The sequence below is a fragment of the Rosa chinensis genome, chromosome 2, assembly GCF_002994745.2.
Source record: "Rosa chinensis cultivar Old Blush chromosome 2, RchiOBHm-V2, whole genome shotgun sequence".
NCBI classification, from domain to species: Eukaryota; Viridiplantae; Streptophyta; class Magnoliopsida; order Rosales; family Rosaceae; genus Rosa; species Rosa chinensis.
The window spans coordinates 56,677,239-56,748,756 of NC_037089.1; the positions used below are offsets into that span (position 1 = coordinate 56,677,239).

Here is a 71,518-nt window from a genome sequence, read left to right on the forward strand (position 1 = left end):
AGCCAACACGATCTTCTTCCTCCAACCCACCACCAAACAAATATCCAGATCTACCAATCTGAAATTGTATTGTTGCTCCCAATCCACCGCCATGCATCCACACTCCGATCCGGCGAAAATCAGCTTCCACTCCGCTTTCTCCCACCAATCCACCGACCCAGCGATTCGATCCCTCTTTTGAGTCTGTCCCGTCCTCCGGCTACCGTAAAACATCACCATTAAATCCTACTCGTCGTCAACGATCAGATCTAAGGCAGAAAGATCCCGATCTCGCCATCCTCCCTCCAGGCCGCATTTGTCTTACCCCAACAAAGCCTGCACTCACTCGGAATAAAGTCAGCGGTGATGGATCTTCAACCCGACCTCTGCAATCCTCCTTCCAACCCCAAAACCTATTAAGAAGGCAAAATAACTAGAGAGACTAAGAAAAACTTAGGAAAACAAAGCTTCCTTCCCAGACCGAGAGGCAGTGGCAGAGTCGCCGGCTACGTCCGGCCGGGAGAGCACGAAGGCTAGTTTTCTTTTTTTCTCTGGCGTGTGAGGCACGTTCTTTTTTCTTAGGGTTTTTTTCTTTTCTTTTATCTTTGTAGTGAACATATTTCATTTATCGGCTTATTACAATGTTGCATATAATGTAATTTTTTTAGTTTCTAAGAATAAGTACGGGCAGATTTGAGGATTTTACGTCTTTGACTTTGTTTCCCATGATTATGTTCATATCATTTAAGCTTCCTTCCTATTAATTTTGAAGTTCATCTCAAATACAGGGAAACGGTTGTGCTGCGGACCAAAAGGTCGTATTTCTCGAAGGCGCAATCTAAAAGATAGGGGAGCGTCCATTGGTCTAGGTATTGACAATGGACTGAGATTTCAATATAGTGTTATGCAATCGCATCGGTTACGAGTTAAGCTTAGCAAATGTATTTTTGGAGTTGCTCATGTTGAATATTTGGGTCATGTGGTGTCAAGCAAGGGAGTGGCAGTGGATCCTATTAAAATTGAAAGCATTTCACAGTGGCAGAAACCAACTACTTTGAAAGGACTACGGGATTTCTTAGGGCTTGCTGGATACTATAGAAAGTTTGTTCGAGACTTTGGGATAATTGCCAAACCCCTCACCAATATGCTCAAAAAAGACAACTTTAAGTGGAGTGAGGAAGCCAACAAGGGATTTGAAGAACTCAAAAGGGTATTGATTAGTACCCCTGTTTGAATCCAAAATGAGCATTTTGGCCTGACAATGCGTGTCTTAGAGAAATTAAGCCAATGTCAGTGGCTCAAGCTACATATTGTCGACAAGTTCGAAATATATTATTTAGAGGCTATGTCCCATATCTATATGTTTTACTTTATCTTTGGCCATTATTGATGGTTCAAAATTTACTTTATCTTGCTTCATTTTTGTCCTTGATCAATGACTTGAGTTAAGAAAGTTTGTTGATCCATTTGGTTATTCAAGTATAATTCTTGATCAAACATTGCTTTTGTAAGTTCCTTACGTACATCTGGACAAACTAAAGCTATCGTTGAGTTCTCTTGTTTTTACAAATTGATTCATAGCTTTGCCATTAATAAGCTCGAGGTAGTACCGTCTCTGTTTGCATTATTTGAATGAGAGAGAACAATTAGTAAAAGGGCCTTTATTTAAATGGGTGAGATGACATACTTGTTAGTGTATGGATCATTAATAACATGTGCTCTCTAGCCGGGGATTATTTCCCAGTATTTCTGTAATTGGCTTATGTTTTATAAATGTATACGAGCAATTGGAAGATGTGTGTGTGAAGGAAGATGTGTTCTTTGATGTCATTTTTATATCCAGCAAAATTAACAATTTATTATCAAATCAAGTTGCTGGTAGGTACTGTTAGCAGCATCATGTAAAAACCATATACATGCTCACAACATATGCACATCAACTCAACAATAATCATAAAATGATCAAGGCTTACCTTCAGCAATCATAGGCATGAATTCCATCTCTGCAGCTGCAAACACGATCACTGAATATGGTCTTCTGTTACTTACCAACTTGCTTCTCAATGGACAGAACTAATGCAATAATCGTGGTAGTAATCAGGGACCAATAATTGATATAGGTGACTTAACCCTCAAGAAGCTTCCCATTAAAGCATTCCTTATCGGATTAGGTTTCCTAGTTAGATTCTTAATGTATCACAATCTTGTAGCCTTTCTTGTAGACTAAGCAATGGATTACTATCCTTAATGAATTGATACACTGCTTCATTAAGTTACTAGTATTGATTCACAGTTTGTGTCCATGTTGAACTAGTTTTGACATTAAGCTAATTATCAATTTACTATATGTTAATGTGTGACAAGTCCATGTTGATTCTAACACATCAGAGTTCTTTCTTTTATTTATTATTTGGTATCTAACAATAAAATCTCAAATTAGCAGGCATCAAGTCCAAATAACCAAAGGCTACTGGAGTATCAGACAAAAACAATAAAAAAGTGGCTGCAGTTGCTTCTGTCGTCACAAAAAGAGGAGGATGTCAGATTTGCGGTCATGATCACCAGCACATGTTTTTTTCTTATTTTTAAAGAGGATCAAAGGGTTTCACTCCTGAAACCATGGTGACTCGAACTCGTACATAGGTAATGGGTGCTCTAACCACTGAGCTAACACCACTTCGTCAAAAATAATTGCCCATACTTGGAGTTGGTTCCACCTGGCGGAACTGTTGGCCCTGACTATCTAGTAGTATTTGGCGAAGGTCAATTCTTAGGTGCGGGTAGCCGCACCACGTGTACAGTGCGGCTGCCCAATCAAATCTCATAAATTTTTGTCTTTGTTTCGAAATTGCCCCTGATTTTTAATGTGAAATACTCAAAATACCCCTTACTTAGACACTGATCGGTCAGCAGCACCACCACACGCAAGAATCACTCATGTGGCGAATGTGGTTATGAGTTAAAGCAGCCTATTCCGGCTTTTTGTTGGTCATGCGGTTATTGGGGAGGACGTGCAGTGGAGGCGTCTACCTTTGATTATAGCTTTCGTTACTACCGAGATAAATTTTATATAGAAGAACCAGTTACGGCAGAGTACATGGATCCAGACAAGTACACACAAGAAAAACCTGTAATGGCACAGTCCTCATTGTAAGTTATTTGTGCAAGTAAATTTGCTTCACTGGTGATTTGACTCATGACAAGTTATTTATGCCGGCATGTAATTAAGTTTCACCAGTGGGAGGATGCCAAGAGAACATGGCCTCTATTTTAGTTGAGCTTTTAACAATGTGTCGGTTGCTCTGGTTAAAGATATTAGCTCCAGAATGGGATTTGGTTGCAGTGACTTGAACACTACTTGATGGAGCCTTCATGTAGTTTTTATTTTTTACTCTTTCTATAATGGTTGCAGGATTTCATTTTTTGCCTATGCAGTTTTTCTGTTTTCGTACACATGTTTTGTCTCGATATATCTTTTATCTTTGGTTTGACTTTGGTCTGAAATTCATTCATTGAACGAAGTTCAAAGGCACAAGTGACTGTGCAATTGAAATATGAAATGAAAAATAGCCAGAGTTGAATTTCCTCCTTTTAGTTTGAAATTCACTCGTTAAGAGAAGTTGAAAGGTAGAAGGCTGTTATACAACTGAATTCTAAAGAGAAATCTGTGAACTAGACTATAGTTAACATAAAGTTAGTTAAGTTGCTACGTCTGAGAGAGAGAAAAAAACACGAAAAAAAAACTTCCATTGTAGGGTAAAAGAAATGTCTTCTACTGTTCAACGTAGATCGCACTTGTAGTAAGGGAGGTTGAAAGTTGCAAATTGCCAAATTGAAAACTGGAGGTTACGGTACAGTTGAGATTTGGAGATTACAGTTCAATAAAAATTATTGTGATTGTTAAAATGATTAACAAATACCACAAAACGCAAGCAAAACACTTCTAATATCTAAAATTCTAATGAATTTAAAAATTGAGGAACACCCACCATCCAAAAAACTTCTTATATCTTTATTGAAAAGAAAAGACTTCTAATATCCAAAATTCTGAGGAACTTAAAAATTGAAGAAACATCTACCATTAAAAAAGAAAAAGAAAACTGAAGAACACTCAAGTTAATTATACTGATCAAACCGCAACCTGCATCGATGGAATGCCAAAAATTGATTATGATCACCATAGAAGAAGAGAAGAATATAGGAGAGAGATTTGAGAAGAGGTAATAGGTGATGAAAATGAATTGCTTGATTGGATAAACATTATAATCCCAAATTTGAATAGAAAATTCGTTTGTTTTCAAAGTTTTGGAGAAAGTTAAGAGACTCTTAAGATTTGTTTGATATAAGTGTGTATACAATTTTCAAAGTGAGGAGAAGAAATGACAGTTCTAGAAGACATGACTTTATTACACTTGAGGAAGTTGAAACACTACGTTTCGTGTAGGTGGCGGCACGATCTCTTCCTTTGGCCCAACCATGTAGGCAACGCCGTAACTCTACTAGAAGGAGGAGCTAGCATTTTGTGCTTTAGAGTGGCTGGGATGAGGATCCAATGACGGTGACATACTCGGTTGGTTGTGGGAGCATGTGATTTGGGGCGGCATTATTCTAGGTTTCCGGATTTGCAGAGGCGATCAAGTGATGTTGTGAGCCCAGGAAAATATTTGAGTGGAAGTGTAATTAGTTGAGATTGAGTTTATGGTCTAGGTAATTATTATAAGGCTTGGGAATAATTTTTGAAATTTTTACAAAGTGGAATCTTCAAGTTAAGAGTCCTTTAATAAAATACGCGCCGCGACTAGTTTGTGAGAATTTTTAGGGAATTTTTCTAACTCCCAAGCTATAAATAGTGACTTTCGGAGGTTTTGAAAATATTTAAAATATTATGGAAAAAGTAAAGAAATTGGACGGTGAGATCTAGGCCGTGTAAAGCTGCACCACTTCATCTAGGCAGTCAAAAATTAATTGGGAAGAGGCAATAAATGGGGCCAGATCGAGATCGACGCCCCAAATCAATCGAGAAATCTCGATGCGGAGACCCGATCGCTAGCCGGAAACGCAGCCACGGGACTCGGCCACACTTTCTGATTCCGGCCACCTCAACTAGGGGGACCACCGGAGTTCGAACCCTCTCCTTGGCGCAGACGTCATCCTGGAAACGGATTATCCAATCGACGACGGACGACGACGATACGAGGTATCGTCAGAGAAGCTTCGACTGCTCCGGCGGATTTTCTGGCAAGACCGGCGACCGATTGAGCTGCATGTGGTATGAAAATCGATCCTCTCGTTATGCTCTACACTATTATGTAATTGGTTTTCAAATTTGGTTAGGTTTTGATGATTTGTGTTTCTGGGTCGGACTCGGGTTCAACGTCATTGTTGCCGCCGGCGACTTTTCTGGCTTCGTCTGGTTCACCTACAGCCTTGCTACCACCTATTGATGCACGTTGACCTCGGCTGGAGTTAGTGTTGAGGCATTAGGGTTTAAGAGATATAGTCGTTAGGACTTAATTCTTGCTAGTTGCTTTATTTACTCTTTCTGTTAATAATGCCATGGATGTTAGGGTAGTCAGTTTGTATTTGAATTGGTCTTAAACCACTTCCCACGTTCTTAGGTGTTGTGAACGTGGTGTTTAATTTGTTTTGTTCTTCTTTGTAAAAGGCTTGTATAAAGCTGCTGTCTTGGTAATTTCAATAATGTGCTTTTAGCCTTCTAAACACTTTGAGTTCTTGTGAGTTTGTTATGAGTTTTAACAGTGGTATCAGAGCCCCATCACAGGGGCCTGATTGAATGTGTGAGAAACTGCAGTTTCTTAAGGAAGAAGCAAGAGCGAGAGATCGTAAAAATGAGAGAAGAGTAGGGAGATCATGACAACAGAGAACAACTTTGTTCAGCCAGCGATTCCACGGTTCGATGGTCATTACGACCATTGGGCCATGCTCATGGAAAACTTCCTCAGATCGAAGGAGTATTGGGGATTAATAGAGAGTGGAATACCTGCAGCAGCAGATGAGAGAGAGCCAACAGATACACAGCGTAAAACCATTGCAGATATGAGATTGAAAGATTTAAAGGTCAAGAACTATCTATTCCAAGCTATAGATAGAACTATTATTGAGACCATTCTCAATAAGGAGACATCAAAGGCGATCTGGGATTCGATGAAATTGAAGTATCAATGCTCTACCAAGGTGAAACGAGCTCGGCTACAGTCTTTGAGAAGAGAGTTGGAGATTCTTGGCATGAAGGAGGGAGAAAAGGTCGATGAATACTTTGCCAGGACATTGACCATTGCTAACAAGATGAAAGAACAAGGAGAAATGATGGAGTAGAATGTGATTATGGAGAAAATCTTGAGATCGATGACTCCTAAATTCAATTATGTAGTATGTTCAATAGAGGAGTCCAACAATCTCTCCACCATGACCATAGATGAGCTTCAAAGCAGTCTACTGGTCCATGAACAGAGGATGCAAGGACAGCAGGAGGAAGAGCACGTATTGAATGCCACCAATTCAGAGAAGTTTGGGGGAAGAGGTGAATACCGAGTTGAGGGGAGAGGAAGAGCTCGTGGAAGCTACAGAGGAAGAGGACGTGGCAGGGGTAGACAACCCTTCAATAAGTCCTTGGTCAAGTGCTACAGATGCCACAAGCTAGGGCATTTTCAATATGAATGCCCTAGCTGGGAGAAGGGTGTGAACTACGCTGAGTTGGATGAGGAGGAAGAAATGTTTCTCATGTCATATGTAGAGATGAAGGACTCAACAAGGGAGAATGTTTGGTTCTTAGACTCCGGATGTAGTAACCACATGTGTGGTAACAAGGATTGGTTCTTTGATTTGGATGAAAAGTTCAGACAATCAGTGAGGCTCGGAGATAACTCTAGGATGATGGTGACGGGACAAGGAAATGTCAAGCTGAACATCAATGGAATAACTCAGGTAATAACAGAGGTTTATTTTATTCCTGAGTTAAGAAATAATCTCTTAAGCATTGGTCAACTTCAAGAGAAGAATCTAGCTATTCTCATTCAGTATGGGATGTGTAAGATCTACCATCCAAGAAGGGGATTAATTATGGAAACACAGATGTCAGCCAACAGGATGTTTGTTATGCTTGCTTCTGTGATTTCTCCGACCTCAACTTGCCTTCAAGAAACACTCGAGGACAACACACAATTGTGGCACTGCCGGTATGGACATCTCAATTTCAAAGGGCTGAGAACTCTTCTTTATAAGAAGATGGTCAGAGGTTTGCCAATGCTCAAGGTTCCATTGAAAGTGTGTCGTGATTGTTTGACTGGGAAGCAACACTGAGAAGCAATACCAAAGAAAAGCTTATGGAGGGCATCTAAGAGACTCCAACTTGTCCATGCAGATATTTGCGGGCCTATCACACCGTAATCGAACAGCGGCAAGAGGTATGTAATCACCTTCATTGATGATTACAGTAGAAAGACTTGGGCATATTTTTTATCTGAAAAGTCGGAAGCTCTAGCTATGTTAAAAAAGTATAAGTTGCTTGTTGGCAAAGAGATTAGTGATGTTATTTGCTGCTTAAGAACCGATAGAGGTGGGGAGTTCACCTCGATCGAGTTTAACAACTTTTGTAGCTAGAATGGAATTAGCAGGCAGCTTACCACAACTTACACCTCGCAACAAAACGGGGTTGCCGAGAGGAAGAACCGTACTATAATGAATATGGTGCGTTGTATGCTATCAGGGAAAGAAGTACCAAAGGTGTTTTGGCCAGAAGCAGTTAACTGGTGTATTTATGTGCTGAATCGGAGCCCTACTCTTGCTGTCAAAGGTGTTACCCCTGAAGAAGCTTGGAGCAGCATAAAGCCATCAGTTGATCATTTTTGTGTATTTGGGTGTGTGGCTCATGTTCACGTGCCTGATAGTCGAAGGAAAAAGCTTGACAATAAGAGTTTTCGGTGTGTCGTTTTGGGTGTAAGTGAGGAGTCAAAAGCCTATAGGCTTTACGACCCAATATCAGGGAAGATAGTGATTAGTAGAGATATAGTGTGTGATGAGGATGAGAAGTGGAACTGGGGTAGAAGTGCAGAGGAGGTGAAATGTGATGTGTTGGAGTGGGGAGATGAGAATGAAGTTGAAATTGGAGATGCTGGAGCTAGTGAGGAAGGAGAAGGTTTAGAGGATGAGCAAGTTGAAGAAACTAATAACTCTTCACCAAATGAGTCTTCTGAACAGACATCATTGAGTCCAGATCAAGGGAGGAATAGGAAACAGCCGGTTTGGATGGAAGATTACGTGACCGGTGAAGACTTGTCTGATGAAGAAGAGGCACACAATCTTGTGATGTTTACTTCTGCTGAAGATCCAGCCACATTTGAGGAAGCATACAAGAGCACGAAATGGAGGGAGGCAATGGATATAGAGATGAGGGCTATTGGAAGGAACGAAACATGGGAATTGACTACCTTGCCGGCTGGAGCTAGAAGAATAGGAGTGAAGTGGGTGTTTAAAACGAAGCTTAACGAGAATGGGGAAGTGGACAAACATAAGGCCTGACTTGTAGCAAAGGGGTACTCTCAAAGGCATGTCATTGATTATAATGAAGTATTTGCACCAGTAGCCAGATGGGATACAATCAGAACAATCCTAGCTCTTGCAGCCCTTAAAGGTTGGTGTGTATTTCAGTTAGATGTAAAAAGCACATTTTTGCATGGAGAATTAAATGAGGTAGTGTTCATTGAACAACCCCAAGGTTACGTGAAGCAAGGAGAAGAGCACAAGGTTTATAGGCTGAGGAAAGTATTGTGGGGCTCAAGCAGGTTCCTCGAGCCTGGTACAGTAGAATTGAGACTTATTTCATTAAAGAAGGGTTTGAAAAATGCCATTGTGAGCACACGTTGTTTGTGAAGACTGAAGATGGAGGTAACATTCTCATTGTAAGTCTCTATGTAGATGATTTGATCTTTACTGGTAACAATGAGGATATGTTTGTGAAGTTTAAGCAATCAATGATGAAAGAGTTTTCCATGACTGATCTCGGCAAAATGAAGTACTTTCTTGGGGTGGAAGTCATACAGAATGAGCAGGGAATCTTTATTAATCAAAAGAAGTATGCAAATGAGGTGTTGGCACGATTTGGAATGATTGATAGTAACTGAGTGAAGAACCCAATCGTTCCAGGGTGTAGGTTGTCAAGGAGTGGGAAAGGAGCTGTTGTAGATGCTACAAAGTTCAAGCAAATAATTGGGAGTTTGCTGTACTTAACAGCTACGAGGCCAGACTTGATTTTCTTAGTTAGTTTGATTAGCATATATATGGAGAGACCTACTGAACTTCACATGCAAGCTGCGAAGAAAATCCTCAGGTATTTGAAGGGTACAGCTGAGTTGGGGATTGCTTATAGAAGAGGTGGAGAAGAGAAGCTGGTAGGGTTTGCGGATAGCGATTATGCGGGGGACATCGATGATAGAAAGAGTACTTCAGGGTATGTCTTTATGCTTGGAACTGGAGCAGTTTCGTGGTCATCAAAGAAGCAGCCAATTGTGACCTTATCAACCACAGAAGTTGAGTTTATTGCAGCTACATATTGTGCGTGTCAAGGGGTATGGCTGAGAAGAATACTAGAGAAGATTGGGCATGCTCGAATTAAGTGTACCACGATTTATTATGATAACAGTTCAGCTATAAAACTTTCGAAAAATCCAGTCATGCATGGTAGGAGTAAGCATATAGATGTGAGGTTTCATTTTTTGCGTGACTTAACAATGGAGGGAATTGTTGAATTGGTGCAGTGCAATACACAAGAACAAGTCTCAGATATCATGACGAAGCCACTCAAATTGGAATCATTCTTGAAGCTACATGATAAGCTGGGCATGTGCTCGAAGCTGGAGTAAACTGAATGCACTTGTGCAGTTTAGTTTAAGGGAGGATGTTGAGGCATTAGGGTTTAAGAGATATAGTTGTTAGGACTTAATTCTTGTTAGTTGCTTTATTTACTCTTTCTGTTAATAATGCCCTGGATGTTAGGGTAGTCAGTTTGTATTTGAATTGGTCTTAAACCACTTCCCACGTTCTTAGGTGTTGTGAACGTGGTGTTTAATTTGTTTTGTTCTTCTTTGTAAAAGGCTTGTATAAAGCTGCTGTCTTGGTAATTTCAATAATGTGCTTTTAGCCTTCTAAACACTTTGAGTTCTTGTGAGTTTGTTCTGAGTTCTAACAGTTAGAATTGGAATTTTTGGGTTGTGGACATCGAGGCTTGGATTACCAGTTCATCGTCGGGTTTTAGAAAGCTGTTGCCGAGTTCGATTGGAGGCTTGGGTTATGATAGGAGCATTTTAATGTGATATTTTAATATTTAATTCCTCACATTTTGCTTAGTTAATTCCTTAACTGAATCGATTTTAATTCAATTTCTATTTTTAGGTACATTGGAGTAAATGAAGGTGAAATGAGCGTTAGGTCCATAATTACCTAGAAATGATGGAGAAGAATGAAAATGCACTAAAAAGTCAACCTTGAATATTTTCTTACTCCGGCTAGGAGAATCAGAGCCAAGCAAGGAAGAAGGAGCGGCCGCCTGACCAAATGAACTTCAAATGAGCCGAAACCTTCCAGATCCATTCTAGACACCCAAAGGATCATTTCTTATGAAGAGTGCCAGAGAAAAATATGAGTGGAAGGCCTTCAAACAATCAGCCCAATTTTCTACAGAAGCAAAACCGGAAAACTGGACCTGTAAGAGGTCCAGCAGCATTTCCGGCCCAACCACATGGATTGAAGCTCTGAAAATTTGTCAGGATGATCTACACTCATAGTGGAACATTTCATATGAAGAAGTCAAAGGCATATAATGAAGTCTTGTTGGAGAAATAATTGAAGGAATAAAGGGGAAGAAACTGACCTGAAAACAGCTCAACACCACATATTCATGTTTCCCACCCACATGAAGAAAGCTAGATGCTTTTCTCTTTTTCCTTGGATATATTTTTTCTACAATCTCTTTAATAGATCATCATCACTTCCATGTTGCTGCACCTTCATGCTTTGCTTTCATTTCATCATTTCTCTTTCTTTTCCATATTTTACAAATCACTTTCATACTCCACTTTCATTATTTTTCTTCCACTCATCATTTCACTCTTCTTTTTCTTCCCTATATAAACACCTTCTCCTCTCATTCTAAAAGACAATTCCTTCATCCATCTCATCTTCTTTGTCTCTCCATTTCCTTTCCATTTTTCTCTCCATTCTCTAGTTTTAAGTTTCTGCATTTTTAAGCAAAGAGAAGAAGAGAAGAAGAAGCCATGAAGCCTCCTAGCCGTCATCATCCACCTTGTGCCGTGATAGTGAAGTCTTGCTTTCAAGATTCAAGATCAACGTCTCAAGCTCTTCATCATCCACTCCCTTCATGGTGTAATTCTATCTTTTTCCTTGTAATGATCTTTTGTTTTCCTTGTTTGAATTCATATGAACTTGAATTTTAGTTAACAAATAATGTTAAGGGCAAAGTTTAAAGCCCGTTTATATGTTTTGAGATAAAGTTGTGATTTCTATATGTTGATTCTTATGTTGCTTATGTGGGTTTGTTTAATTAAATTTGCATGATAGAAAACTTTTGTATTTTAATCTTATGTGGTTGCAAACACTTAGGGTTTTGATATAATTGGTGCTAGGTTTAAGAACATGAAATCGACTTTTCGTTTTGTGTAAACTTGAATCAAAGTAGTAAAGGTTTTGTGCAAAGACCGAATTTAATTAAAGAGGATTGCAATTAGGTGGACTTTTCCATACTAAGTTGTACACTTGAGTTGATAGCCTTTCTCTATGTCTAATGCGTTGAACATGTCATGATTGACTAGCTTTCTAGGGCTTGATTGCATGTTTGATAGGATTAATCTAGGTGCTTTCGCTTAGGTTAATTAGCATTGAAAAGTAAAATATGGGAAATCATTTGCTTTCGAATGTTTCACATGATCAACTCCTCTCTCATGACATTTAAAATCAACTATAGGAATTGTAATTGGATTTCTTGCATATGGATGTGGTTTTGATCTTTGTTCCTTGCGATCCACCCTTGTATATAAGTTTTTACATTTTCTTTATTTTATTTATCTTAATTTTCAATTCTATAATTCTTAAACCCCCCTCCCTTTTTATTTTGTTACTTGTATATATTTCTATTCTTTATTTTATTTTTGTAAATAATACTTTATTATTTTAATTCTTTATTTGTTTATACAATCGTATATATTTATATTCTTCATTTTATTTTTGTAAATAATACTTTTCTTTATTTGTTTCACAATTACAAGTGTACCCTCAATCCCCGGATAGAACGATCCCTATTTGCTTATACTACTAACGATATTTTCAGGGTTAAATTATGCGCTTGCTTTGAGCGCATCAGGTTACACTATTGAAGGTAAATTCGAGATTTGGACAGAATGTTGTTGATTTATTTATGTCTTGGAAACTTGGTTGGTTGAGATTGGAATCTTCTCGTTGTATGTTAAGTGATATCAAATGACGATCGTCGTGATAGCTTGAGATCAATGTTTAAAATTTAAATTAAAAGACGAAAATGGTTTGGAAAGGGTTGCCGTGTTGCATATGCTTACTGCAACTTCGTGTTTTTGAGAATGGTGTATTTGTGTTGAAGACTAGTGTTTGGTATTATAGCTTAAATTGGAATTATGTCGTGGAAATTGGAATTAAGGACACATATGAGTTTTTTTTTTTTGTCTTGAAATGACCATAAAAGACTTCAAAGTGGGTTAGATCGTCAGAATTAATGTCCAATTTGGACGGAATCTGAGAAATTGGACATGACTGATTGAAATTGGAAAGTTTGGGGGATAAAAATTCAAAATTGAGAGTCAAGGAGGTGACATGATAACACCCCCAAATCTCAGGGGGGTAAACTGAAATTAATCCAAAAACTTTTGATTGAATTTTTTTTTTGGGCAATCAAGTCTTTGTCTCAAATGTCGTATGCTTCATACAATGAAACACCATATTGGGTAATTTCATAATATCCGATATATAGATAGCATCTGGGAAGAGATCAATACATATACAATACCTATGTGATGAAGTACCAAAATCATTTCCAAAATTCATATACTTGGGAGCAGTATTGTATGCTACTAAATTGAAGCAGTTCAACTTGCTAGATCGAATCACATCGTAGTAGTTGTTATATTCTTTTTGTTGTACTTGTTCATCTTCATTCATGGGATTTTGGTATTACGTCCCCCTCCTCCCGAGTCTTATCCCGTTGTAAATTTCTAATTGTTGGTGAAAAAGGGGTGATGGCCAATATATAGTACATTCACATTATCAATAAAAAAAAGAAAAGTAAATCACACTCACATTATCAATATATAGTACATTTATAATTACACATAGATAAAAACACTAATTTAGTAACCTACTACAGTACTAGTTAATTACTCGTCGATATTAAACATCATATGTATATTTTTAGAGATGTTACATTGTAAATAAATTTATTATAGATTAGTTTAGTCTATGCAAAAGTTTCGTTCAAAAATATCGTTTTATAAATGCAATTAATGTGATTTATTTATTTGTAACTGAAATAAAAACTTTCTCCGAAATTTCCTTAAATTTGAAGTACCGAAACCGGAACCGAAATTTGAATCCTTGGTTATTCATGAATGTGGTGGTGAATAAAATTGCATCAATTCCATTGAGTCTTCGTCAGACGAAGGATAGGATGGTTTGGCACTTTTGTATTTGATACAAAAGGGGTGTTTAACGTTATGAGTGGGTACCATGTCCATGTTAATTCTTTGAAGATGGAGGAAACAGCCTCAACGTCGTCTTGTATTGCTGAGGGAAGCCTTCGTTCTTATTGGAGTGAACTCTGGAAGTCAACTGTGCTTCTAAGAGTCAAGGTGTTCATTTGGCGTTTACTGCATGGCGCATTACCTACCAGGTCAGCTTTATTTTCACCTAACATTCCCATGCATGATGTTTAGGGATGGCAATGGGGAGGGTAGGGTAAGGGGATTAAATTACCATCCTCATACCCGACTTCATTCTTCATCCTCTTACCCTCCCCAATCCCCGTAATAAGAAACTGGGGATTCCTCGTCCCTGTCTCCATTGAGGATTAGGTCCCCGTACCCGCCCCAATCCCCGTTAACAATATTACTAATTTATTATATAAAATTCATACAAATAATTATTGATTGTAAAGTATGAAGTTAAAATCAAATATCAACATAAAATAAATTCTTTATTTCAATCAAACAAAAACAAATACAAGTCTCGCTTAAAAAAGAACAATAAAAGTCTGCATTCTACAAAAAAATTCCACAATCAACTGCATAGTGTAACCTAACAACTTACTCATTCACTCCAACGAGGTGAATTGAATACGAAAATGTTCACCTGGTCAGTTATTGACCAAGAAAATAATGCTCAACCCCTTGGATGTAAATCCAATGGCAGAGAGAATTATTATTAAGATGAGGTGTTTTGTTTTCCACCCTTGGATGTAAATCTAAGGGTTATTGAGCATAAATTCTTTGGTCAGCAACTGACCAGGTGAGCACTACTAGAATTGAATAATATCAATAAATATATTGACAAAAAGATGAAGTTTACATAGATATTTATTTATAAATAATATAAAATATATTATATATATATATATATATTTTTAGATAATTCTTATTGGGTGAGTATGGGGATGGGGATCAAAATACCATCCCCGCCCCTTACTCGATTTCAGAATTCTAATACTGGGGATCCCCATCCCCATTACCCGATTTCCCCCGAATTTTTCCCCATTAGGGTCGAATACCCGATGAGGATTATTGTCATCCCAACGATGTTAAGTGTAAGTTTTGTTGCAAAGAAGTGGAAACATGGAAACACGTTTGTAAGGATTGTGAAGCCCTCTAGTGCTTTTGGGCTTTTAGTCCTTTAAAACTGAAGACAAGGAATCATGCAGCCAGTGGCTTGAAAGAATGGGTTTTTGATGTACTGGACGTACTAAGTTGTGAACATGTTGATTATTTTTTTATGGCACTTTGGTTGGTATGGTGTGAGAGAAACGACTTGGTGTTTATGGCAGTTTGGTTGGTATGGTGTGAGAGAAACAACTTGGTCTGGAAGGGAGGGCATTTTCAACCTATGCATATGATTGAATGGTACAAACAGAAGTTGGAGGACTTCCAAAAATACCATCCTCAGGCAACTAGAAAGAAGAAGAGGCCCGTGGATAAATGGGAATGTCCTTCGCGTGGTAGACTGAAATTAAATATTGATGGTGCTTTTATACTAGGGATTGAATGGAGAGTAGGGATTAAAAATCCTAAAAGCACCATCAATACTTGCAAAGGAGGTAAGTGGTAGACAATCTAAATCCTAACTTTCATAAATTTGAACATTAGTTTAGTTTAGAGTAATATAGTTTTCATTTGAGCCTCTATTTGTACCCCTTATACTTGAGGGTGACTATTTAACTAAGGCCCCGTTTGGGATTGCTTCGCTTTAAAAAAAAAATCAACTTTTGTTCAAAATTTTAGATTTTATTGTGTTTGGAAAATAAATAAAAAGCAACTTTAATTGAAAGTTATAGGTCACTGGCAGCAGATTTTAGAAGCAAACTAAAACTGATATGGATCAAAACACACTCTGCAGTTATTTTATGTACTGACAGCACTTTTAAAAATATTATTTACTAAACACAAAACTGTTTTAATTCACAGCTGATTATTCTCACAATACAGCAGCATCAATTTTTTTTAAAAGTCACAGCAATCCCAAACTAGCTCTAAATTGATTTTGTACTCAAACCACAAGGTAATAACTAACATTTAACCTTAAAAAAATGCTAGGAGGAACCGAGGAAGAGAAGAGTTTTTGCAACTTGAATTTTTTTTTTTTTTGTGAAATAAAAATGGTAGGTATTTATGGAAACTTTGCAAAAAGTTTTTGAAATTTATTTTGTGCCATTGGGGGTTCAAATCACTGTGAGATCAAAGGCCGAGTAGATTCGACAGAAATCAGCTGACGCCCCCAGGTCTCCTCAAACAGATCGGGCTTCTCATTATCGGTGGAAGCTGGGTTTTTCTCACCGGCGCCTGGGCTAGACAGCCATCAGTGGACTTGCTCTTCTACGTACCCTCTTCTCAAAAGAAAAATCCCTAACAAAGTATTCACCCTCTGGAACTCGATTCATGCACACAAACAGATTTGATGGCAACGGCGGCTACTAATCTGCTCTTCCAAACAAACCCATTGAAGTGGAAGCAATGCTGCCCAAATCGGTTCCGCCTCCTTCGTCCTCTCTCGGCCCAACCAGTCAAGCTCAGTGCAACCTTCAACCAAATTAAGCTTCAATCCTTGGAGAAGAGCCCCTTAATCGCAACCCTAAACCCGAAATCAAAATCAGCGGCCGAATCTCTGCAGTACCGTCCTGCAGAAAACCCTGAAACATGTGTCGTCAATAAACTATGGAAATATGCTCGGAAACCCGTGACCGCGGCTGTGCTTTTGGGTGTGTTGTTGCTCATGTACAGACCCAAACCGGCACTGGCTTCCTCTGTTGGGCGGGTCCGTGCAACCTGCTCGCCCTACGATTCCGAAGCTGATACGGAGTCGCAGGTCCGATACATTGACGCGCGAGAGTATAGTATGTCGCGTACGAGTGTGGATACTATGGGGTGGGTGTTATATCCTTATGCGCTATACTATGGGGCACTTGCTGCGCTATTCTTAATGTGCCGATTGCTAAAATGTCTCGACCCTTCTGTGCTCGAATGGCTTAAGCGCCAAGTCAAATTCTTGTTCTTGATCGTTATTATTCATCGTATGTGGGCAACACGCCATAATCCATCAACTGTTGTCAAGCTTCAGCTCCAGGTATGTGTATGTACTTATATCTGTAATTGAATACTTTTGTTAAAACATATTGCCATACAAAATCCAGAGACACAGATGGAAATTCCTAAGCAATTTTTTCCACACCTTCAAGCTATAAGCTTCATACTAAACACACTAGAGGATAAATCAACAAACCAACTGGGTGTGTGTGTTTGTTGGGGTGGTAAGGCTTTGGTCTCATATATAAGAGGTCAAGAGTTCGAGCCCCATAAAGGGTGGGAATGGGGTGGGGTTTTTTTTAAAAAAAAAAAAAAAAAAAAAAAAAAAAAAAAAAAAAATCAACAAACCAACTGATACTCCTAGGTAGGTTAAACGCTGCAAATATGGTCCCCAATATGCCAATCCTATCAGAAATTCTCTATTTCCCCAAGATGGATTAACCTTTTAATGGAGTCTCACTCTGTGGAGTTTGCTTACATCATACACTCCTCATCCTTGGCTCTCTGCACTAGGTCCTCATCTAGATGGGCATTCCTGCTCATATCCAATGGTACTTTGCTGCACCATTGAACGCCTTACTCCGTCAATCCAGGTCTCACTGAACACATTCACAGTCTCATCTTCTCTCAGAGTGTAGGTTGCCCCATGTTTATCTCCATTCTTGGGCTGAAATCTTGATGGGAACGAAGCGATTCCATACCAGCGCCCCATGTACCTCTGCAAATTTGAGACCTTTCCATTGTTTCTTTTCCATGTTAAAGAGTGGAGTCAACACTGGTAATGTCAGTACAGAAGCAACAACTGTTTGCCCAATAGGAGGAAATTAACTATGAATTATGAAATATATAGATCACCAATTTTCTTCAACTGAAATCGGAAAATTCATGAGAAAATAAGGAGAAATACAAGATATCTTAGAATTGGTGTCTTCTAACTGAACATCGAGCACATAAAGTAACTTTGCTTAATGGTTGTAAACCCAACTTGAATGACTTTTAGTAAGAATGATGCCTTCAATTTGGACCTGAAAAATGGATGGTTCGAATAATTGGATATAAATGTGTCATGTGAAAACTTATATGATAGACGGGCCCTCATTTATTTTTACTTTTATAATTTCTTCTAGTTTATCTGTTTATGTTGGTAATTGGGTGATGATGCATTTAATTTATAGACCGGCTTCATTTTCAGTCAGGTTAATTTTGAATGTACACAATATAAATTGTTTCAATCACCATCAGTTGATTTCATCCCCTTTCATCCGATTTCTTAGGTTCGATTAATGCTGGACGAGCACTCCAAACGGATCTTAATCGGATTGCTGAAACTGCAAATACTTCTACCTATACGGGTGTAAACAGTATTTTGACAGGTAAACTAACCTTAATTCAGTTAATTGTTACCTATTCTCTATGATCTCATTGGTTTCATAGGGGAAAGAGGAGCTAGTATTATTTTGTATAAACACTGTTATTATTAGTTTTGTTTAGGTATTCTGATGGGATTTTTCACTGCATCTTTGGTTGCAGAGACAGCAGGAACTTTTCTCAGGCATCCTGATTGTTTCATCTCAGCCAGTTCATATGTAAGTTCAACATCATTGATCACCTAGATTGGAGTACCTGCTAATTTGAATTATATTGTTCCTTATTACATCAATGCTTGATTGTAGGTGGCTGGGAAATATGGTAGGGATGGTGCACAAAATTACTTGGATCAACTATCTCTTGAAGAGAGGATTAAATTAAGCGAAAAGCCACTTGTCAATGTGAAGAACTTAAAAGCAGAAAGCTCAACAAGCCAAAAATCACCAAATGAAATCCAAGATGAATATATGGAGGTAAATGAGAATCAACTTGATATAAAAGCAGAAAGCTCAACAAGCCAAAAATCAGCAAATGAAATCCAAGATGAATATATGGAGGTAAATGACAACCAACTTGATATAAATGCGGAAAGCTCAACAAGCCAAAAATCAGCAAATGATATCCAAGATGGATGTATGAAGGTAAATGCCAATCAACTCTATATTAGCAAATTGTATATTAGCAACTTGATATCTATGGCCTGTATATAAGCAAATTGTATAATTTTATGATTGAGTTGCTTAGTTATCATGCACAAAGAATTAATCAAGTATTCCGTAGATTTAAATTTTTTACCGTATTTCAATTGTTAGGTTATAATATTGGTGGCTGTTGTCGGGAAGCATGAGTTTCCCACCATCAATTCCTGGGATGACTTGAAGGAAGTTTTGCAAATGCTTACATCCATAGATCCTGATGACGGTATATATGCATATGTAAGACATTCCTACTTTTTTATTTTTCATTTTATTTTTTTAATCTTTTATTACACAACAATTGATCGTTCGGAGTTGATATAAGGATCTTCCACTTATAAAGGAAAGACTTAGCTCACTAGACCAAACGGTCATGGCCAATACGATTCCACTTTCAGTAATACGTAAACTTCTCTTTTGAGATATGAGATATCCATATAGGATACAAATATTAATAATTTTAATTTTTTTTTTTTTGGGTGTGCAGGGAGTAGAAGTGTTGTGGAGTCCTCAATCCTCTTCCTCATGGGGCTGGAGAAGATGGTTCAAATGAGAAAAACATTCTTTAATTTCGCAAAAAAGTAGTTGCTCAGAAAGTTTGTTTACATAACAATATTTTCTAGGAAGTTATTCAGAAATGTCATGTATTAATAGTTTCTCTTAATAGTAAATATTAATTTGAAAGAACTATTTCTCCAAATTTCAAGAGAATTTTGTCTTCTAGTTTGATTTATATTAAAGTGAAACAGAATGGCATACATTATAGTCGCACTCAGCTGATGATTACTCACTCGCCTTGCTTGCATGCTTATTATGGAGATTGTATTTGTCCACTGGCTCGAGAGGAATCATTTCTGCCCCTCCGCCTCGTGCCGATTCCCACTGCTTACTGTGGAGGTGGAAATGGAAGCAGGTGAACCATCAGACCATTCAAGGCCGCCCCCGGCATTGGGATATGCTTATGATGTCTGCCGGTGGTATAATAAATACTGCTTCATGCATTGGTTTGCAGATGATTGAAGCCAAGTTAAAGATGAAAATATCAGATTACCTTGTGTATGTTCTGCCATAAGTGCCCGTGTATTCTTCAAAGTTTTTGTAAATGCCTTTTGAATATAAAACTAGATGCAGACAGAATTAAGCTCGTATATTTTTGCAATTGAAGTTGGATAATCTTTTATTCTTATTTTTGTAATTGCTGCGACCATAGAAATAGTACTTTTTTGTTTAACCTTCATTTGTTAAAGAATGAAAAACAACTAGCCTCGTAATTGTTTCCATTTAGTTAGTTAGCTGAGCAGATTGTAACAGTACCCACTGGCTGGAATGGAGTAGAGCCCTTGGTATGCTTCACAAACCATTGTTCTGTGCGAGGAAGTTAATTACTATTGAGCTTTGCTGCAAAGTCATGCTTTGATGGTTTGGATCAGGGGCATGTCAAACTCCGGATAGCCCAACCCAGATTTCCATAAATAATTTATATAATATCTACTTCTCATAGAAACCATTCTTGGTTCAATTGGCAGTGCTTTGTGTGCAAATTTCACTTCTGACCATGGTTCAAATCTCTGTTCTCCCATGTCCATCCTATTTTTTCATTCTTTTGTTCCTGTTTTCTTTTCCCCTCTTTTCCCCATTTTATCTTTGCGCTTGGGGCAAATGATGCAGTTCATGAGGTTCTTTTCCCCATTTTCTCCTCACTTTTTCTCTTCCTTTTTTTTTTTCTTTTATTACAATATTCTATTGGTACTTTTTAAAAATTTCTTCCTTAAAAGTAAATATTTTATATATTTTTTTTTATCTTTCTTCATTTTCTTCTACCTTTTTTGTCTTTAGTTACAAGATTTTCTATTAATCTATACTATTATTAAGGGAAGATGTTTTGTTATCCAAAATCTAAAATTTTGACATAATTGACCTTAGAAGATTAATAAATTTTAAAAATTAATTAAATCACAAGGATAATTAAGACATTTACAAAATATATTTTTATTAAAAAAAATTCTAAAAAAAGTATCCATAACTCACTTTTCTCTCTCCCATTTTCTTTTCTATGCAATAACCAACTTTTTCCTTTTTTATTTTCTGAAAGAAAAAAAATTAATAACTTGCACATGCAGAGCATATGTGGAGAAATGCTATTATGCTAATACTTCTTATAATTTCTTATAAAACCTAGTCTTAAAATTCTTGAAAGTACTATTGACAACAACAAAAAATTTCTTAAAGCACAGCCCACCCTAAATTTGCATTTTGGATACGCCACTGGTTTGGAGAATGTGAGATTTAATAGTTTGGAAGATAATGTTAGACTAACGCCGTGTGCTATTTGTAGGGAAGCCCTCGATCACTTTGCTGCGAACAAGGGACTGATGGTCAACTGATGATAGGGCAAGCGAGTAGCTTACATCTTTATCATGAAGATTGACAGGACCCGCTCCGGATTTCACTCTGAAACCCGAAAAGACCATGTGGGGCCCACCTTAGAAAAAATTCTATCAAACATTTGGCGGAACTTCCCCTAAAAGTGGACTATCCAAAAATCCGTAGAAAGACATTTATACTTCTAAACAATCATCCTTATTCTCCTGAAGCTACCCTGCTCCCCAAATTCCAACAACTCCACTTTCACATTATACAAGTCTCAACTTAACAATATTAATCTCACAAGTTATCAGAGCAATTCTAAAATAAAAGTAAAGAGAATAAAGGATCGATAGATCCTACAATGCGGAAGCAGTGACAACTATGCTTCAACTCCATGTACGCCAGACCTCAACCATCTCGCTTGCAAACTGGGCATTTTAAACTGAAGGGCCTAGGAGAAAATAATTGAAAAACATGTTAGAGTGAGTGGACAAAAATAAATAATCGAGATAATTTAAATTAAGTAAGCTTTGATACTTTCCCAAAAATTGAAATATTCACAAAAATCTCGATGCATGCAACAATTTATAAAATATATTTCTCGCGACACTAAAACTCGTGAAAACATACCAGCCCCGCTGGATAAAAGAATCAGACTAGCCCAGCTAGTCAGATAATAATTACATATGGGGAAGAAATTATCACCATACATAGAGTAAGTGAGGAGGAAAACTAATAACCTCAACTACCACCCACGTGAGGAGAATAATAAATCACCTTGACTGCCACTCACAAACACCAAGTAAGTGATGAGGAGAGTACACTAATAGAACGACCCCAAGTATGGTGAAGAAAACATTCAAAATCCAGTGAATCCATAAAGCTTCCCCATTAATCTCACAAAAAGGCATGAGTACAATTCTCATCCATACTCAGAAAAAATATATGTGTATTCCAATGACATGTCTCACACGCCAAAATATTCCCGAATCCAAAATAAATAGGCAAGAAATAATAGATAAATATAATTCCCTTGAAAATCTCATTTTCGATAATAATTTAGAAATCTCAAAATCGAAGAATAAAATATATTATTAAATTTCAGAAATCACCTCGGAAAATAATTCGCCGAAATCAATATAAATCATGAAAAATAATAATCATATAGCGGAGATAAACCATCAAAAACTCAATATCAATGAAATAGGAGTGTTTCTATTGAGACCTCCAAATCTGGTCACTTGACCTCATTCATAATCGAATTATTAAATTACATATATAACCTACTATAAAATGACTATTAAGGACAATAATTATATCAAAAAAATATTATTTTTATTTCTCTAGACTTTCCAATTCAATAATAATCAGATTGCATTCTTTATTATTTTCCATATGTATTTTCATTTTCCAATTTCACTACATACTCATTAAAGCATTCATATATATTTAATAAGAACTAAAACTATGATTAAGATCATGTGACATAAAAATATATGATATACATGTTGAACACATATTGTGAGGGAGCAAGATAAATCATATTATAACCTAAATCTAAGTCTATCTATTATATTTGTAAAAAAAAAAGAGCTAGCATTTATAGAAAAACTAAAAAAAAAAATTAAATAATTAATCATGAGGTGCAGAAAATAGAGAAAAAAACACATTAAGAAAAAAATGATTACTTTTTTTTTTTCACATCTAAAAGAAAAAAAAAGTTTTTAAAAAAAATCATACAATAGTTCATGTTATTTTATTTTTGATTTTTTTTATTAGATAAGAGATTTATGTTGTCTTATTCAGGAATAGACATGTAATTAAGATTATAGAGTAATTAATCATTGAAATGACTAAGTTTTATTTTATTTTAAAGATAATAGTTTGTTTGCAAATTATATGAGTGGGGTTATTTAAGGAACTTTAGTGAGGTGTAGTGAGTAAATTTAATATTTGAAAATTTGATCAGAGGTGCAAAAAGCATAGAGGTTAAGTGAGCAAATTTGGAGGTTATAATAGAAAACTCATGAAATAGTATCACAAATCCATTTCCAAATCATAATCGAGAGAAATCATAGTCAATCTCCAAAAATCATTATTGCAAGTAAAATTTGTGAGATAAATCGATATCAAATTCCCGAAAATAAATCATAAGCCAAAACTGTGATAAAATGATAAATAAATAAATAAATCATTAATTCGGGAAAATAATTGCATGCATCATTGCTTAAAAAAAAAGTCCACTCATAGTACTATTTAGGTGACCATGCGTACGGGTTTTTTTGTCGAGCAGTAGCTCACTAGCTCGGTACGTCACCCTGTACACAATTATATTTCGTGAACAACAATTCGACAATTAAATACTATTCCAAAATCAAATCCTCATAAATCCATGTCTCCATTTCTTCTTGGATTCAGCCCAAACTTTACCACTAACACCAATTTTTTAATTTAAAGGTTCTAAGGCAGAACCGAGAGAAATCCGACGGTCGGATTCTCATAAATTGATTATCAAAATACCAAACTTCAGAAATTCATAATCGATGTCAAACTTCTCTGATTCTCACCAAAATCATATCTACATGTTCTACAACTCGCAATTAAATTATCGCCAAAACAGGAATTTAAAACCAGGCCACGCGCCGCCGGCCAACCTCTGCATTTGATCCCAAATTTCATCAACATGATCATGTCAATATTCCCAACAACTTTCTCAACTATTGCAAAATCCAGAAATACCTTAAATGGTTGGAAATCAACCCAAAAGCAAAAACTCCGGCAAAGCTACTGTTCACTTCGTGTTGACTTTGCTCCGGTGAAATTCGTCCAACATGCACCACCACCATGGATTGAAAGAGGAAGCTTCCATGAACACAACAAGACTGGTTTCGTCCCTAATGGTGACCGGAAAACCTCAATATGCTACAGTAACTTTCTAATTGGCTTTGATTCTCTTTTCTCCGGCCAAAATACCATAACCCACAGCCACAGGCTTGTAGAGGAAGAGAAAGCGATTCCAACAAGACTGGTGGCCGGAGGGTGAGGAATCGCTGGAAAATCAGAAAACCTGAAGAAAGGCTCTACAGTTCTCTTCTTCTCCTTGCTGCACCTTCGACAGTCCAAAATAAATCACCAAACCACTATCGAATTGAAGAGGAGGAAGAGAGCTTTCCAATGATATCTATTGCGTCAAAATATGTTTCCAGACAGAGAAGATATTGCTAAAAGAAAGTGAAAGGGTCGAGGTCGAGGAGAGAGAGAGGGGCTCGGGTTACCACAGTAACTCATCAGTTTTTATAGAAAAATTATCATGAACAATAATTTTAGTATATAGAAAAATTATCATGAACAATAATTTTAGTATTTTGGCCATACCTTTCGTATATGAAATCTGATTTAAGCGAACCATATGTCCACAGACTCGGTTTAACATCCCCTACAACTTTAATGAAGAAAATTTTCTCAAATGACAAACGATAAAAAAAATCAACTTTTAGGGCCCCCTAAAAAGTCGAAACAGAGTCGAAAGTAAAAATAAATGTTGTTTACCGTCCGAAAGACTAGTAAACCGGTAACTTCATATTCGGGATGTAACAAAGATTGTAGGGCATGTTTACTTACTTGGAATGGGAGGGAATGACTACGGGGTAAATTTATGCTTGCGTTTACTAACACATAAAGGAATTAGAATGATTCCGGGTAAAAATATCATTGCGTTTACTAACACATGAAGGAATCAGAATAGGTGTAGGTCACACCTCTTTATAAGGAATCAATTCCTGAATACTCAGGAATTTGATTCCGAAGGGGGAAGATGGGTTTAGGAATCAACTCCTCCGGAATCAATACCGATTCATTTCTTCTCCCATTCCAGTTGTCTCCTATTCATGATTATTTCCATTCCAAGTAAGTAAACGTGTCAGTATTGTTCAATGTCTTGAGATGAATCACTTGTGTCCTCTATGCCGATAACCAATGCCAATTGTCAAAGTTGGCGAACCATCAAACCCTTCAAGGCCGTGGCATTGGGATTTGCTTATGATGTATGCTAGTAGTATACTAACTGTTGTTGCGTGTGTTGGTTTGCTCATCAAGCTTGTCAAAAGATAGCATAAGAGATTCGAGAGAAGATTGTAGAGAGAATTGTGTCTATTCATTGATAATATGAATACTATATATAGGGATTATACAGTACAATTTCTTGAAGTACAAGGATTCTTATTCTAACTTGAAGGAGGAAATCTTTCCTATTACAACTATAGAACTAATCTTAGTTTGACAAAACACACTAAAGTCAACATTCTTCAACACAGACTGCATTTTTTTCCATAGCAATTAATATAATCATCAAAATAGTAATATAAAAAAAAAGTGTGAGAAACAAAATAGATAATAAAAATATTTTAAACATTATGACAAAAATTTAAGATCAGTACTGAAATATTTATAAGCTGATAGACTAAAGAAAACAATTGACAGATCAACATAGCCTCTCCTTCTTATTCTCCTCTAATTGGACAGAGGCATTTAGAAATGGAGGCTCAATTTCTCGCTCTTTCTTCTTCTTCTTGCATGGCTCATCTCCAGGTTCGATCTACCGTTGGGTTTTTGTTTCTCTTTGTATTATAGTGTTTGATCGTTGAGTTTTTCCTTCACCACTGTTCTTTATCTTCAGGTGAAATTATATATCTATCCAAAGTGTAGCTGCTGTATAGTTTGTTTTGTAATTACTTCAGTCCCTTTTGGCTGCTACCTCTAGCTAATAAGTTGCCCACAATGTCAGAACATATCAACCATCAGAAACCAATGACAGTCCTGATGGGTTTATCTGAGTTTTGTTATAGAAATACTCCATCAGTTCAAACTTTTTTTTTTCATTCTCTATTATAGATGTTTTGTAGTTTCCGCAATTGAAAGATGAGCTTTAATCAATGGTTGTGACTCTTCAATGCTAAAGCTTCCATCTTTACTTAAAGTTCTGTAATTAGTTGTGTCTTTTGATTTTATCCTACTATACCCATTAAATGAGTCCATATGCAAATAAAATTGTGTATGAAAGGTTCACATATACGTGCATTATCTGTTTGCATATGTCCAGAGGTCAATATTATTTCAATTCTTTATCTGTTTATCTGGACTGCAGGTTTGAGATTCTGAAGTGAGGACTGGCAGGATTTTTGTGGCTATATATATATCATCTGGTTATTCTTGTATGTGAGAGAAACTAGAGTTTTAGTGCTAAATCATCCATGGACTGTGAAAAAGAGGCAATCACGACAATGGAGCTGTCAAAAGAAAAGATGCAGAATAATGATTTTACAGGAGCAAGGAAGATGACTCAAACAGCTCAATGCCTCTTCCCTCAGCTTCAGAACATTTCTCAGGTACTAACAGTTTGTGAGGTTCACTGTTCAGCAGAAAACAAGATAGGTGGATACCAAATGGACTGTTATGGAATTCTTCAGGTTCACCAATCTGATAAAGGTGAAAGCATTAAGAAACAATACAGAAAACTAGCCCTATTACTTCATCCTGATAAGAATAAATATGCTGCTGCTGAGACTGTTTTTAAGCTGATTTCGGAAGCAAACAGCGTGCTGGAGAACCAAACAAATGTTCCAAGTATGACAAGAAGTATAGAAAAGCTCTTGCAAAAGCTGGTAGAACTAATAATTGCAAAAGCTCTAACAAAAGAAGTGCTGGTGGCTTCCCTAGAGATCAAAACATCCAAAAAATTATAGATCTACGTAGAGCTAATAATTGCAAATTGAAGTCTAGCCGCCCTTCTTCTGTGATTCCCCTGTGTAGCACATATGCTCGAACTTATCTAGTAAACTTTCTATATCCATGACAATTTGCGAGTTTCTATATGTTGATATGATTATATATATCAGGCTGACAAGATTAAGGCAACATAAAATATCCATTTTCAAAAGTTTTCTTATATGTAATTTTTTTTTCCAGAAATTTAACTTAGTAGCTCTTTTTTTCTTCATATTATGGTTGTATGACCTTGTGCCTTTGAACTTCTTTCAAAATGAATTTTTTTTTAAAAAAAAACTTCAAAATTTCTCTCATCAACTACTCAATGATATTGTCCATGTCCTATTGTCTTTTAAAAGACATCATTAGAACAACTGTATCATCCTTCACTTGGTAAATTGCAGGCAAATAGTTCTATACAATAAGAGAGATTATTCAGAGCACCGCCGTGCACTTGCACCAACATAAATGAATGGTTGGATTGCATTAAATAGATTTTCTGTTTATTAAAAATAAAGTTGATAATAAATATCAAGGGTTGAGATTATTTTACAAGGGTTGGATCACTTACACCGTCGGTGCATAGAATAATTTCCAATACAATAAACCCATATAATAAGCCACAACTACAATGTTATCGTAATAAATGCTAAAATCTTTGTTGAGGTTTTAGAGGTTGATGCGGAGAACTAGATTATAGTCGAAGGTGTGACGCTAATGATGATTGTGATCATATTGAATTTAGTGAGTAATGATTATCAACGATGATTAGTTAATTTGATGAAATTAATTTCTTATTGAGAAACTTATAGGATTTACACTCTCCATTATTTAAAAAAAAAATAAACAGATAACATAATTTTCATTGAATTTAAAATGTAATAAGCATATAAAATAAGTTGTACTATTTTTTGGTTGGAACGAAAAAAAATTATTATGTTACTCCATATATAGAAATATCAGAGTCCATCAAACCGACCAAATAAACAACCTCTACTAGGATGATTAAATACTCAATGGAAATACGAATTATACTTTCTAGCCGTGAAAGGACTAGGGTTGTAATTGGCAGTTGTGATCAAGGAAATCCATTTTAAGTTACATGTGAACTGTGAGTACGTTCCTTATCCAATTTACTCGAAATCTTGCCCTAGGATTTGAGATTGTGGTATTTTGATGATCGAGCCGGATGAGAATATTGTAATCAGACATGCATACATTGCTTATAATTCTTATCGTCATTCGATTGAGAGGAAGAATTATTATCGTGGTGGATGCAAGATCCGTTTGTAACTCGATTTGTTTGTCTTTGTTACTAGGACAAAAGTTAATAAAACAGTTGATGATGACATCGTATTCACGGAGATGTATATCGCAAGACGTTTACACTAAGATTCGTGCGAGAGTGGATGTCAACCCTTGTGTGAGAGACATACTATGACTATGATAAAAGATTCGTGCGAGAGCACTATTCCGATGAGCAAGTTATATATCATCATTTAGAGGTTGAATGACAATGATTTGTCTGATCTTTTGTGCGTATTGATACTCGAGATTGATTGTGATGTTCGTGTTCAATGCTTAGGAGCTGCACGACGGATATGGTTTTTTAACATGTAGTATTTAACTCTAAGGAAAAGGCAAGAAAAATGTTCTCCAGCTGTCAATGCGATTGTACACTCTCTTTTAGATTTGGGTGAAACAATTTTATGCATCCCTAGCCTAGAGGAAGGACACTGGTTACGTAGGGTTTGCTTCTCATGTGTTGTTGAACCGAGCACAAACATGAGTAGTGTCCTGTCCTTGTAGAGTTACTGATTCTAGTTTAGATTAAAGGCCCTTAGATTAACTATAGTTTAGATCGCAGAATTCTTTTTATAATTTGGCTGTATGATATCTTTATGCTTTTGAATTTATTTGAACGATTGAAATTCAAACCAAAAAGTGGACATTTAACTTAATGGCTCTTTTTCTCTTCATAGTTTTGTTGTATGGCCTTGTGCCTTTGAACTAAAAAAAAAAAAAATTCATGATTTCCCTTTCTCAACTACCTCAATGATATATATATATATATATATATATTTTTTTTTTTTGGATACATGGGGGCCAAAAGGCCCAAAGAACAAAGACAAAGAAAACAGTTAGGAAGTACCAACTACATTCCTAGTTCTAACCGTTTCACACAAGTCATCAAGAGCAGCAGTCACAACTTGTGGAGGAGGTTGCTGAAAGTACTGCACTCCAAACTCAATGATATTGCCCATATTCTATTGTCTTTTAAAAGACAACATTAGAAGAGTTAACGTTCTTCTCTTGGTAAATTGCAGGAGAATAGTTCTCTATAACCCCTATGATTCGATAATAAGCCATAAATAAAATGTTATCGTAATAAATGACAAAATCTTTGTTGGGGTTTTGGTGGTTGATATGGAAGACTAGATTATAGTGGAGGGAGTGAAAGTGAGAGTGAAGAAGCAGCACTGTCATTTAGATGAGAATTTAATCTAAATTGAAATTAGGACCGCTGATCAAGCGTGCAATCAGTGATCAGCAGATAGACCGTCCAGATGAGAATTTGATCCAAATTGAAATCACGACCGCTGATCACGGGTGCAATCAGTGATTAGCAGATAGACTCACAGTAGGGTGGTGACATCAATGGAATTCGGGCAACTGAAGTTAAGTAGTTGATTAAGGTTATTCGTTAGACTCTTGTTTGCAAAATGTTGTTACATTATTATTTATTATTTCTTCTTTCGTTTTTTTTTTTTTTTTTTTTTTTTTTCCGCTTAAGAAAAGATAGACTACAAGGAGGTTTCTTCTTTTTCTTTAGTACAAAGTAAGTTATTCTTTGAGAAATTATATATACATACACCCATTTGCTTAATACCCATCTCATTCCTCTCTTACTTTTTTTTTTTTGACTTTCTCAAGGGGAACTCAAAGGCTTCCTAAGCCCAAGATAAATCCCTTCAGTGCATGTGAAATGCTCCAACTGTGCATTGCAGTACAGTGCCTGACCACTTTGACAGCTTCGGGGTTCGAACCTAAGTTGGGGAGCACACCAACTATGCAAGAACCACTAGGCCACTTTGCAGTAGTTTCCTCTGTTACTTTTTTGAACTTTTCATAATTTGAAAATGCCTTTCTATCTTATGAATTAAATAAATAAAAAATTTAAAACAACGTAAATTGAGGGAGCACTTCTCATGAAACTATCTCACATTAGACATTTTTTTTTCTTCCTTTTCTATTAATTTGATGAATATTAATACATAGGGAGGATGTGACGACAAAGTTGAAGCGAAGGAAAGAGGTTAAACTTCATAAGATAGTTCATAAGAATTTGTTGCTAATGTAGCACGGGGTTTAGGTTTTATGTCCCCCCGTTGCAAAATTCTACTATTAATATAATAAATGGAACATGGCGTGGGGCTGAGCCTCCCAGTTAGGCTGGGTTCCAAACCCCTTTCAAAAAAAAAAAAAAAAAGATAGTTCAATAGGAACAAATTCTTACTCTCCAGCACCATCCTTGTTAATTTCTTTCATAAAGGTCAATACATTATTACAAATAGTCTCATTCTTCTGAGAATTTCATAAGAATCACAAAGGGGAAAACCCCAATAATTATAGGTCGTGAATTAAACTCCCCATGCACCAAGAATTGTGAAGTGAAGAACCTTAAACATTGAAGGCAGAAGACTCAGTATTCATGAACTACTCGAATTTCTTAAAGAGCTCAATCCGGATAGCAAGAAGAAGAGTTTGGAAGCATAGTTTGAGAGTAAACTAATGCCCATATTTTTATTTTTTTTTAAATAATAAAAAGGGGCATAAAAGAAAAATAAAAATAAAAATTTAACAAAAACAAGAAAAACAATTTGGGTTGTGTGTACAAACTAGGTAGGGATGTGCACATAAAATTTTTCTTCATCTTTTTATGTAAACATGCTTAGATCCATGAATCGGTATCCTAATGCATATAGATACAAATGGTCCAATGGGAACAAGGAGTTACAGGAACATTTGGAACATTTCATTTCTGAGCAGAAGAGCCATTTTCATTTTCAAGTAGTCGATCGAAGAAACATAGGCTAAAGAAGATAAAAGAATCGACAAAAACCAAAACGGCATCGTTGCGTCTGTCATCAAACTCATTTACCCAATATCCAATAAAAAAGAAAAAAAAAACATTTTCATAATTCTACAAATATAACAGAACAATCACCGTCTCTTCGCACCAAAATAGGTAGTCTTTCCTCCGTGAAATTACCTTTCCGATTTGTAAAAACCGACGCGATCCAACGCCGACTTATATCTCTAGCTCAACAAACCACAACGTGCTATGATTTGAGTCTCAAATCTCTGGGCTTTCGCCAGGTTTATTTCTCTCTTTTTTTTTTCATCTCTTTGGATTCCAAATCGGATCTTGCATCCGCTATACAATTGCAATTCGATTCTGATCGGCCTTCGATTCGTCTTTCAATGTCACGTTGTTAGGTTGGTCATTGCAAAACTGAATGTGAATCGAATCGGATTGGAAGAATGGCGTGGTTCAGTGGGAAAGTCTCGTTGGGGAACTTCCCCGATCTCGCCGGCGCTGTAAATAAGCTCCAGGAGAGCGTCAAGAACATCGAGAAGAATTTCGATACCGCCCTCGGGTTTGAAGAGAAGGAGAAGCTTGAATCCGCCAATGAAGGTACTTTTCCAGCTCACACATTGCTCCCATTGCTCCTACTCTCTCTCTATATCTTCCTTTGCTTTTTAGATTTCTGTTTAGAATGAGCTACATTTTATGCTTAATAAAGTAGAGCAGTGTTTCGATTCTTGGGTAGAAACTCGAATTTGTTGTACACGACCAAGCTAGAAGGAAAAGACTATGTTTTGAGCTTATTAATGGGGGTTATATAAGTAGAATCTTCTTTTGTTACATTTCGGAACTTGCATTTTCGGTAGCTGTGGATTATGATTTTGCTTGGTGTATTATGATTGCAGTTTCTTAGGATAGGTTTGTAAGAATTGCAGGAAAATGAGCTATGCTATGCTTGTATATTGCAGAAGTTGCAATGCAAGATTTAGAGTTTTCTAAACATGATATCCTCTCTATGTTCAGCTTCAGGATTATGGCCTTCATCTACAGAAAGAAAAGCGCTATTTGATCCTGTTATGTCCTTTATGGGGCAAAAGAATGAGGATGACACTGTTGAATCATCACAGAAAGCTGAGTCTTCTGAGGCTCCACCACCTAAGGTTGAGAAATCACCAGCAGAGATTGAATCTTCACCAAAGGTTGAGATATCATCAGTGGAGCCTAAATCTCCACCTAAGGTTGAGAAATCGTCAGTGGAGCCTGAATCTCTACCTAAGGTTGAGAAATCATCAGTGGAGCCTGAATCTTCACCTAAGGTTGAGAAATCATCAGTGGAGCCTGAACCTCCACAATGTTCATCTGCAGTTGACGAAAAGGATGGGGCAAGTGAAACATTACCACATTCTGTAACTGAACAGACTGCTGCTAAGGAGGAAAATGACGTTGCCGAGGAAAAAAAAGATGAAAATCATGCTGAGACTGCAGAAGAAACAAAGACTTTGTCATTAGAGCCTGAGAGATCAGAGTCTCAATCGCCCTCAGTGCCAGTTGGGGCAAATGAGCCTACCATGAGTGCCTCATCATCAGATTTTGTTGGTTCTCAAGAAGAAGACAATAAGATTTCAGTAGGGGGACTCTCAGAACTTTCAGAATCAGCTCAAGGACTGTCAGGAGCTGTTAATGTAGGTGAAGTAGAGGTGGGTGGTACTGCTCTGCACAGTGAGTCACATGATCATGCTGATGTGCATGAGAATGCGGATGCCCAGAAGGCACACAAAGAGAATGATAATGAAATTGTGACTCAGGCTGGAGATATTGCTGAAGTGGTTTCTATGGTCGAACCTGAAGAATCAACTGAGAGCCTGCCTCGAGATGTTGAGCCATCTGCTATTCACTCCGTTTCCACTGAGGTGACTCATAGCGCTGGTGGATCGCCTACCAACCAATTACCTAGTGTTTATGCTTCCAATGAGGCTTCGGATGTGTCTTCCGAGTTAGTTTTCAAACAAAAGGATGCTATCATTGAGGAACCTGGAATTGGTCATCGAGTTGATGAGAATGAAACCAACTATAATGAGCAACGTCTGAATTCAGGACAAAAGTCAGACTCTTCATACACGGGAGCAAATGTCTCTGATGCTTCCAACGCTTTGCTTGAATTAGAGAAGGTGAAGAAGGAGATGAAAATGATGGAAGCTGCATTGCAAGGTGCTGCAAGACAGGCTCAGGTACACAATGAAATGACTATGCATCATCTTATTCCAGAGCTAGTTAAGACTTCGATCGTTTGCCGTCTTTGTCATTTTTGTGGTCAGACACTTGGGCGATGCTGAACTTCCTGACTGGATTTTTTTTTTCTTTTTCTAATTCAGTAGTGCCGCCTAGATATAGTTGAGGTTTATGTAGGCTTCTAAGTTGATTTGACCATTTCAGATTATATGTTATGTTGATTTATGTAAAAGCAAAACTTCTATTTCTCTACGATATTAAATTAAAGTGGCTTTTAAGGTGAATTAGATTAAAGTAGTGAGATATGCATAAAATTTTATATGCTTTGCCTACTGTCATTTTTTATCTACATTTCTCTACTCCTGATCTATTTGATCCTTTTTTCCAGGCAAAAGCTGATGAAATTGCCAAGTTCATGAACGAAAATGAGGAATTAAAAACTGTGGTTGAGGATTTGAAGGTTTGTATGTTTATCTACTATCTATAGGATTTGAGTCTGCCAAGCTGATGATAGAGTATTAAATATTTCATTTATTCATCAATTTTTCACTGTTGATTTATATTGCACAAGTATTTATTACCATCTTCCAAAAATAAGCTTCTCTTTACCTGTAGTTTGTCCTAGGGATGGACAAAGTGCCGATTTGGGTATCTGCAACCACCAATTGCCTTCCTTCTCCTCGCTTACTCTCAATAGGGGGGAGAATGGAATATTGATGGTGACTTGTCAGTACCAATGGGTATAATGTCCTGTTAAAGGAAAAACAAAGAAAATTCTTTGATAAAGGCAGTTGGCTCCCTGGCTTACCACTTAAGCATTTCTTATTAAATGCTGGATGAAATATCTTGGCCAAATTAATGCTAATTCTTCTTATAGGTGGCTTATGTTGAGTTAATGCTTACTGTGCAGTACTCTTTTTTCAATTAATCTATCATTATTTTTTCTTACAAAAGAAATGGAGGTGGACATATTCCGATCTGACTTCTCTGATGCTTTATCTTTGTCAATGTAATTATCATGTCATGAAACTATCGATTGGCACTTTGCTCATTCAATCTGATGGTTGCCTTCACTCCATATTTTATCTTTCGTCAATCTTCTTTCATGAAACTATGGCTTGGCACTTTGCTCATTCAATCTGATGGTTGCCTTCACTCCATATTTTATCTTTTTTCAATCTTCTTTCATGAAACTATGGCTTGGCACTTTGCTCATTCAATCTGATGGTTGCCTTCACTCCATATTTTATCTTTCGTCAATCTTCTTTCTAACCTGCCAAACCCACCATACCCACCGTGGTTGAGAGGTTCATCTTCACAATTACTAAGTAACCCTAAATGTGGTTTATCAGGGATGTAGAACTGCATTAATAAATAATTGTTCATATAGATGTTCACCCTTTAACTAGTGAAATTAATTGAACAGAGAAAATCCAGTGAAGCAGAAGTTGAGTCTCTGCGGGAGGAGTACCATCAAAGGGTTGCAACACTTGAAAGGAAGGTAAGGCATCTCAGAATCTCATAAATGCTTGTTTATAGCTGTGCTTTGATTCATTTTTTAATTTTTTCCATGTCCATTATGTTTCAACGAATTATTACTATTGGTGTAGTTTTAGGTATGCTAGTTTAGCCTGTCTATTTTCTTTAAAATTCTTACTGAATTTTTATTTTCAACATTTCAGGTTTACGCTCTTACTAAGGAAAGGGACACGCTTCGAAGGGAGCAGAATAAGAAAAGTGATGCAGCTGCACTTTTGAAGGAAAAGGATGAAATAATTACTCAAGTTATGGCTGAAGGTATAAATGTGAATTTCCCCCTTCACATTTCGTGTAGTGTAAAGTATCCTCCATTTATGCATTTTTTGTCTACCAGGTGAAGAGCTTTCAAAAAAACAGGCTACTCAAGAAGGTCTCATTAGGAAACTAAGGGCTCAGGTACACTTGCGGGTTTACTGTTTGTCTGATTTTGCCATTCTTCAGTCCTTTCACTCCTAGTAATTTTTATATTTTTGTTGCAAATCACCTGGTTAATAGATTAGAGAGTTCGAAGAAGAGAAGAAAGGGCTGACTACCAAGCTCCAGGTAATTGAATTATGTTACCATCGTTTTCAATTATGATTAGCTGATTTTATGTTCTGAAGCTCTCCTAGTCATTATATATTTTGAAATGACATGAAACCAAGCTCTTCTAGTGGCTTGCTTGGTTTTTTTTTTTTTTTTTCCTGCAAGCTTGGCTGAAAGTTTCTATAGTAGAGAAGGTTATATAATAAAACGATCTTTCAATCACATTTCTGTTTTACAATGCTTAATGTTATGTAGCAGTCAAAGATGATGTAATCCATGGAACGTTATTGTTCTCTTCTAATTACAATACTTATACATTGCCTTCCGGCATACTATTTAAATCTAGTTGTATATTGCCTTATGGCTTATTGTAATTACTGAATATTATTGTTCTCTTCTAATTATAATGCTTATACATTACCTTCCGGCATATTGTATAAATTTGGTTGTATATTACCTTACAGCATCTTCTAATTTAGGAATTATTGCAAAGGACATATATATACATACAGATTGATAAGTTCAAATCTTTTGAACTACTGTTTCATCCGTCTTTTTAATAGCAATATGTAAGTACGTGATTCTATCTTCAGGTAGAAGAGAATAAAGTAGAGAGTATCAAGAGGGACAAGACAGCTACAGAAAAGTTACTGCAGGAAACTATAGAAAAGCACCAAACAGAACTTGCAGCACAGAAAGAGTATTATACTAATGCTTTGGCTGCTGCCAAGGACGCAGAAGCAATGGCCGAGGCACGTGCTAACAATGAAGCCAGATCTGAACTAGAGAGTCGTCTAAGAGACGCTCAGGAGCGTGAAGCTATGCTAGTTCAGGCACTCGAAGAATTACGACAAACTCTAACTAGAACAGAACAGCAGGTTTGTAATTTGTGTGTTTTTATAGTTGGTTTTAGCCGCCTGCTAGAATACAGGAAAAATTTCAACTGGCCTGCCAAAAGTCATGGCCTGAGTTACTTTGTCAATTGTTTTTTCAGGCAGTATTTAAAGAAGACATGCTTCGCCGGGACGTTGAGGATCTTCAAAAACGTTATCAAGTACGTAAAGCTTCCTTTGTTTTCATTCAACTGCCTTTCCTTTCTAAAATTTTTGATTCAATTTCTTACAAATGTCATTTGTTCTCTTGTAGGCAAGTGAGCGGCGATGTGAGGAATTGATCACGCAAGTACCAGAATCTACCAGGCCTCTTCTTAGGCAAATCGAAGCAATGCAGGTGAATTGATATTCTTATGCATTGTCCAGGAGAATATTTGGATACTTGACTGAACTCAGGTGTAGGAAGTTTGATTTAATTTGTAATTGTTTTCTTGGTTACAGGAAACAACTTCCAGAAGGGCAGAAGCTTGGGCAGCTGTTGAGAGGTCTCTTACCAATCGACTACAGGTTTGTAGAGTGTTTTAGCAAGTTATGGTTTAAGATTTGAAAACTGTGTCATTTATCTTTCATTCTTCTACAGGAAGCAGAGGCCAAAGCTGCTGCTGCTGAGGAAAGAGAGCGATCGGTGAATGAACGCTTGTCTCAAACCTTATCTCGTATTAACGTTCTTGAGGCTCAGGTTGGCTTTTATGAGCTTTACGAACTGTGCTTTTGGGAATATGGTTATTTTTTCACTAACTTGGAACTAAATATATTCTACAGATTTCATGTCTTAGAGCCGAGCAATCCCAATTAAGTAAGTCTCTTGAAAAGGAGAGACAAAGAGCAGCTGAAAATAGGCAGGAGTACCTTGCTGCAAAGGAAGAAGCTGATACTCAAGAAGGCCGTGCAAACCAGCTTGAAGAAGAAATTCGTGAACTCAGGCGAAAACATAAGCAGGAGTTACAAGATGCTTTGATGCACAGGGAACTGCTACAGCAGGTAGTGCTCCTGGTTCCTTTGTATCTTGATTTCCAGTTAATAGTGTTTATTATGTTTCATCACCATAAACATAAGTGGTTGCCTTGTCATATTCATTTGTCTTTTTGTATCTTGATTTCCAGTTAAAAGTGTTTATTATGTTTCATCACCATAAACATAAGTGGTTGCCTTGTCATAACCATGTTGTTCTTGTAAAATTGCTTAGAGAACTCCCTTTGCTTTTGTTTGATTGGTTTCTCTCCTCAGTCATGGTCTTTCAGTTATTCATAGTAAGAAACAGGAACTTTGTCTTGGTAGTGTTAACAAGCCTAGTCTCTACATTAGCTCATGTTAGATGTAACAGAAAAGCCTTTCCTACTCCAAAGTATTTGTACAAGACACAAGCAATTTATAGAGAACTTCTCTGAGCATATTCAAAATTGAATTCCTTTTTCATGGGTAAAATAATAGGTTCAATTGACATCATTTGTGATCATTAGCTTCCCTGAATCAAGCTTTTGATTGACAGGAGGTAGAAAGGGAGAAAGCTGCTAGGTTGGATTTGGAAAGGACATCTCGTGTCCGTTCTGCTACTGTATCTGATCAGACAACTATAACAAGGCAGAGTTCTACTTTTGAGAATGGTATGATGCTTTTGTTTGTGTAAAATCTCTCCAAATCCAAAAAAATAAAAATGAAAAAGAAAGAAAGAATCTTTCCATTGTCTGTCACTTATGCTATACGTTTTTAACTTTCTACAGGAAGCTTGAACAGGAAACTTTCAAGTGCTAGCAGCCTAGGGAGCATGGAGGAAAGCTATTTTCTACAAGCATCTCTGGACTCGTCTGATAGTTTCTCTGAGAGGAGAAATGCTGGGGAAGCAACCATGACTCCATACTATATGAAGAGCATGACGCCTAGTGCTTTTGAAGCTTCCCTTCGTCAGAAGGAGGGTGAACTTGCATCTTACATGTCTCGTTTGGTGAGGAATATTTCTAAGCTCCTTATATACAAAAATGTCATTTGATTATTTAGTAACTATGTTGTCTTACAAATGATTTGTCCATTTTACTATAGGCATCCATGGAATCTATTCGCGATTCTCTCGCAGAGGAGTTGGTCAAAATGACAGAACAGGTGATTTTCAGTCTGTAGTACCTATTTTTGATTTTTTTTATTATTTTATTTTTGTGGAGGTGTCTTCTTTGAAATTGAGCTTGAGAATTGATTACGTTGCTGCAGTGTGAAAAGTTACGAGCGGAGGCTGGCATGTTACCTGGCATCAGAGCTGAGCTAGATGCACTAAGGAGGAGGCATTCTGCTGCACTGGAGCTGATGGGTGAACGAGATGAGGAGGTATCTATATGTCTCCATTTTGGTTTGCGTTGAAGTGAATAATTCAACTAAAATTGTTGTGTAACACACGTGTTATGAACTGTGATGCCATGATTTTTTATTCTAAGCTAATTAACCTCGTGGAAAAGTGATTTAAAACTTAACAAGAAGCCATTATTGTGTTAACAAGTCAATAAGTTTTGACAAATGCATTAGTTTTATTTTGGGTTTTAGCACAGATTTGACAGTATATTTCCTGAATTACATTGTGGATTTTAGTCAAGTATTTTTATTTATTTTTTTATCTTTTGATTCTTATTTTGGGTAAAGGATGTGGACTTTGATACTTATGATTGGAGTGCTTTGGGCTTCAGCCAATTTTCTGTTTACTGTTTTATTGTAGTATCTTGTTTTTTTGTCGTCTTTGGTTAGATTTTGTGTGTTAGTCGCTGCAGTGGACTCCTGGCCTCCTGTTTTGCAACTTTCTTCTCTTTTTTTAAATGAAAGCCTGTTTCATAAAAGGAAAAAAGGGGCCCTGCCAATCACGGTTCACAATTAGGATAGGAGGATGGTGTAGGTTTTGGGAAGCAGTTTATTAGTCTCTTCTGCTATAGTATGATCTTCTCCCTGTTTCTCTGACCAGAATATGATTAGGAAATTATAAAGAGAAACCTCCTTTTGTATTTGGAGTTTGAGATGCTTGACAGTAGTTCACATGGACCTACTTGCTTTAGCATCTGTGACCAGTTGACCAAGTGAAGGAATTCTCTTTTATTTCTCCTCCTTATTTTCTTTTGTGTTCTATTCATTTACTTATGGTTGGGAAATGCAAAAGTTGTCATTTTATGTCGATTCCTGATAATTTAAAGTGGATGCCTGTCTGTAGCTGGAGGAACTTCGTGCGGATATTGTAGACTTGAAGGAGATGTACAGAGAGCAAGTAAACTTGCTTGTGAACAAGGTAAACATTTTGTTTAAAAATTCTGCTTTTTGTTTCTTGAAATCTTATTAGTATCCTTCTCTCATCTTACTCATACGATTATATCTGCTCATGTGTCTACAGATACAGATAATGAGTTCAGCAGTTGGAAGCTAACCTCATGTTATAATATACTCATGTATCAATTCATGATGTTCATGGTATATATAAGCCATTGTATACTAGTAAATGCCACTGTTTTGATTCAATCTTTATTATGGGTTTGCTCAAGTTTGTCTTTGCCAAAGTGTTTGGAAAGGGTGGCATGCCCTTGTTTTAGTTTTGCATTTTTGATGATTGCCCTTGTTAAAGTAAAACATGTATGTAATTCAGGGGAATTGTTGTATAGCATGCTCTTTCGCAGACAGTTTTCAAGGTCATACGCAATTTATAGATACAACTAAGAGCCTTATTAAACAGTATGACCCTATTGTAACATCAACAACGCTTCCCATTGCTGTTCTCTTTATTATTCTTAATGTTTACTCATCTTTTCTTTCTTTTTAGTCAGTCTTGCAAGATACAGTAGTGGATCAGGTTCTCATCCTCATTCTTCGTATACACACTGCTTCACTTGAGAAAATTAACCTTTTGACGGGATGCAAGTCTCATAGTCATGTAGAATTGATTTCTTGTGTAAACACTCAGCAGATGTAGCCTTACCCTGAAAAAAAAGAAGAGAGGCTGTCATTAGCGAACAACAGATGATGGATACTAGGGGCTTATAGACAAACCAAAATACCTTGTACACTCCTCGTGACAGTGCCTGAAACACCGGCTTTATAGTCGAAAGGCCCCTCCACCTCCAAACTCCGGTCAGCCAAGGATGGTCACTGCCCTTGCAACGGTTGCAGGGCATACATTCTCACTGCTCGAACGGTCGTATAGAGCTAGGAAAGTCGATTGAGTTTAAAGGTCCGAATATAAAATTGACTGAGGAAAGAGGCTATTTGCATGAAGTGTGAGCAATCTATTGGGCAGGGAGGACTTTTTACCTAAACGCGCCAAAACACAGGATCCAATTAATCCGCAATTGATTGGGCAACCCGCCAAAGAACAGGTGTTGGTCTCTCCGGGCACAAGCTTCGCTTTGCGTAATCACCAAACCAGTCCAAAAAGCATGTGCAACAACACCTAACATACCCCCCCACGCGCACGTTAGCGTGGACCCCTCCGTATTTCCTAAGAAACAGGAACGGTTTCGAAATGCTCGCTTAGATTTCCTCGTCTTCAGTCCCTCACAGGCACGGCTGACACTAGCCTCCACTCACGGCGCATTTTAGCAATCTTCTCTTCTCCCCCATCGTCATCAATCTCTCTCTTTTCTCACTCTCCGTCGACATCATCAGATCGTTTTCCGCCTCCGCATTTTCCACAGGTACTCTTCTTTCTCTTTCTCTCTCATTCTCTCATTCTCTCTCCCTCTCTCTCGCATTTTCCACAGGTGCTTTATAGTATGAAGCTGGATTCAGTAGCCCCAGCGGAATCGTAAACCAGTCTTCTTTTAATTCCCTCAAACATTTCTTTTCTTTTCTCTTCTCTTTCTTTCCTCTTTGATTTGAAGACAATGGTGAGTTGAGAAAACTGCAGCGTTTTTGCATCTGAACCTCAGTTTCATTTTCATGGATTCTGATCTGGTTTTCTCACCTTTTTTTTTTTGTTAATTATTTTGCTGTGAAATTTATTGCCTCTGCATCTGAATCATATGCAAGTGTGAAATCTCGGTCGATTACTGGATCTATTGTAAAAGCATTTTTGTCATTCAATTCAGCATTGTAGTTTCCAGATTGGTGAAGAGTTGAGCAATGATGGAGAACTTGGGAATGGACTAGAATATGAATAAACGAGTTGCAAGTTAATGATGAATTGGTTAGGAATTAATTGGTTAGTGTTGTCTGGTGTTTGCAGTCTGCTGGAAAGTTCTCTGCGTCGAGTTTTGGACAAGGTTTCTATAAGTTTGCTATGCGGGGTCGTCATGTTGATGCCTACTCGGCGTACAAGCGTGTCACGTCGAGGGATGCTGAGGCTTATGATAGAGAAGAAGACTCAGCTGGTGCGCTTCTCCATTGCTCTTTCACCAATTTTTCAGTATTCTACTTTTGCTATGTCTGGACTATGGCTCTAGCATTTTCTGCTAGGTTGGCATTTAGAAGTCGTACACTGTTCGAATATAATTCTTTACAAGTTTCGTTCTGAAGGGGGTTCCAGTCATTAAATAGTGTGGTCTAAAAAAGTGCAAGTAGCACAGGTGATCATAAATTTTGTTGTAACTGATTCCTTGTACGGGTTTTAGAACAACTATTGAGTGGCAAAGATCTTGGAAACCCTTCATGGAGACGTTCTTTTCCCCATATGCTTGTAGCGGCTCTTTCTTCATTCTTATTTGGCTACCATCTCGGGTAACAGCGTCTTAATCCTCACACTTACAAATATTTTTCTGTTTTTCATTTTTAAATGTTATCCTAACTTTAATGATATTTTCTTTCTCTTGTTTTTGCTAATGCAGAGTGGTTAATGAAACACTAGATAGCATTTCTCTTGACCTTGGCTTTAGTGGGAATCCCTTCGCTAAGGGTACTTATTGTTATTGGCTTTCTAATCTTTTCCTTGGCTAAATGCATGTCATAATCAAATCTCATGTTTTTCTTATGTCAATACAGGTTTAGTAGTCAGTACGTGTTTAGGGGCTGCTTTTGTTGGATCTCTATTTAGTGGCTGGATTCTAGATGGAGTTGGGCATCGAAGGGCATTCCAACTGTGTGCGCTTCCGATGATAATCGGTGCGTCGATGAGGTAACTTCATTTTGAATCTATGACAGTATCACGTATGCGTAACTCCTTCTTTCAAATAAAAAAGGAATTATGAAGACACTAAATGGATTAATATCAAGGCAATAAAACAAAACTAATGAAAGAATGAACTGTCATATTGCTGTTGTGGATTATTGCTAGGTAGGAGGAAAGTAGATGACTGCCAGAATGAAACCATTATGGTTTATGTCCACCCTCACTGTCGAACTAAATTGTAAGATTGAAATCATGAACTGCTTATGAGCAGCTTTTTCATGCCTTTCAGATATTCTTATGACCAGCATGATTACTTAAAACCAGCAGAAGGAAATCATGACAGTTTATTTGCACATTAATCTAAATTAATCACCAAGATTTTTTTGAATAGAAAATATGAGTGCAATTGTATAAAAACCAATCTAAACAAATTACTAGGAACAAAATTATGAGTTTATGATCCAAGGCTTTCATGTATTTCCTCCTTATACATCTCTCTCTTGAACGTTTAAATAGACATGTTTGCTTACAGCAAAACTAAAAGTTCTTGTACATTCATTACAATCCGAGAAAAGGTGCAGGTCACAGTCATATAGCTAACTACATGAGCTTTACTAACCAATTTATGTGACTTTGCAGTGCAACGACTCACAGCCTATGGGGCATGATTCTAGGGCGGATATTTGTTGGAACTGGGATGGGCATTGGTCCTCCTGTTGCTGCTCTCTATGTGTCAGAGGTATAAGATTATCTTTGTGTTTTCTCTACAACTTTTTGTTGACACAGCATAGTCTCTAGCACTATCCTTACATATTTAAGTATACTTTTCCCGCACAAGCAGATTTCACCAGCTTTTGTAAGGGGTACATTTGGTAGCGTCACGCAAATTGCTACATGTCTTGGATTGATGGGGGCTCTATTCATTGGACTTCCTTCCAAGGATATAGTGGGTTGGTAAGATAAAATTCATGGGGTGATGATAATCTAGAAAATTTGGTTTTTAAATGTTCCAAGTCTTTCTTACGTTAAGCATCTTTCTCATTTTCTGATGGTTGTCTAAAAGACTATTTTTTGTATTAACATTGTCAATGTTTAGGTGGCGTGTTTGTTTTTGGGTATCCACTGTTCCTGCTGCAGTGCTTGCTATTTGCATGGAGTTCTGTGCAGAGAGTCCTCACTGGCTTTTCAAGGTTATCTACTTGCAGACCTTTAAAGTCGGTCAAATTAGTGTCATGTGTTTGGATTCAATATTAATTTCCTATCTGTTGGTCTTCAATTGGGTGAGGTGAACCGGGATCTTGATATGTATACGAAGTTGAAAAATTGTTAATTTGCCCTGCCAAAGAAGTTAATATATAATGAATGTTAGTGGTATGAATGGACCTTTGTGTAGTATAATGGACTTGCCTATATTGTATGTCATCTCCTAGTCCAGTTTTTATTTTAGTACTTAGGTCGGCGGTGATATGATTGCTCAAAGGAGGATCTGAAATATTTTCTGTTACTTTTTTTTTTCCTGCTTGTTCTTTGTTGTTTCCAGTAGATCAAAGATCATTCTTATTTTTATTTGGAGGATTTGAATGTTAGTGCTTAGAGTTGTTTGCTGGTGCAATGTCCTTAGATCTCCACTTTGCTTTTGTTTTATTGTGAATCATATGTACATGGATAATAGATGAACTATCAAGGATCATAATAACTCTCACAATTTACACCCCCACTCTCTTTTTCCCCATTTTGATACCTTACAGAAATTAGATAATGTACGTGTTTCATCTTACTGTTGACCCCATGGAAGGCTATTGATTATCATTGATGCTAACAGTTTTTTTTTTTTGACTTCATTCAGAGAGGAAGAGGCACTGAAGCTGAAGCTGAATTTGAGAAACTTTTAGGAGGAGCACATGTTAAATTTGCAATGGCAGAATTGTCAAAGTCTGAAAGAGGGGATGAATTGGAGACAGTAAAGTTCTCAGAGCTACTGTATGGCCGCCATTTCAAAAGTATGATCTCTATTCAGTTGTACATGAGTTAAGATATGACACTTCTATGCTTCTTTCTCTGTAATTACCTTATTACCTCCAAATTTTGCAGTGGTTTTCATTGGGTCTACCATTTTTGCTTTACAACAGCTGTCAGGCATAAATGCTGTATTCTATTTCTCCTCAACTGTCTTTAAAAGCTTCGGTGTGCCTTCAGATATTGCAAATGTATGTGTCGGAGTTGCAAATCTATCAGGTATGGTCGGGTTTACTATTGTTTTTAAGATTATGCCTATGTTTGTTTATAAATTATTTATGTTCATTTTCTCTTTTGGTTGATTTGTTTATACTAATCTAGGGTCAATTGTTGCAATGATATTGATGGATAAGCTTGGAAGAAGGGTGCTTCTTCTTGGAAGTTTTACTGGCATGGTAAGCTCCTAAAAAGTACCTTGAATATGGTATGCAGACTTTGAGTTTAGATATTGGTATCAAACCCACTTTGTATTTTTTTCACTGGACAATAGGCATAGGCACTGTGTGAAGGTCACTTGATATTGTCCACCGTGGGACTTTTCTGAGTAGAATGGGACTTTTCTGAGTAGATCTTGATCAAATCATTGAATTTTATTTCAATAGATGACATTACTTTTTGGTATAGCCAAAAGTAAACTCTAATAGGTCAACATATATTTGTTTATTGAAAAAAACATTTATTAATGAAAAGAAGTCAAGAGTTAGAGATTTTGCTTGCTTGATGTTTTGAATTGGCCCCTCAAAAAAAAAACTCCAGTTTGGCAATTCATGGTAGTGTTTAGTTATTATCTATTGATTGGCTTGAGTTTAGTTATATACTTATGCATGAACTGATATGCATATAAAGAGAAAATACAGTATTGCCGTATGTTGTATCTGGTAATTAAAAAGTAAACAGTGATGAAGATGTAAAGATAGTCCTAAATATGTGTTTCAAAGTGGGGTCCATCAGGGTAAGTTATGTCTGTTTTGTGGAATCTGCCAATATTGCATTTGCTTTGGCGAGGTTCCTTCTTTTTCCTTGTATTAAAAAGACTAAAACTGGTATTCTATCTGACCATTTTTATTCATGTCTTGGTTTAGGCAGTGTCAATGAGTCTTCAAGTAAGTGGAGCAAGTTCTTATACATCAGGATCTGGAGCACTGAGTCTATCTGTTGGTGGCATGCTGCTGTGAGTAGTGAATCTTCTTCAACCCTTTTTGTAAAGAACACAGAAAAAATATATACTGCATATAAAAACTTAATAACATAAGGATGCTATTTTTATCTTTAATCTGAAATAACGTTGGTTGTGGGAGCTCATTCAATGGCTGAGATCTATTTGAAATTAGTATTTCAGATTCTAGGATTATAAAAGCATATATATGAATACATGTCAGTAAGTCAGTCATCTATATAGACTCAAATCTTATTCTTGCGTGACAAGATATGATATTATCAACCATAGCTATGAAGTCATAAGATATGATATAGCATATAGCAAATAGCATAAGTTCTGAAATAAATGCGCATATACAATTCTCCATTGCATCACTCAAGTTATACAACGAGCTTTTGATGTGTAAATATCATGACATTTACACATAATTTAGAATATCATGACATTTACACAAAAATTATGTAATGGATTATGCAGGTTTGTTTTGATGTTTTCTCTTGGAGCTGGTCCAGTGCCTAGTCTCCTACTATCAGAAATTCTTCCCAGCCGTATTAGAGCGAAGGCCATGGCAGTTTGCATGGCTGTGCATTGGGTAATTGTCTTCGTTATTCCTTCAAGATCTGGCTTGTTGCACCTCTTATTTTCTTCTTCATTGTGAGAGCTAAGATAAAACCGCTTTGCTCACATGCAAACTTTGCTATTTGATGATCACTTTCAATCTATAAAAATGGTATTAACACTAGGTCAAGAAATTATATGCAAAAAATAGGAAGCTTACATGTTTAGCCTATACAACTCATCCCTAGTCCACACCACTTCATCTAAAACTAATTTTGATAACCCACACTATGTATACTGAATATAATTATCTAAAAGATTGTTTCTTTTGATCTATTTGAGTCTGCAATTTCATCAACGGTTTCTCTAGTATTCCAGCAATAAGATTTCTCTTATCTTGTTCTTAATTAAATCACTTAGCCTCAAGTTTTTAGTCAAAACCTTTTGAACTTTTAAACTTAAAGAATCAAGACACTGTTATTAATAAGGAAACAGAGACTAGCTATTGTAGTGATACTTTTTAATTTCTTAATGCCAACGTAGCACAGGTAATTTAAGTAGGAGAATGTCAATACTGAAAATATTTCAAAGTAATGAATGCTGATTTCATTATGGCTTGCTGCAATTTTATTTCCTTAATGTGACTGAAGCAAATATAACACACTCGTCACAAATCTAAGTTTTCATTTGGATAATTAAACAAGTGTTTGTTTGTGAGAAGGCTGAGTTTGTTGAAAAAGACATCAGATACAATTTAAAGTTACTATATGCAAGGATTCATTTGAATTCAACGTGATAGATTAATTCGCAAGAAGTTATGTATTTGACATAATTCCTTCTTTAACCCCTTGTTTTGAAATCGTTCCAATCAAATGGACCTAAGTTAAGATACTTTGGTGGGTGGTGGCTGCTTTTTATTTTATTTTTTGTGAGAATCCTTTTTTGGAGCCTCAGAATCACTCCTAAGAATATCATACTGCCTATTCCTATGAAAAACATAAAGAAATTAAAAGAAGCTTGGCATAGAGTGCAGACTTAAGGCTTTTACATCATCTCCATTTTTATTTCATCATCCCCAACATAATAAGATAGTAGAAGACGAGACCTCCTCGTCCTATTCTCCACATTTATATAATGTAATGTCATCTCACTGATATGGCTGTCTGCAACAGGTGGTAAACTTCTTTGTTGGTCTATTCTTTTTGCCCTTGCTGGAGAAAATCGGGCCACAACTTCTGTATACAATCTTTGGTATTTTTTGTGTATTGGCTGTGATCTTTGTGAAGAGAAATGTAGTGGAAACAAAAGGAAAGTCACTTCAAGAAATTGAAATTGCACTTATTCCACCACAGTAAAGGTATTAATTTTCCTATTTCTTTACACCAATCTTGTTAGTTTTGGAAAGATTTAGTGGAGAAAACAGTTTTGATTTAGCTTTAGTATCAAAAATGAGTTTGATTTAGCTTTCACTTTGTAATACATACTGCTAAGTTATAACTTGAAAGGTAGGCTTTTATACTGAATAAGTATACTTGGAAATGGAATGGGTTAAACTGAATACAGGTGAGCAGAGTGTGGCCCCAATATTGGATACTAACATTCTTTAGAAATTATCCTAAATAGGGTTCCATTTGGAAGCAACTCTTGAATCTGGGGTTATAGAGTGCGAGCATAGAATAAGTGCCTTGAGAAGTGGAAGTCCAAAATTCAAAACCAACTTGCATTATAATCTCTCAGGGACAACCACCCTCTGATCTGTATTTTAACTTTTAAGCATACCAAAGTGTGTGTGTGTGTGTGTGTGTGCGCGCATACTGTGCGACTTTTTGGGTACGGTCTGTAACCTGAAGTCCAGTAACTTTAATATGTTTCATTTGATGTATGAGGGAAAAACTAATTAAGGACCGTTTATTGTTTGCTTTGTCTCTGTAGGTTCTTCAACAAAATTAGATTACTTGTTTACACAAAGCTGAAGTCCTTTTGTATTGATGGAATCCAAGCCCACTAGTTATTGGTGTTCCTATATAAGCTGTTGCTCTGTTGCTTGTCTGAATTCATGGATGAGGATGTTCAATTGCAGGGATATAATGCACAATAAGGTAGTATGGAGATTCTCAAATATTGTATACCCGCCCCAATTCCGACTCGAAGTTATCATCATGCTGCAGCTGGGGAATTTGGACACTAGTTGTCAAGTGCTCACCCCGGAAGGCCTTATGTATATTCTTAGAGAATTTGTATTGTGAGCACATTGATGTCATAGACTAATGAAACAACTAATGTAATACAAGCACCTGATTATTGGAATAATATATTCGAAATTCATAAACTGGTTTAGAACTGTTTCGTGAAAGTTATTAGTGGCTGTGACTATTTACCCAATTTGAGCCTAAAAAATGTCCACTTACTCCACTAAGAGTTTTTTACTCCCATTTACCCAATCTAACATCTATTGACAATATTGTCCTCATTTTAATTAACAACTACTCCCCTCAAACTCTCTCTCTCTCTCTCTCTCTCTCTCTCTCTCTCTCTCTCTCCCATCTCCGATCTCCGATCTCCGATCTCTCCTCCCTTCTCCGATCTCTCCTCCTCCTGGCGGAGTCATACGGTCTGACCCGAATTCCCAACAACTTCAAGTCTCTGGCGATGAGCGAGACTTCTCCATGTCGCACCGTCATCCTCCATCTCTGAGTGGTGGCACACTGTTTGGCTCTACATCGACCAGATCGGCGCTGATTCATTTCCTCTCTCTCCCCGATCTCGACCACTACCGCCGCGAGGAGAAGACACAAGAAGAAGAGGATCGTCAAAATTGCAACCTCTGCAAGTCCTGGAGTGGAGGGCAAGTGGGTGAAGAGAGCCTTAACGGCTCTGATTTGTCCTTCTACGCACCAGCAAAGGCAGAGAACTGGGTTCCATCCACGGCAGAGCCGACTCTCTGTCATGTCCAAAGCCGATGCTAAGTGAAGGATTGGTAGAGAGGAAGTCCTGGCCGGGGGGTGGAAGGCTGAAGTTTGCTCTGATCTGGTGCCCAGAGCAATTTCTGGGTGGCCAATTTTTTTTTTTTTTTTTTTGGTATACTGTGAGCTCCGAGAATGGGGAAGGAAAAAAAAATTGAACATATAAATTGATCAATTGTGTCTGTAGTGTATTCAATTTGGTTTTGGGAGTTTATGCAATTCACTGGAGGGCAATAATATGATTATTAAGAGGCAATAATATGATTATTGGGTATTACTACGGGGCAATAAAATCGGACACCAGAATCCGGCCTCCGGTCTGATGGCACGATTCCTGTCACCAGTTGTCTGATTCCCGTCACCGGAGTCCGGCAAGGTCTCTGATGACTTCTCTCTCTAAGTGACAAAGAATGAGACGGCAAAACTGTCATAAAATAAATTAAAAGTAATAAAAAAAAAACTTAATTGGGTATTAGGGCAAAATATATATAAAATTTTGTGTAAGTGGACAATCTCTTATAGTGTTTGGGTAAGTGGGGTTAATTAACCCCAAAATTGGGTAAATGATCATTTCCCCTATTTGGTATGAATTACTCTTTTTTAGGGAAGACAGAAATATGTTAAGAGCCAAAAGATACACACGATGTCTTACTCTTTTTGGATACAACAAGAAAACATCACATAAGCAGAAACATCACATCACATCACATTTGATTTGTTTTTAGCACCCTGGATTTGGGAGAACGCTATCCGTAGGAGAGTCAAATGGTATAATTGGTATTCTTTGCGTTTTCCTTCTAGGGAAGTGATTGAAGCAGGTATTGTGTGACTGCTATCAACTACGTCGCCTTAGGGAGGCAGAAGCGAGTGTTCCTAGAACTAGGCACATATACTTTTTTTATTTTTTTATTTTTTATTTTTAACTTTAGTGTCATAACCTCCCACTTACAAAGAAGAGACTTATGTCACTAGACAATGTTCTAAAAGTCGGCAGACAGTGAGGAGGGGCCTAGCGCCTAATTGCTTATGCATGAATTAGGCGGGTACCTAGGCATATATATATATATATATATATATATATTAATTTTACTACATAAGATATAGATAAGTATCTAAATAAAACAAAAAACTATTGCTAGCAATAATAGATTGAAAACATGGGGGAAAAGTCAAGTACATAATGAGTACTTATAAACCAAAAGTTAGTTTTTAAGTATTTGATTAAAAATATATATATATATTTTGAACATTTTTCTTAAACCTAGCATGCTAGGCGCCGCTCCTAGACTAGTCGAGGCAGATGACTACCTTCTAGCGTCTAGACAGGCACCCAGAGAGATGTTTAGAACACTGTCACTAGACCAAATGGTACCGGGTAGCTTTGGTGTATGCATTGGCTAGCATTTGGCTTCTATTTTAATGCAATTAACTTTGCTTCTTACAAAATAAATAAATAAAGTCTTTGTCATTACTGTCTTACTATGTGAAATGATTGAGCATTCTACATTATTACCATGAAATCAAATAATAAATTTAGGGTGGTGCTATTCACACACCCCCTATAATTTTCTATTACTTTAATTCAGTTTGTTCATAAAATTAGAGAACTTCGAACTTAATATAATGGTTACAATCTGGTGGTGACAAATGACATGTACATCTCCTTTTTAAATTTGGCTACTTAAAACGAATATGGTGCTAACTGCTAACTGAATGGTTAACGTAAATCAATTTGGCTAATTTTTTTTTTGTAGGATTTTATATGTGCATATGTAACTAAAGAATGTGTGGTTAATATTATTAAACTACATGCTAAAAATAAAAACATCCTTACATATCAAGTGTCAAGTGGTTTTAGAGGGGACCTCCCTCTATTCTGACGTGGATAAGAACTTAACTTGCAAAACGTAATTTTATGATATGATGTCATATAATCACATCTCCTTAACGTCTCAGCCTTAATAAGTCCCTTTTAGCATAACCCAACTAAATAATACTTTTCCTTATATAAAATATTTCTAGATGTAAACCCCTTAACATTATTTGTTACATTGGCTTTGGACCTTTGTACACAGATTTTTTTTTTTTTTTTTTTTTTGAGAAGAAAAGAATCCATTAATAACCAAAAAATTACAAAGCATTGGAATAACCGGTTGTGGTATCAACACCACGACACATATTCCTACCAAGATCCATAGTTATGGGTCCGTCACTAATAGCAACATCCATGAACCGAAAAGGTCCAACCCCTAACCAATTTTTCCGCCTATCACCCCAGGCTACAAAGAACGATAACCAATCCCGAGCGTCACGATACGACCTCGTCACCAACATCCAGACAAACCACTCCACCCTCTTCCACACCGTGTCCCTAAACCGCCAGACCACGTGCAAGGGAAATCCACCTTTCCGTTGATAACCAACCAGTATCGAAATTATAACATATTGTTCCCAGGAGTAACACCATATAGATGGCTCCACAAAATGACAAGAACCTCCAAACCCTAGCTCAAAAGAGTAGGGACGACTTATTCGACCTAACCAAAAACCTGAAACTAAAACCCTAATAAAAAACTGAAAGAAACTACCATTATTGACCATCCCTTCACGCACCAGACCAAAGCTATGACAAACAACTTCCCTCTCTCTAATTTGCCCGCCGACAGACCACTGCCACAACTCTTGCCCTTTGAGCTCACCATCCCAGAGGTACCCATTCAACACCGCAAGCCGCACCAATTCACGTGCCAGTCGTCGACCGGAACTAGATCTGGAACCACATCCACTCCAACCCAAACCACTGAGAAACAAGAATGGAATCGCCGAGCTCTTCCACCTCGGAACGAAATCGCTCCACCCATCTGTGTCCATCCTCCCGGGAGCTTGAACCCACAGCTGCAAACATCGCCGAGCGACCCACCTCTGAACAGAGATCAGCGCCATACGATCCATGGCAAACCGCCGCCACGATCTGGCCTCTGACCCCTTGTTCCAAGCATGCGCCGCCGCCGAATTCCTCCTCCCCCCCTGCGCCTCTGCCTGAGAGAAGAGAAGAAGCATACCAAGCCCCGACCACCGCAAAGAAGACGAAATCAAAGGTCCCAAGACCCCCATCTCCCGTCCGGCAACACCTGCCATTCGTCGCTGAGGCGGGAAGCCCCGATCGACGAGGAGGAGCCGTCGGACGAGCGACCACTGCTCCTTCACTCTTGCCAAACCCTAGTTTTCTCTCCTTTTTTCTCGGTAACCCTCACACTAATCAAAAAGTCATTGGACTTGTACACAGATAAATAACCGTAAGAAAAAGGTTAACTCAAAAATCAGACTAAAATTAATTTTATAAGTTATCCATTACAACTTTGACCACTTGGTTTTAGTGGACAACTTATTTTGTAAATGGGAGGTTTAATTCGATGGTCGTAGAAGTCAAAATTGTCCGTTGGTTCGAGCATTGTGTTTATGTACTATTTAGAAATATGTTTTAAGGTGAACAGTGTTTTAACATATTTGAACATATAGTACTACAATGACTATATTGTGGTTGTGGCTATAGATATCTCATTTTAAATAAAAAAATCTTACATGTAATTAATTTTGAGGGTGAAAGGGAACCATGGCGACCAATTCTCTACCTAGAATCACCGTTCTTCCCAGATTGCATGCGCCTTCAAGTTTTTTAAGTTCAAGATTTTCCGCGAACGCTCCCTCCAGAGCTAGTGATTCTTCCTCAGACTTGTTTTCAATCTGCATGCCCGCTAAGCACTCCCATTGACAGAATGGGTTACGATGTGGTCTTTTTTAGAGTTGTTGTCAAAGCAAAAGGTGCTTTGTTTGGAAGATGATGACCAGAACATGTGCCTGAAGCAAAACGTGGAATGCCACATCTTCCTTATTTTGAATTATGTTTACTTGATGGGAATGCGGCAAATGGATTGCGATCAGCTTGTGGAGTTTGTCCATCAGATGACTGTGTCTGTCAGATGCGGTATGTTCTTCAGACTGAGTGTTTGAAGCTTATGGATGTTTGAATCTTAAGGAAATTTTGCAGATTAGGGAAAATTCTAAGCAGAAGGAAGCGATGGAGTGTCTCAACCCCATAAGGTGTGTTTGGAGGAAGAAGTGTTATAGAAGGGTGGATTGTATGTTTCAGAAGATAACTACTGAAAATGAGAGTTTTTCTTTGAGGAATTTGTTAAAGGAAGTCTGTGTCTCAGTGTTGACTGCTCTGAAGCCTGTTACATGGGCCATTATATTTGTCATATCCGCTACTTTGACATTACCTGTTGGGAAATTTTTTCTATTGGCTTATAGAGGTGTGATGAAAATTTTGAAGTTTTGGTATAATCCTGCTATGTTTACATCTGATTGGTGTGGGAGGAAATTTCTGGCTTATTGTGAGTTTTGGATGAGATTGGGCAGGAAGTATGCTCCCTACTTTCTTTAGCCGGTGGTGACTTGCATTGATTTTGTTAGGCCTAATCCTGGTAGGATTGTTGTGTTGATTGGATGGTTTCTGACTCTAGGATCATCAGTCTCATTCGCTTTGTTGGTCTGGAGCTTTACTTTTTGGTCAATGGGTTACTACTGTTTTGGTCGGCCAACATAATGATTCGATACTACATCTTGTTTTTGAGCATACAAATTAATTAAAGCCAAAATGATAATTAGTTTGATGAAATTTCTTTTGATAAACTTATGGGATTTACATTCACCATTACTTCAAACAAATAAATATATAGCATAATTTTTATTGAATCAAAAAATGTAAAAAGCATATAAAATTAGTAGTACTATTTTTTGGTCGGAACGAAAAAAAATTATTATGGTACTTCATATATAGAAATATTAGAATCCATCAAATAGAATAATCGACCTCTAAAAGGATGATTAAATACTCAATGGAAATACGAATTGCACTTTCTAGCGATGAAAGGATTAGGGTTGTAATTGGCTGTTGTGAAATTTGTGATAAACGGAATCCTTTTAAAGTTACATGTGAACTGAGTGTACGTTTCTAATTCAAGTTACTCGGGATCTTTTCCTAGGGTATGAGATTGTAGTATTTTGATGATAAAGCCAAACAAGAATATCATAATCAAATGATAATCTGACAATGTTGTTGTAGTTGGCGCCATCATTTTCAACCATGCATACAATGCTTATGCTCCTGCTTATGATTCTTAACATCATTCGATTGAGAAGGAGAATTATCATTGTGGTTGGACAAAAGTTAATAAAATAGTTGATGACAGGATGAAGTTTATACAAATAACATCAGGAGTCTACGTAACCGCTTATGAAATTCAGATAGAAACAAAGAACTGTGAGAAAAAATAAAGAATATATACACCAAAACGGCATTGTACTCATTTACCCAATACCCAATAGAAAAAAATTCGTTCATAATTTATAGTTGTAAATATTGGCGTGAGTCATTCTCCATAATTGTAGGAATTGAAGTATAATTAGGATTGTATAGTTAAGGAGGATATCATGTAGTCAAGGGGGAGAAGTCAAAAGATGCAGTTTTCTCTGCTTTACAGCCTTCCATAATCTTGTTTGTACTCAATATGATGCTCATATTAAGGTCTTTCAGTCTGATAGTGGGGGGGGGGGGGGGAGTTTGTTAATCATTCATTTCGTGATTACTTCTAATCTCATGGAATTGTTCACCAAACCACTTGCCCACAAACACCAGAACATAATAGGGTCTCTGAGTGGAAGAATCGTCATTTGTTAGACATGGGTCGCGCCCTTCTCCTTAGTGCCAATATGCCTAAATACCTTTAGGGAGAGGCAATGTTGTGTGCCTCCCATCTTATTAATCGTCTCCCATCTTCCTATCTTCAAGGTCGTATTCCATTTGAGGTATTGTCTAGTTATGTCTCTATCCCAACTCTTAATACCCTTCCTGCTCGTGTCTTTGGTTGTGTAGCCTATGTCCATCTCTATAAGGACCAACGTTCTAAGTTAGATGGAAGGGCTCTCAAGTGTGTCTTTGTCGGGTATGGGACTCAGCAGAAAGGATACAAGTGTTATCATCCTCCTTCTCAAAGATTTTTTGTCACCATAGATGTGACATTCAGTGAGGATACATGTTATTTTCCACCTTCTACGACTTATAGTCAGGAGGAGTAGGGTATTTTTTATGAAGGACAATGCCAAACAGGGCCAACGATCAATCGCTTTATCTCAAACGATCGATTGGTTAGTGAAGAGGAAGTGTCCAATGCCCCAGAAACCAACGACACTCCTGCAGAAATAGAAAAGGCAATTGCCGAACAGGGCTCTGTGAGTTCTGAAACAGAAAAGGAAATTGCTGAATCGTCTAGCCTTCGCCATGTAACTGCCAAATAGAGCATTACAAGTTCCAAAATAGAAAAGGCAATTACTGAATCATCTACTCTTCGCCATGCAACTGCCGAACAGAGCATTGTGAATTTCAAAACAGAAAAGACAATTGCTGAATTGTCTACCCTTCAAGAAGAAGCTCCTAATCATTCAGTCTCTCCCTCTCCATCAGTGGTCTCCCCTGTTCAATCTTCATCTGAGGTACGTAGTAGTTTGCCTTTGTCCCATGACCCACCTTTGTCTAATAGTGTTACTCCTTTAACTGATTCTACACATGTTCCAACACGAGTCTTACCAGAACGGTCCAATTGTGGCCAGCCTACCAAGAAATATGAACCAAGTTTGTGTGCTAAGACCAAATATCTTGTAGCTAATTATGTGTCTACTCATAGGTTGTCTCAACCATATGTAGCCTTTGTGAATCAATTATCTTTTGTGTCACTTCCTAGTAAAGTGCAGGATGCAATGAAGGACGAGAAGTGGGCAAAAGCAATGGCTGTAGAGATGGATGCACTTAAAAAAAATCAAACGTGGGAGTTAGTATCACTACCTCTTGGAAAGAAAACAGTTGGGTTCCGATGGGTGTATACAGTGAAGCACAATTCAGATGGTTCGGTGGATAGATATAAGGCAAGGCTAGTAGCGAAAGATTATACCCAGAAGTATGGTGTGGACTATGATGAAACTTTTGCACCAGTAGCAAAGATCAATACAATCTGGGTACTTTTGTCTGTAGCTGCTAATCTTGATTGGCCTCTGCAACAATTTGATGTTAAAAATGCCTTCTTGCATGGTGATTTGAATGAAGAAGTATACATGGATTTGCCTCCGGGATATAGTACTTCCACTGGAGTCAAAGTGGTGTGTCATTTAAGGATGTCCCTATATGGCCTCAAACAATCTCCAAGAGCTTGGTTTGGTTGATTCACGACATTCATGAGGAGGATTGGGAATAGGCAGAGCAATTCAGATCATACCATATTCCTTAAGCATCAGAAGGGTAAAGTTACAGCTTTAATTATTTATGTGGATGACATGGTGGTGACAGGTAATGATCTTGAGGAGATTAAGAAGTTGCAGAGTGCATTGTCAGCAGAATTTGAAAGAAAGACTTGGGGAGTTTGAAATATTTCTTGGGAATTGAAGTTGCTAGAGGAAAAGATTATATTATGTGGAGCCAGAGAAAGTATGTCCTTGATTTATTAGTAGAGACGGGTACGCTCGATTGCCAACCAGCTGACACACCCATTGAGCAAAACCATCGGTTAGCTGAGTATCCAGATCAAGTACCCACGAATAAGGCAAGATATCAGAGGTTAGTTGGAAGACTAATTTATTTGTCACACACTAGACCAGACTTAGCTTATGCAGTTAGTGTTGTGAGTCAGTTCATGCATAATCCTAGTAAGGCTCATATGGAAGCTGTGGTTCTGATCTTGAGGTACTTGAAGTCTGCTCCTAGAAGGGGGTTGGTGTTTTCTAAGCATAGGCATTTGGATGTTTTAGGATATACAGATGCAAATTGGGCAGGTTGTATAACTGATCGACGGTCCACTTTCGGATACTTTACGTTTTTAGGTGGGAATTTAGTTACTTGGAAGAGTAAGAAGCAGAAGGTGGTGGCTCGTTCTAGTGCTGAAGCAGAATATAGAGGAATGACTCGTGAAGTTTGTGAGATGTTGTGGTTAAGACATTTGTTGAGGGATTTGGGGTTCAAGCAAAAGAAAGCCATGCCCTTATTCTGTGATAACAAAGCTGCAGTTGAAATTGCTCATAATCCTGTCCAACATGATCTCACAAAACATGTGGAGGTTGATAGACACTTCATCAAAGAGAAACTGGATCAACAAATCATCTCTTTTCCTTGGACATGCTGATAAGAATCCCGAGCCTTACAAAAATTCAACTCTTTTTTCTTTGTTAGGCATTCTAACAAAAATCTCTCACATGAAGAGATGATGGATTCCATCAGTGTAATAGGTGGTGATATTACCTGACCTATGTGTTCATGGGGAACGATAGGTGTATCTCCCATGAAGATCACATCAGTCACATTCTTGGGTACTGCTGCCAGCTGCAGATTTGGTGTGTAAAGCAACAAAGGATACACGAGAAGAATATGAAGCACAAGTTCGACACTATTCTCAGTATCGTCAGCCTCAAAGGATTAAACAGCCAGACTACCAAATGCAGTGGATCGTTCATTACCCGAGCAAAGAGTTCATCCTAGTGGGCAGAGGTGCAGATGTTGCATTAAGAGCGAGGCTATTGTGGAATTTGAGTAAGAACAGGCTTATCTTTGGGATTTGTAGACAGTGGCGGAACTAACAAATTGATTGATATGATATAACAAGATCGATCACACCAAAAAAAAAGAGGCCCTTCTATCTCATGAAACTATCTGCACATTGTACATTTGTTTTTTCCGTTTCTATGAATTTGATGAACATTAATACATAGGGTAAGGTTCTAAAAAATGGCCTTAGGCATGGGAATTGTGATCCGAGATCATGTTGGCACTTTCAAGGCATTGGCCTTGAGACGACTTGACCAAATAGTATCCCCCTTCCATGCCGAGCTATTAGCTCTCTATGAAGGTATGAAAATGGCTCAGAGGTCTACCCTATGATAGTATGATAGTGTAGAATTTGAAACAGACTGTCTATTACTTATTCATGCTTTGAAACAAGAGGAGTTGGATTATTCAACTCTAGGTTTCATTCTTGAAGAAGTAAAAGAGTTGCTGAGAAGCCATGTGCATTAGATAGTTCAGTATGCTCCTAGATATGCTAATAAGATAGCACATACATTAGCTAGTTGCTCTTTGTGCCACAGTGATAGTCAGGTATGGTTTGTAACTGCTCCCGAATTCATAAGGAATGTCATTCTAAAAGAGTGTTCTCGTTAAAGTTTCAATGAAAGTTTATCTAAAAAAAAAAAAAAAGTCAGTCATGAATCAAATACTCATTATACAATAAATCAATTTTTTTTTTTACCTATATAAATGAAGGAAAAATATTACGTTCATAAAGTGGAATGACATGTATTATTAGACAAGGAATATGTTTCCTAGGTAATTATGTTCATCTAACTGAATCTAACTTGCAAAGTTTGTCCTCATACAAGTAGGAGGGGTAAGAAGCATGCTTTACTCCTTTGTTGTCTTGGGTTTCAATCTTATTTGAGTTTCTCGTCTCTTATAGATTGGCAATAAGCCATTTTCAAACGCAGTCTGTAAATGGAAAATTTCGAGGTACAACAAAAAAAAAACTTTGGAGTATAGTTCAAAATTAATTGTTTGAACAAGAGTTGCCTAAGGAATCAATGGTATGAAACTCTTAATATAATGTATTTTAGATAACTGTATTGAAAGAACACTCACCCATAAATAAAAGTTCAACATTAGGCTGAAAAAAAAAATACTAGACTCTGGAACATTATTTCTAGTATGTAACAAGTAGATCCTATGCAATAATATCTCAAATGTTGCAAAATAGCATAGTACACTGATCAACAAGGAAACAAAGCATCTTATAGTTAACTAGCCATAAATCCTCAGCCATATATACATAGTGATGAGTACGTGATTCCTAATCTCGCAATAAAAATAATAAGAATGTATTATGCAAGGCCAAAATAATCAAAATATGATTGAACATAGTCAAAAATGTTAGTCAGATGGAAAAGAGAAAAAGCAATCACAAAGAGTTTTGAAGTTCTCGTCTATAGGAAAACAAGGGTTTAGAATTTGGGGATGATTGACTTGCCCCATATAGAAAAAATAAAAAATAAAAAGAAACAGAATTGCAAGAGATGGTAGTTAGGATAATTTGTAAAAAAAATTTTTTTTAATTAAATTAAAGTAATTAAAAAATAAAGGAGGCGTGTAAAATGGATGTGTGAATAGCACCACCCTAAATTTAAATCTTTACTATTAGAAATGGAAGCATTTGACCAAATCAAAAGCTTCACTGAAATTTAAACTCTCGAAAATGCCCATGTCAGAGAGAAAATAGATAGAAGGAAACAATATCTACAAGGGTTAATATGGTAAACTACAACAAGGAAAAGCAAAATAAAAATTAGAAAAACATGTACGTGAAAACGTGGGAGAGCAGAAACTAAACCGGAGTAAGCGTTCAACTGGCACTGGGAAGAATTGGAGGACTCAACTGATTATTGAAGAATTGAAATGGAGAAGAAGCTTTTTTGATCAAATTGATTGGGAATGGATTCCCCGGGAAGCAAATTGTGCGGCTCATGAAGCGGCCTTGCTTGGAAATCGGACGCTGGGTCTTTACAGATGGGCGGACTCGCCACCATCTTCTCTCTCAATGGTACTCAGAAACGATGGATTACCATGTCCTCATGTTGACACTATGTAATAGGGACTTTCCGAAGTTCCTTCTTCTTTTGAGCTGTACGGCCTCCTTTCCTCTTCCTGCTGTGGGTAGAGCTGGAGGACCTGGCTTTCTTTTTTCTGTACTGGGGCTTATCTGTTGATAGGTCTGTCTGTTGGGCTGTGCCCTCTTAATGAATTTCATGCTTCCAAAAAAAAAAAAAAAAAAAAAACCGGAGTAAGCGTCTTCACCCACGTTCAATTTTAACTGCCCATTCCATTGCGGTTTCCTACAAAAAGCGATTGGAGGCCGCTGATGAAAACAGGAGCAATTGGGAAATTGAACAATGAAACAGACCTGGGAGGTTTCTGCATATTAAATTGAACGTTGTAGTTTCTTGGATTTATTTTCATGATTTTCATCGTTTCTGTTTGCAAGGGTCATGACCAAAACAGAAACAGGAAGACTTGAGAAATACAAAGGCAACGCATGCTTATGCAGTTGTGCAGATTGCAGATTAAAGTTTGATTTCTGCAATTGAAGGTTAACTCCTTTTTTTATTTTTTATTTTTTTATGCAGTTGTGCAGCTTGCAGATTTATATAAGGGGTTCAAACCAGGTGATGACACAAACTGGAATTGTTGTTTTGTCTGCCAATGAATATTGTTTCTCTAAATTTTTTCCATTTTCGTAAAGTTGTATTCATGTAAAAGGTAGAACACATTGGTTATTAGTTACTCATATCCTTCAAATCCCACAGCAACAGCTTCACACTAAAAGGTATGTACAACAAATGGGTTGTTAGTACTTCTATCTATTTCTTTCAGAGAAGGTTAATGCTTCTCTAGATGTGAAGAGATGAAAGGGATGACTATAATGTTATGAGTTACGACTGAGTTTGGTTGTGCAGGCATTTTGGATTAAATTGGGCTTTGCTTGATCCAAAGACCTCGATTGAAGTTCATTGTTTCTGTCAAGGAGTTGCTGCCATGGGTCATGATGCCTCTTCAGATAGTGTAAGTGAATGAAAATAAAAGTAGTAAACAGTCTATGACCTCTTTTCGTTTTGGGGGTGGTACCCTTCAAGGTCACTTGCTGGTTAGTTCTTTTTCCATTTTGTTTGGTCTCAGACCCTTCTGCAGCGGTCGTAAATCAATTGAAACTTTGAAAGTAGTTTTGCTATTTATTTTCTTTGGTTTACTTGCTTTGAATTTTTTGCTTTTTGTTTGTATTTTGCCCTCTAATCATGTCTCACTTCTCTTGGTTTATGTAGTTGCATTGATGACCTCTGTTAGGCCTTTTCGTACATGGTTATCTACTATATTCTAACAGTAGATATTAATTTCATATTCTTTTCTTTCTCAATGCCAGCTCATTTTAACTTTTTGTTTGAATTCCAATCCTTGTTTCTAACTGCAGGCTTGGATCAGGAAAGTGACAGTTCAAAGTTTGGATGGTTATATGGCAATACGTAGGTGAAAGTCAAATGTTCAACAACTCAGAAATGTTTGATCTCAACTCCAATAATGTTACAGATTCTCTTGAGGTAGTTCCATATTTGAAGTACTCATGAGAGGGGACCTGATTGAAGAGGAAAATTGCGTGGCATATAGGAATGACAATTCGTGTTCCATATTTGGCATTTGCAATTGCATATTCCATGCTTTTGCCCAATAATGCTGAATGATGAACAACCATCAAGGTTTGAACTACAGTAGATACAAGGGGCAACCGGCAATCTCCCTTGCTGATATTCTCTATTATTATTGAACATTAGTTTGTATTTAACATACAAAGAATTTTGGTTGTCATTTTGAGTTGGACAAGGCCATTGGAGAAGTCACACTACAATCATATTGTACTATCTTATAAGTGGTTTATTGCTTAAAAAAAAGTGGTTTATTAACAAAATAGGTGAATGGAAACAAAAAAAAGTTGTTGTTTCCATGTAAATAAGCTGCGAAACATTACGAAATTTGACAAAATAAGCTTCAATTTTATACTTGCAGTTGATCCTACAACAATAAAGGTTCTTTAGTATCTGTTGAGAAAATAAATTAAAATAACCATGTATTAATTTGGAGCAAGTAATATAGTAGATAAAAACAATCCTACGCATGCGCGAGCGCGGCCTTATGCGCTTGCAGAAAGGCTAGTATCAAATTAATGGAGTGCTAAAGATTCGACCTATTTGATCAAATAAATACGTATAAAAGCGTTATTGATGAACTTAAAAAATCAAGAGTGAAGAATTCAAGATATTAAAAGGAAAAAGTAAAAAAAAAAAAAAACTAATGGAATGAAAATTTCAAGGGTCGAGATTTACTTGGTAGCCGCACAGAAAATTTCTACCATCACAGTTTCTTCATTTCTCTCTTTACATTAACTCCTTCATTCACTACGCCAAAGGTCGGAGAATTCCTTGATCACCAATTCGTACTCACGTTCCCGTAAGTTTCAATTTTCAATTCTTTTGACTTGATTCTCAATTTTCATTGCTAAGTCATGTTCGTGGTTCTGTAAACTCATTACAGTTTATATATGTTCACGCTCACTTTTGCCGACTGGAATTTCTCTTCTGTTCACAAAAATCTTTACTTTCTGTCGATTACGAGTTATTCATTTGCATACTGACAATGGGTAGAGTCTAGTTTGCTTTAGTTGTGTTCGCATAGCTTCTCGTCAAATAGTTGCTAAGTTGTGCACAGCAACTGTTTGATGAAATGCCTCAGTGAGATTAGAAATGTTTCAGAGCTTTGAAAATGGCTTCGTTTTTTTGGGTGTGTGTTGTATGATAGGTTTGAGAGGTTGAGGGTGATGGAAAGCGAAGAGGACCCTGTGAAGAAGACTCAAGTGGTGGATGCCCGGGCTAGAAATATCAGTCATAATGTTAGGTGCACTGAGTGTGGGAGTCAGTCCATTGAGGATTCACAAGCTGATATCGCCATTCTTCTTAGAAAGGTATTTCATTTATCGTTTCTCTTTGTTTCCCTCATGCATCTTTCATGGTTGTATTTAGCAAGTCATATGGTTATCTAGACTGATGCCGAAAGACTAGAACATCATATTAGTTAGTAAAAAGTAGCAACTGATCACTTGGATGGCCAAGTTAGCAATGATTTAGATTGTTGTTTACTTGTTTATGTATTTATAAATGAAGTATGTAGAGCAATGTTCTTATGTATAATGTGACAACTAATCACTTGGATAGCCAACTTAGTAACGAATTAGATTGTTGTTTATTAGTTTATATATTCGTAAATGAAGTTTGAAGAGCAATGCTCTTATAAACGCTGAAAGTTGGACAAAGCATTACATTAAATTTGGCACTATTGGGTAGCCAACTGCAAAGGATTCAATGGGCAACTTCACTGCTTGCATAGGTGTGAACTTTTATGTTTATAAGAGCAATTAGATGGCTGAGTTGTTGGTGAATTATTATTATTGTTTATGTGTTTATATATTTATAAATGATGTACAAAGAGCAATGCTCTTATAAACGTATGAAGATGGACAGAAGGTGACATTAAATTTGGCAGTGTTGCATTGCCAATTGGAAATGTGTTCAGTGAGTCAACTTCACTGCTTCCCTTAGCTGTGAACTTTCTGTTTTTAGAAGATAGTGCTTGATATTAGTCATAGTAGGTTGGTCGTCAGGTATTTTCAGAAATGGGAGGAAGCAAAGGGGAAAGGTATGAAAGTGATAGAAGGATTCTTTGTTGATGAGAATCATTCTATTTGATTCCAAAGAATTCAGAGTTTCCAATACTAGTTGATTTCAAGCTATCAGTGTGGTGGCAAGCTTATAAAAGTTTGTGGCAAAAGTGCTAGCATCCAGGATTAGGGAGGTTTCGGAAAGGACTATTTCACCTGCAAATGGTGCTTTTGTGGAAGCACCACTGATTTCACATGCAGTTTCATAAGGGAAGAAAGCTGTGGAAGAGGTGAGGAAGGGCTAGTATTCAAAGTTGATTTGTTAAAAGCTTATAAAGGTTGGGAAGGATTAAAAAGAGGTCTAAATTGGGATGGAGGAGATGGATAGAAGGTTGTTGTATTCTGAAAATTTTTCTATCATTAAAAGAAGGCCTAGAGGGATATTTGGGGCATCAAACAGTTGAGGCAGAGTGACCCATAATCACCATTATTCTTCTCTGTTGTAGTTGATGTTGTGAGTAGGTTGCTAATAATGAGTCAAGAAAATCACTTATTTGAATGGTTGAAGGTTGGAGGGAATTGAGTGAAGATTGCAGATCTTTAATTTGCAGACAAACCACTTTTATTCTTGAAAGGTTGAATATAATTGGTCAACTTTGCTGGAACTGCATAGCCGTACTGTTTTGGGTCTTAAAGATTAATGAAGTCAAATGTTTTCTGATTGGCATAAAATCATATCAGAGAAAAGTTGCAAGGTTGACTGAATCCTTCATTGGAATGTGAGGTAGGCTCAAGGCCGATGAAGTATTTAGATTGCCCTTTGGGAGGGAACCCTTAAAAACATTTAGGGACTTCTTTTGCAAGTCTTGTAGCTGGTGTCTTTCATATCAACCTAAATTATTTTACTTTCATCTTGTAGAAAGATTTGGATGGGAAACATTGCTCCTGAGGTAAGTGCTTTCTTGCTTGGTGTCTAGTGAGAAAGTAATACTTGTGATAATATTCAAAATGAAGGGCTTCATTCCTCGTAGTCCTCAAAGGTGCATTCTTTGCATGGCCACGTTGAGAATGTTGATGGCGTATTTGTTACCAATATGGTGGAGACTTTTCAAGGAAGGCCATGAGTTGAGTGGTTCCTAGAGGGATCTTTGAGTTGCTAACTATGCCATAGCATATAGGAAGAAGTAGGTTTGATGGAGCTTTGAGATACTAATTGGGTCTTCGGTTTCTGAGGCTTTTAAAGATTATAGCTTCTCTTCTATTTTGAGGGACTGCAGAGAGCAGTAGTTTAGGAAGTTTATTTCTCTTTTGGGGGTTCATTAAGGGTTTCCTGGTTTTTCCATTGCGAGCTTATGTTATGTGGACTTCTTGTCCACTGTTTGTCTTTGTTTTTGATTTCTCAATAAGTTCTGTTTCATTAAGTGGTGTTTATTGGAAGTCTGTCTTTATTTGATATACAAGATTCCTTGTTGCTAATGTTCTTTGACAGTGGACTTCTAGTCCACTATTGTATTTTACAGCCAACTTCAGTTTCTTCTCAAAAAAGCGAGGAGGATCTTTAAGTCCATAAAGTCTAACATAGATTTACACCAAAAACACTTCTTGTTACATAAACAACATGTTTTCATTGCTATACATATAGGTTTCTGTAGCTCATTACCATTTTGAACTTCTGCTAGCATTACTTTTTCTCTGTATCTTCATTAGTTTCTTGAATTGGTTGATTTTCAAGAGAAGGGTCTCATAAATCCATCAACTACTTGGTTTAAATGATACTCTACAACTGTAACATAATGGTTATGTAGTGGTTGTAATGCATTTGATAATTGTGCAGTTAATTCGTGGACGAGATTCATGCTGGGAAGAGTGACAAGGAGATCTACAAGAAGCTTGAGGAGGATTTTGGGGAGACGGTACTTTATGCCCCAAAATTTGATGTGCAGACTGCAGGCTTATGGCTATCACCGGTGAGTTGGCAGAGTCTTGAATAGAAAGGCCTAAAACTTTTATTCTGGGTTTTAAAGTTTATTTTGTGCTAATTTATTATTGGGTTCTGGAAACAGCTTGTGGTTGCCGGTGCTGCTGCAGGTATTTGGGCTTATAAGAAGCACAGACAAAGGACTAACGTCCACGTCATGGCTTTGAACCTTATTAGAGGTGTTCCACTGACCCCAAATGAGAAGCAAACCATGTTAGACCTCCTCACACCGCCATCTTCACGAGGAAATATACCTTCATCTTGGTGGAGGTGGAGAGAACAATGATGACCCGTCTTCCATAGATTTTCTTTCTTGATTGTCCTTTGAATTATGGGTGAGCAATAGTCCACCAAGATGTAAATCAACTTCTGTGGTGGTTTATATTGGTTGAGTAGATTCTCATAGCAAAGAATTTTGGTCTCGCAGACTCCTGAGAAAGAATGTTAATTGTCACTTAATTTTGTACTATAGTGAGATGCAGATTTTGACGTCATTCAATAATTGATGGCTTGTTTAGGTGACTTCATTACATAAAACTCGTGTTCATGTTTTGGTTGGAACTTGCTAATTGCCAGCCTTAAATTTTGTTGTCCAACTTGTCTGAATTGAATTCCCCCCCAACAGATGCCTCTTATTAACTTGTCTCAGAATTGTAATCAACTTTATACTGATCTAGAAGGACTTGATTGTGACGGTAGATTGTCAAAATTCAGGTGTTAGGTTTTTTGCACCGCTAGTGCCCAAGTACTTGGGAACTAATTTGCTCTTGAATTCATCACATTCAGTAGCTGATTTTGAACTCCTTCAGGGATATTCAATTTCTTATAAAATCTGCTCCGTTATTGCCAGTCCTATACATATAATTTAGCTATCCTAATATTCATATTGCAAGTCTTTGTATGGCATACCCAAGTTCCTTACACAGTTACACCAATCAAAGTATCCCTTTGGTCGACGATTCATGCATTATGAGAAGCCGCACTAACTATAAACTGAAGACATTCAATTGCTATGTTTCGGAACTATGCAAAGCTTTAATAATTTGGTTAGACCTTGAGAAACTTACATACAATCCCCTCAATTTGTCACTCTTTTCCAAACATGAAGGGATACTTTGTGAGTTCTTTGGCTCACAATGATAGATTTAGAAATCTCTTCCACTAAAAGGTCCGTGAGACTAGGTTTTATAAGTGCAGATGTTCTGGAATCCCAAGGACTCCTTGTGTTGAATCTTCCTAATCATGTTTTCTATGCCGATCCCACCTGCTTAGAATCAAACAAAAGCCATTCTTTATGAAAACAAAAATCCTCATTCTGATCATTTCGGGGGGGGGGGGGGGGGGGGGGGGGGGACACAGCATACCTAGTGTTAGTGAACTCAAAAAAACTGTGAACGCCAGGATAAAGATAATCAAAGAAGCTCTTCCTAATTTCTTAACCACCTTTCCGGCCACATGTTGTCCCGCAAATGCAGAAACAGTAGTCACAGCAGCGAAGTAGAGAGCTACAATAGATTTGTAATGAAAAATACGACATTTATCAGATAATATTGCCCTCATTCATGAACACTTCAAAGTTATTTGAATGGCTAACAAACTTACCATAAGGAATTGGGAAGCGTTTAAGGAGATAGTATTCTACTATAGACATGGATGAAGAAAATGTCATAGCAAAGGTGGCCGTAGCACTCACCTATATGGAAGTTTTCAACACCCAGTAATTTGAAGTTGATCAAGGCATCTGATGGAACTTGAGAAAAAAATACCAATGTGCATTCTAGCATAACACAAAATTAAGCATAATAAATTAATGATCCTGATATGTGAATTGATCTACCTGAGGAGGGATTCCCATCTCCAAAAATATCGGACCCAAGAAATGCTCCCCACCAAGACCAAGTAATCCACCAAGCATACCAGCTGCTATTCCACATGCACAATAGGCAACTAGCTTGTACAGTGACCATTTCATGTTTGCTTCCCCCTTCGATGCAATCACACTACGCCCTCTGTAGAGATTCATTGCCTGATATGAAGTTACTCCCACAGCCACCGGAATCTGACGTTCACAAATAGAAATTAAAGAAAAAATAAACATTTTAAGAGTCTTGTTCAGTTTATACATTTGCAGCCTCTAGTGAGTTCCAGTATTATTTTGACATGAGGGATGGATGGTACCTGTAAGAGTTCTGTCGACCAATATGTCATTGAACATTTTCTCAGATAATTCTGTGCCAAACAAAACAAGTAATTTCCAGTCAATAATTGAATTCTTGATGCATACAACATACAAGTGAAGGGAATCCAAATTAAATCTTCTAATAAACAAGAAATAGCTACATGTATTACTAGATTTGATCATATAACCTTAGCAATTTGTAATGCAAGTATCATGAGCCAGACAACCACTATAACTCCAAGTTCCTTCCAGCAAACATTATCGAGAATAGAAACCTAGGAACGTCTAGAAGTCAGTCCCAAAAGCCATGCATAAAATAGTTTGAGCTTCAAAGATTTAACCTCCACTCGTTTAGCTTTCTTTGCCTCTGTTAAAGCGTCATTACTTGGACCTCCAGGCTCCAGGAGTACATTTGGCTTCAACATCTTCTGTACCTTCCCCATTTGATGGCAAGTGTCTTGAAGTATCCAGTAGATACTACAGGGTAATAAAGCAAGGTGTAGTATTTGATGCATTGCGTAACTGTAGCATAATATACAATCATTCTGGAAATCAAGCACGCAAAGTTGAAAGAGCACCTTTTCAGTCATAGTTTCTTTCTTCCATGTATCAACACCCTTGACAAATGACTTGGCCGAAACACCTGCAAATCATGGCCGATATTTGGGAAGAGAGAGGATTGAAATATTAGATAAAAAATTACTATTACCTAAGAGGACCACAAATAGTAGGATGGTGATCATCCAATCAGAAAGAACCACATTCAAAGAAAATGTTGATCCCCAGCACCAGTAATGGTTGGAAGAGAAGCGCCAAATCATAGTCAATAATGGGAAGCTCAAGTGTGGGATGCCTTCGCCGTAAGTTGTATAACACAGTAGCCGTTGATGTACCTGTGATCATACCTGAGTATCCAGACACAAGCAACTTAAACAAAATTTTGTCTCACATGCCAGATGTAGAACAAAATCAGTCTTAAACTACACATGAACCGGTAAACAACAATTGATCAAAATATGGTCTTGTATATAATGTACGTCCTTACATTTGGATACTGCGATTGATGATTTCTGATCAAAACCAATGATGAGGGTGAGCATTGGAATGAAAAAGCCACCCCCACCAACACCTCCAACACTCCCAAATGCTGCCCCGAGGAAAGCGATTATCGTGCCCACCACAATTTTCCAATCAAATCTTATTTTCTGCAGCATGACATCCCTAACAAAGTTAATTTCTGAACTACATATTTCCAGGCACCAAGTAATTACTATGTCCATTGCATTTTAAAATTGAAATGTGAGTTTTTGGTTTTTTTTTTTTTTTTTGGTTTTGACCTTTTCTGGTAATGTACAACCTGTCTAGCTAGGAAAATTCTACAATGTGTTAACGTATGACATGCATACAATTGCCTTAAAAGTTGTAAAATGAGTCCTCAAAATAGTAATATTAGTCCTCAAAGTGGTAAATTTTCTTAGTTACCACATGAGTCCTCAAAATAGTAATATTAGTCTTCAAAGTGGTAACATAAGTCCTTAAAGTGGTAAATTTTTTTAGTTTACCATATGAGTCCTAAAAATAGTAATATTAGTCCTCAAAATGATAACATGGGTCCTTTAGAGGGGTAAAAATAGTTGATGTATGAGAAATGTTAACATACTATAGCTTTACCCGTCTAGCTAATAGCTATCACCATGCTGCTCGAGTGATAGAAGAGTGAATAATGTGACAAGACTTGAAAAGGATGGCTTTTACAAAAGAAAGCAAGAAAGATAGAACAAAAGCTAACACAGAGTTTAATTTGCTGGGGATGTAAAGTTTTTACATAGGAAGTGAAAAAGTATTACGTGCAGCAAGCCCTTACTAGTTTGATTTCTGGGTTGATTTGAGAGCTGATTTGGCTTCCAACTTTGAGATATTCTTACTTAACATCCAATATTCAAGCAACTCTAATGACATTAATTGCTAGACAATTAAAATTAATAGGGCTGTCTGTCCTTATTGGGTCTTCTCAGTACTATATAGTCATAGATAATTGATGGTTGAATATATGTTCTCTACCGGCATATGCATATCTAACTGCATTGATTCCCAACAACTAATTGGCCGGTGGCCATTAATGTGTTTGCTGAAGCAAGCTTTAAAACACTTTTACGTACTGTTGTCAATTTTTTTAAGGGAAAATGATCATTTACTCAATTTTGGGGTTAATTGACTCCATTTACCCAAACACTCTAAGAGATTGCCCACTTATACAACAATTTTTATTTTTAAACCCCACTTACCCAAAACTCTAAGAGTTGGACCTGTTTTCTTCATATTTTTGGACTGTTTTGCCCTTTTTAATTGTCAAAGCTGAAAATTGAAACAGAAAGAGACTTAGAGAGAGAAAAGCTCTGCCATTTTAGAGAAAGAGAGAGGAGCTGTGCAATTTCTGGAGTGAGAGGAGCTCTGCAAATTCGAGAGAAAGAGAGAGAGAGAGGGAGAGAGGAGCTCTGCAATTTCGAGAAGAGAGAGAAACTGTGTGATTTTCGAAGAGAGGAGCTCTGCGATTTCTAGAGAGAGAAGCTCTGCGATTTCTAGATAGAGAGAGGAGCTGTGCTGTGATTATCACCATAGACTGAGATTGAGCTCTTGTTTGTGTTCCTCCTTCATCGCGGTTTGATTCTTTTCTTCATCGATCTCTAAATTTTTGATTTTAGCTCGGTTTAATTTGCTTGATTTGAATTTCTAGGTCTTTTTGTATACATTGTGTTAGTTTTGAATTGCTTTGTTAACTTCGAACTGATTTTGGTGAATTTGAGATTCGTGTTAAGTTTGAACTGGTTTTTTGACTTTGATTTTCGTTTCGTTTCGTATTTGTTGATTCTGTTTGTTTTTAAACAGTTAGATTTCATATTTTCTAGTTCTAACGAAATATTAGTTGTGTTCAGAGCAATTTGTTACTGTTTCTGAAGTGTTTTTTTTTTTTTTTTGTAGTTCTTGCCATATTATTGGGGGGCAATAATCTGTCTTAATTGTTATTAAGTCTCTATAATTGTGTTTAGTGATATTTTCCTTTGTGTTTAAAGACTGCTTCTAATGTGTTTTGGTTGTTCTAACCATATTATTGGGGGGCAATAATCTGTTTATTGCGGGGCAATTTTGTTATTTTTTTCCAGGAATATGGGTGATCCTTTGGTTGTTAGGTGCATTTATTCTTGCAAAGAGGCCACTCGGGAGGCCTAGGGTAAAGCGGTTCAAGTCAAATGGAGAGTGTGAAAAAAAAAAGCAAATTCTTTGTGGTCATTGTGGCAAAATGGGCGCTCATAACCTAATTATTTGGGGACTTAAATTCACCAAGTATTGAATTTGAATACCTATACTTTTGTAAACTAATTTAAAACCAAACTGAGTTACTTCTTACCATCTATAAAAAAATTATTGGGGGGGGGGGGGGGACAATAAAATTTTTATGACCCCCCAATAAACCTAATTATTTTGGTTAATGAATCTAGCAGCAATTTTGTACTGTAATAAATGAACCACAGTTAAGACATTATTAGGGGGGCAATAATCTGTCTATTGCATCCCAATAGACCACCCCAAAAATCACCAGTTTCTATCATTGACAGATTATTGTACTTTAATAAACTCAAAACAACATAAGACTTATCAAAACTCTAATTTCAGTGAATAATTAATCACAGTTAAGAAATTATTGGGGGGGGGGGCAATAATCTGTCTATTGCCCCCCAATAGACCACCCCAAAAATCACCAGTTTCTATCATTGACAGATTAGTGTGCTTTAATAAACAGCGCAATGATTGTTGCCCCCCAATAGACATATTATTAGGGGGAAATAATCTTTTTTCTTTATTAGCGGGACAGACGACGCCGACGATTGCGATCTGCTCGACTAGGGACGAAGACACCGACGATTGCTCTTGGATCGACCGGAACTATGAAATTGCAGGTGCGAAATCG

At 37.1% G+C, this 71,518-nt stretch overlaps 4 protein-coding genes and 2 pseudogenes across 7 annotated transcripts; 5 read left to right on the top strand and 1 right to left on the bottom strand.

Moving 5' to 3' along the window:
- Window positions 1-16,197: 16,197 nt before the first annotated feature.
- Window positions 16,198-19,515, top strand: LOC112184585. The gene is made up of 7 exons (XM_040513481.1): window positions 16,198-16,863; window positions 17,586-17,601; window positions 18,098-18,196; window positions 18,354-18,409; window positions 18,497-18,832; window positions 19,004-19,126; window positions 19,374-19,515. Exons 1-7 carry the CDS (start codon window positions 16,198-16,200, stop codon window positions 19,437-19,439), a joined length of 1,362 nt encoding a protein of 453 aa, XP_040369415.1. The 3' UTR covers window positions 19,440-19,515.
- A 7,017-nt stretch (window positions 19,516-26,532) lies between these two features.
- Window positions 26,533-26,994, top strand: LOC112184586 (dnaJ homolog subfamily C member 18-like). The gene has a single exon (XM_024322845.1). It carries the CDS (start codon window positions 26,533-26,535, stop codon window positions 26,992-26,994), a length of 462 nt encoding a protein of 153 aa, XP_024178613.1.
- Window positions 26,995-31,232: 4,238 nt separating this feature from the next.
- Window positions 31,233-40,045, top strand: LOC112185497 (golgin candidate 5). 2 transcript variants are annotated; one of them, XM_024323749.2, is made up of 20 exons: window positions 31,233-31,400; window positions 31,513-31,715; window positions 32,130-33,334; window positions 33,724-33,795; window positions 34,762-34,836; window positions 35,018-35,132; window positions 35,209-35,270; window positions 35,370-35,417; window positions 35,993-36,277; window positions 36,394-36,453; window positions 36,546-36,629; window positions 36,734-36,799; window positions 36,873-36,971; window positions 37,055-37,273; window positions 37,782-37,896; window positions 38,014-38,234; window positions 38,330-38,389; window positions 38,495-38,608; window positions 39,474-39,548; window positions 39,651-40,045. In XM_024323749.2, exons 2-20 carry the CDS (start codon window positions 31,562-31,564, stop codon window positions 39,681-39,683), a joined length of 3,162 nt encoding a protein of 1,053 aa, XP_024179517.1. In that variant the 5' UTR covers window positions 31,233-31,400; window positions 31,513-31,561; the 3' UTR covers window positions 39,684-40,045. The 2 variants fall into 2 exon arrangements, with proteins under 2 accessions (XP_024179517.1, XP_024179518.1); XM_024323750.2 differs by having other exon boundaries at window positions 31,233-31,396; window positions 31,517-31,715.
- Window positions 40,046-40,549: 504 nt separating this feature from the next.
- Window positions 40,550-48,439, top strand: LOC112185498 (probable plastidic glucose transporter 3). 3 transcript variants are annotated; one of them, XM_024323754.2, is made up of 15 exons: window positions 40,550-40,944; window positions 41,475-41,619; window positions 41,860-41,965; window positions 42,073-42,140; window positions 42,227-42,359; window positions 42,993-43,092; window positions 43,195-43,307; window positions 43,450-43,543; window positions 44,200-44,353; window positions 44,445-44,588; window positions 44,691-44,764; window positions 45,452-45,540; window positions 46,006-46,120; window positions 47,259-47,443; window positions 48,019-48,439. In XM_024323754.2, the coding sequence occupies exons 2-14, from the start codon at window positions 41,529-41,531 to the stop codon at window positions 47,439-47,441; spliced, it is 1,464 nt and encodes a 487-aa protein (XP_024179522.1). In that variant the 5' UTR covers window positions 40,550-40,944; window positions 41,475-41,528; the 3' UTR covers window positions 47,442-47,443; window positions 48,019-48,439. The 3 variants fall into 3 exon arrangements, with proteins under 3 accessions (XP_024179522.1, XP_024179519.1, XP_024179520.1); XM_024323751.2 differs by lacking the exon at window positions 40,550-40,944 and adding an exon at window positions 40,976-41,136; XM_024323752.2 differs by lacking the exon at window positions 40,550-40,944 and adding an exon at window positions 40,976-41,136 and having other exon boundaries at window positions 48,167-48,439.
- A 13,634-nt stretch (window positions 48,440-62,073) lies between these two features.
- On the top strand, window positions 62,074-65,966 carry LOC112185589 (annotated as a pseudogene).
- Window positions 65,967-66,358: 392 nt separating this feature from the next.
- LOC112184587 lies at window positions 66,359-68,871 on the bottom strand (annotated as a pseudogene).
- Window positions 68,872-71,518: the final 2,647 nt, after the last annotated feature.

Coding starts and splice junctions, on each gene's coding strand:
- LOC112185497 (XM_024323749.2), top strand. CDS start 31,562: ATGGCGTGGTTCAGTGGGAAAGTCTCGTTGGGGAACTTCCCCGATCTC. Junction 36,800..36,872: donor CTCTTACCAATCGACTACAG/GTTTGTAGAGTG, acceptor ATTCTTCTACAG/GAAGCAGAGGCCAAAGCTGC. Junction 38,235..38,329: donor CATCTTACATGTCTCGTTTG/GTGAGGAATATT, acceptor ATTTTACTATAG/GCATCCATGGAATCTATTCG.
- LOC112184585 (XM_040513481.1), top strand. CDS start 16,198: ATGGCAACGGCGGCTACTAATCTGCTCTTCCAAACAAACCCATTGAAG. Junction 18,833..19,003: donor TCCAAGATGGATGTATGAAG/GTAAATGCCAAT, acceptor TTCAATTGTTAG/GTTATAATATTGGTGGCTGT. Junction 19,127..19,373: donor ATGACGGTATATATGCATAT/GTAAGACATTCC, acceptor TTGGGTGTGCAG/GGAGTAGAAGTGTTGTGGAG.
- LOC112184586 (XM_024322845.1), top strand. CDS start 26,533: ATGGAGCTGTCAAAAGAAAAGATGCAGAATAATGATTTTACAGGAGCA.
- LOC112185498 (XM_024323751.2), top strand. Junction 43,308..43,449: donor TCCAAGGATATAGTGGGTTG/GTAAGATAAAAT, acceptor GTCAATGTTTAG/GTGGCGTGTTTGTTTTTGGG. Junction 46,121..47,258: donor TTTGCATGGCTGTGCATTGG/GTAATTGTCTTC, acceptor TGTCTGCAACAG/GTGGTAAACTTCTTTGTTGG.